This window comes from Rattus rattus, chromosome 13 (genome assembly GCF_011064425.1).
Source record: "Rattus rattus isolate New Zealand chromosome 13, Rrattus_CSIRO_v1, whole genome shotgun sequence".
Taxonomy (NCBI): Eukaryota; Metazoa; Chordata; class Mammalia; order Rodentia; family Muridae; genus Rattus; species Rattus rattus.
In genome coordinates, this window is record NC_046166.1 from 71095617 (window position 1) to 71167705 (window position 72089).

General features: G+C 47.9%; 1 protein-coding gene across 1 annotated transcript; it reads right to left on the reverse strand.

Moving 5' to 3' along the window:
* Window positions 1-1856: 1856 nt before the first annotated feature.
* On the reverse strand, window positions 1857-28470 carry Spaca7 (sperm acrosome associated 7). The gene is made up of 6 exons (XM_032919563.1): window positions 28325-28470; window positions 19984-20040; window positions 14976-15083; window positions 14058-14165; window positions 3413-3511; window positions 1857-2052 (listed from the first exon to the last, which is right to left on the reverse strand). The coding sequence occupies exons 1-6, from the start codon at window positions 28416-28418 to the stop codon at window positions 2039-2041; spliced, it is 480 nt and encodes a 159-aa protein (XP_032775454.1). The 5' UTR covers window positions 28419-28470; the 3' UTR covers window positions 1857-2038.
* Window positions 28471-72089: the final 43619 nt, after the last annotated feature.

Below are 72089 nucleotides of genomic sequence, written 5' to 3' on the forward strand. Positions count from 1 at the left end.
CTAGATTCCACCCAGTGGAGTCATTACTCAGAAAGTGATAAAACAAGATAAAACAAACACTCCCAGACACTTAAAGCTGAGAATTTTCCTGGTGGACCACACTGAATGCTAACGGGGCCTCTGGTTGGCAGGAATACATGCTACTCACATGTACTGAATGTGTGTAGTAGACTCGAAGGGGAATGAAGGCCTGTGGGAAGAGCTACATGACTAGCAAGTACACAAACTGCTATTTTTGGCATTTAAAGTATATGCATTACTAAAATATGAGAAACCGACGCAGGTTATTAAACGGAGTTATTCCACTTGGCGCATATCCTCCTTTGCATTGTTAATTATGTATTCATCATTATTTTGAAGGTTTGTTAGATCACAGTGAGTCAGGGATGCATATTATATTCTCTAACACAACCTTCGAAATACCGACAAAATATGTAATTAACGACGTAATGTGGGGGAAAGGGAAGGAAATGTTTGCCTAATCAAAATGAGATGAATGAAGGGAAAATTCCAGTGTGTGATACAAATGACAAGCTGTCGAAACAAGCACATCCGGCATGTGATCCTGTTAAACAGAAGTGGGTTGGATAGTCCTATTCCAAGCCAAAGGGGTTCTACATAGCACCTAAAAAGCTACGCCTTGAATAGGCTACAGAAGAGAGGGTGACAGACAGAAAACCAGAAAACGTTAGCATAGATAGATAGATAGATAGATAGATAGATAGATAGATAGATAGATGCATAGATACAGATAAATAGAAACATAGATACATAGATAGATACATAGATACAGAGATACAGACATAGATGCATAGATACAGATAAATAGAAACATAGATGCATAAATAGGTACATAGATACGTAGATAGATAGATAGATATGTAGATAGATAGATACATAGATAGATAGATACATAGATACATAGATACAGGTTGATAGATACATAGATACATAGATACAGGTAGATTAGATAGATAGATAGATAGATAGATAGATAGATAGATAGATAGATAGATAGATAGGGACTGTGGCTGGGTTACATTCCTAGATGCAGGGCAAGATGGAGCTCCACAGATAAAGGACACTATGTAACAATAAAGAGGACATTGTGTAACAATAAAGGTTTAAATCCACCAGGGAGAGAAAAACCCATTGGTGGTTAGGAACCTTGATAAACTGGCAGAACTGAGGGGTGAGTGTCTCTGTGAACTTCGACACACCTCTATTGGTGACAAGCAAGCAGCTAGCATTTGAACTGTGTTGAACCCTAACCTGTGTAATGGACTAGGCCGGATGCATATCCAACCGTGAGCTCACCTTCCATGCTCTAAGTGAAAAAAAAAAAATCTGCCCTATTCAGCCAGGAGGTAAATTTCAATGATGATTTTCAATCATCTCTCTCAACATCTCACCCCGACTGCAGTGCGCTGCAAGGGGCCACTCCAGCTGCAGTTCTTCTCTAGGGTAGCTGAGCCCATAAGTGCCACCATAACTGTGACGCTCTCTCCCGTGAGTGCTGTATGGTCAGGTCCAGATTCTCTGAAGGCTTTCACCCCAGAGGCACACTCCGTGCTGACTGCAGCCAGCTCAGCTCGTGCACGTCACTTTTGCATGTGAATTTAATTTTTAACAATATGCAGTTGCCCCACAGAGGAGCTCTCAGTGGACGCTTGAGCACAGCTGAGTCCTAACGACACCTCGAGGCCACATTTTTCGCTGGTTTTGGTGTCATTGTGGGGAAATGGATGAAGCCAAAGGGCTTTCTCCTTTTGAAGACAGATGTAATCCAGGATGTGGTAGGACTAATCTCATCTGTGGTGATTTACAAAGGAGACAGAACCCTGCAGAACCCATACCCTTCAACACCTAAAGGACTCAATTTAGGGTTATGTGGAAAAAGCAATTTTCTTTTAAGAATGGGTATCAGTGAGTGCATTCATTCCCTAAGGGTGGGTGGTGTGGAGCTCTCCCGTGGCTCCTTGTCTTTTTAAGCTCAGGAACGCCTGTGCCACGCTGTCCTCCTGGGCTTGGTCCTCTTCTAAAAGATGTTTTCTGTTTGGAAAGAGGAGATTTTCTTGTCATTTCTGTGCCCCACACCCCTCGGCTCCTGAGCAAAGCTGAGAACAAGCAGCCCAGCTTTTCCTGTGTGGCCCAAGTGGGCAAGAATTTCTGGGCAGGAAGGGTCTCCATTCACAGCATCAGAGGCTTTAGACTCTCTAGGGGTCACCATGAGACTCTCAGGGACATACAGTGACCAGGTGGCCATGCTCCCAGCCTGCCACTCACCTATCCTTGGTCAGGAGTAACCAGGTTGAGTGGCCCCCTGAGTCACACTGGAGGAAGGGACCTTCCGGACAGAAGCCTGTGAGTTTGGGGTCCTGTGGATCCTTCTTCAGGGATGATGCTTGGGGATGGAGGAAGGCCTGTGGGGAGCTCTGAGGGTTATGATAGGGGAAGGGCTAGAGGTGATTTCAGGTTCCTCCAAAGGCCCTGAGGGTCACTGTTGAGACCCTGCACAGGCCAACAGCTCATTAAAGTAAAGCAGAATCAAAACCCCAAGGCCTCCCAGGAAAAGAGTTAGCCATCACTCGCTGATCTATGACAGTCATGCTGTCGCAATGAGCCCTGAAAACATTGACACAAGAGACAGAGCCCTTCAGGTCCATTGGGAAATGACCTCAAGTCCAAGAGAGCCTGTTGGTCTATGGTGTTGGTAAAGTGTGTCACCTCTCGTCACCTCTCTCTGGCTGTTAGCAGCTGGGACCCTCCCCCAGGAGCAGCAGGATGGGTCCTGAGAACTCCCCCGGAGCCAGGGTCCCACCTTGCAACCTCACTCAACTCCATCCTGACCCCTAGGAGGGAGCCGAAGTTGCACCACATTGAGTGTCCAGAACCACAGCTCAGGACATGCCAGGATCTGTGTGAGGTCCTCATCATGGCCAAGCCGGGATTCAGACCCAGACCGAGCCTACGTGAGGGCTTCTGCTCTTGCTGAGACCTCGCTCCCACTGCCATGTCCAGTCCTCTTAGTTCACACCGGAAATGGGAAAGAGACAGAGCCACAGGGGTGGGATGGGGCAAGGCTCGGCACGTGAGGGTGAGGAGCAGAACTCCGTCCCCAGGGGAGGTGTCCTTCCCAAGTGAGAAGCAGGCCCAACAGATGTCCTGGTCACGAAGGGACAGGCCATCAAGCACAGTGGTTGGGACCATGCCTTCCTGTTTTTTTGGAAAGGAAGGAACCACACATTTGATTTGGCTGAGAATGAAGGGAGCCCCTCAATGACTTGGCTTAGAACCCCTTGGACTTCAGACAGCCCCATAATACTCCAGTTTCTATGAGAGCCTCAGTTGCAACTGACATTCTTACTGCAGCTCAGCCAGGCAGGGCACTGGTTGATGAGGGGCCACTTGCCTGTTAGCTCCAGGCTGTCTTCAGATTGTCCTGTGTTTTCAATCATTCTGTCCAGAACAGACAGTTTCTCATACACATCATCCTTTGAACTCTTATTTTCTGTGGGAATAAAAAGAAATATATGTAACATATATATATATGTATATATATACATATATATATATATATATACATACACACACACACACACACACACACACTGTAATCATACTTGATGGAGAAGCACAGCATGGTGCTTTTTCTGTTTAACTTCAGAAACTGTAAAGTCAGGCTGAGACTTCAGTTCATAGCCAGAACCGGCATTAATGAAGTCCTGAATTTATTCTATAGCAACAAAATCAGCAGTTAAAACAAAACAAAACAAAACAAAACAAAACAAAAAAACCAACCTCCAAAACGTTGTGAGAAAAATGAGGAAAATCACAGTTGTAGCAGAGTGTGGGTGCTGACCCGGAATCTATGACGCGCCCTCTTGGCAATGCAGGATCTCTTTGAAGATACATTGATTACGATGAAGGCTTAGACCACTGCTTCTCAACCTCCCCTTTAACACAGCCCCTCCTGTTGTGCTGACTGTCAACCGTAAAGTTTTGTTTCTAGTTTATAACTGCAATTTTGCTACTGTTTTATGAATCATAATATTCTGACATGCAAATCCAAGGATGTTGTGACCCACAGGCTGAGAATCACTGGCTTGGAGAAGTTTGGCCCTACTCCAGTGTGACTGTGCCCTTACGAAAATGGGAAATCTGGCCACAGACACACGTGGAGAATGCTGGGGGAGGAGGAAGGAAACAGATCAGGGGATGTACGCAAAGCCACAGAACACCAAGGACAGCCACAGGACAACCATTCCACCCATTCTGGCATTTCAGACTTCATTCTCTGAGAATAACGGAGAATGTATTTCTATGAATTAAACTACGCGATATGTGGAAATTTATTAGGATTACCCCAGAACACAGGCATGACTGATAAGCAGGCCATGTTAAACCTAATATTTGATTAAATGCGGAGCACAGAACAATCTCCCGGGAATCCAGTGGCCTCCAGTGTAGACGAGGACAGTGTGGTCCCTCTAAGTTGGTGGCTGCCCCGACTTCAGTGCCAGGACAGTGGTTGTCATCTTTTGTAGGTGACTCTGCAAGAGCTTCCCAGACCTGGTGGATACCCGGGATCTCAGTGGTTCAAACCCACTCTCTTTGGATTCAATTCAAGGAAAGAAAGCCATGCTTTGCCCAAATCCACTCTCCTGCCACTGAAACAAACATTCCACCCGTGTTTGCCTTCCTTTGTACATGTTGGAGCCAACTAAGTAGGTTTTATGAGCCGTCCTGGGTAGTTTGGAGACTGGAGGGTGGAGCTAGGGGAAACCACCTGCCTTGCATCTCAAGACAAGACCACTTGCCGCCGGTTGGGTTTCCTTGTCTGAGCCGGTCTGTTCCAGTTCCTGCTGTGTTTACCTTCAGTGAACAGGGAAGAAGGCCTTCCCGGGTCTGTGTCCGTACTGGGGCCTTGCCTCCTCCCAGTGTGCCACTTCCTGGTTCTTCAGACAAGGTCGGGCGCTCCTGATGACACAGGGGTGACACAGGGGTCTCATGACACAGAGTGGAGCTGTCTCTCCTTTGTGGAAGTGAGTCTAGGGACCTTTCTTTCCTTGTCACATTCTTACAGGTGTGTGTCTCTGCCTGGCTTTTAACCCCATAGGCCCCGGAGCCCTAACTGCCCCTCAGTGTGAATGCTATTCATTCACTTAGCCTGTCAGCAAGCCCGTGCTGTGTCAGGGACTCCGGCCACAGGGAAGAGCTCCCAGCTCCCTTAGGAGGTCATTTTCACAGGACACTCACACCCCAGAGTAGCAGGCACTGATAGGAAGTTTGAACAGAATCTTTCCTATCTTCGTGGCCCCGAGTTCCACCTGACAGCTCTTTTAATTTTTAAGGAGCGAGCTAACATGGGAGCTGCCTCACTCCTGTTTAGCTTTTTTTTTCTAAAAATTACAAGGTGCGACACGATCTGTGGGAGGCAGACGAGCCTGTGATAGCCAACGCTGGAGCAAGGAAGACTCCGGGTGGAGCTGAAGTCCTCTTCGACCCTTCCTCTTGAAGGATGGTGTAGAACACAAGGTCAGTTTCCATCCCATTTTAACACTTCCTCCCGCCCTGCAGATCACTGGGGATGTATCAGCCCTGTGGGTTCTGTCATTTCACTTGTACTTGAAACACAGCCATTCCCCTAAGCAGTCTAGAGGACCCTAGGGTTCGGGCACCCCGTCACCCTAGATGTAGCACAAAGTCTCTCTGGACTAAAGGGAAGGAATGTCATGGCTTAAGAGGTGTAAAGTCTTGCCTTAGATCAGAGGGAAAGACAGTGGAACATTTGCTCCCAGTTTCTACAGGAGAGTGGTTCCTGGATGCCCATTGGTACCCGGGCTCAAAGATGCTCGTGTGGCATTGTGTGTACGCTGACGATTCTCTCGATACCTGGAAGCACACCCTGGTGGTTTAGGACCACCGATACACTATGCTGTGCAAATACTTTTCTGTGCTGATGAGGCAGCTGTGACAGAGAAGGGGCCTGCGTGTGTTCAGTTCAGACGACATTCTTTTGGGTGCTCATTTTTGGTCCCCAGTTGGTTGAATCCTCTGAGGCCCAAGGATGAGGAGAACGTCATTAATGAAACAGTGGCATAGAATCAACAGGGAGATCTTGCTCTGCTACACTGGGCCATCATGAGGCAACTTTGTGTTACTGCTTTGGTTGGGGAATACTTGTTAGGGTTTGTCCTCGCACCTACCATTCTTTGCTCAAGCCGGCTTCTGCATCTCATAGTCCCACTCTTCCTCCAGCACTGACAAAGCCTGGCTCACAATAGTGCCTGTCCTCAGACCACACTGAGATCCCTCGCCTCAGCTGGGTCACGCTGAGAGACCACGCCTCATTTGGACCTCGACGAGAGACCACATTTCAGCTGGCTGCCGCTGTTTCCTCCGTCTTCTGCATTGCGGGACCTCCATATTTTCTGTTTCCACTCCTTTTCTCATGCATGCATGATTTTAAACATCTCCGTCCAAACGTTTGATGCAATACATTTCCACTCAACATTTCAGCAGGCCTTCCTATTTTTATTCAATTAAAAATATTTCCAGATTCCCCTTTTGACTTCACCGCTCAGCGGGTCACTGAGCAGCACGCTGCGTAAATCAGCAAATATTTAGGCAATTTCCCCACGTCTCTTCGCGCCGTTGATTCTCATTTATTTCTGTTGTGTCCAGAGAGTGTTTGGGGTGTGTGTTTAATTATTCTAAATTGTTTGCTGCTGGTTTTGTGGCTGAAACAATACATGTGCTGGCGACTGTCTCACACGCGGCTGCTGTGAGAATGAGATTCTTAAGTCAGAGAACAGTCCAGATGTGATGATTAGTCCTCTTCCTTCTTCCTCTCCTTCCTCTCCTTCTTTTTCCTCTCCTTCTCCTTCTTCCCCTTCCTCTTCTTCCTCTCTCCTTCTCCTGCCTTTCTCCTCTTTCTCTTCTTCCTCCTCTCCTGTCTCTCTCTCCTTCCGTCCTCCCTCCCCCTCCATTCTCCCTTCCTCCCTCTGTCCTTCTCCCTCCTTCCTTCCTTCCTTCCTCCCTTCCTGCTCTCCCTCCCACTTCCTTCCCTCCCCTTTCCTTCCCTTTTCCTACCCCTCCCTGCTTTGGTGTTTGAATGATACATTAAAGTGCCTGTGTAGCAGGAGCCGTGTGTCTTTCCATCTCCATTTCTCTTGAAGTGAAAAATCAAAGCTCGTGATTTAATTGACTGATTTTATTGTCTTCATGACAAAGGTGTCTTAGAACCGGATCACGCACGTGTGGCTCTTTCTCTCCTTATGCCTCCCCAGTTCACGGGCTCTCATCTCTTACTGGCCGGCCTTCTCAACATAGACTCAACATGTCAGTCATCAGTCACGGCCCTGATGGAAATGACGTGTCCCTTAATCCTCAGAACAGGTTCCTTGAAGGGTAAGAGCTAAGCACATGCTGTACACGCAAGAGAGACTCAGAGAGATGCTCAGTGGTTGAGAGGCAGATGTGGACACGCCAGCTTTGCTCATCCATTCAGCCGTCTACAGAGATTCTAGTTGTCCCTTCATTAAGCAGGCGTGAGTTGTGGCTTTGTGAACATGGGTGTGCAGAAGCACCTTCCAGATTGCTCGGTTCTTTTAGATGAGTGCACAGAACTGGGTCTGTGCCACCACACAGCGGTTGGCACCTTACTATTTTGAGGACTTGCATTCTATCCCCGCTACTGCTCTGCCATTGTGTCTGCTCACAGACAAGGCCTGCGGTCCCAACCCTCGACATCTTCATCCATACTTCCCACTGTTCACCATTTTGGTGTCAAAGATGGCGCCTTGTTGAAGTTGAAGTGTATTTAGTGAATATACTTGTAAGATTCCGACAGCTGTAACAGGTCAACAGCTAGAACCACTTTCTCCTATGGAACAGAGTGGGTGAGAGCCACAAAGTCTAGTTCTGAGTCCTATGTCACTGTGAGAGTAGCCTTTCTTATTGTCCCGCACATGGGACAAGGACATGTTGGCTGGTTTTATGAGCTTTCAGGACTTTCCAAAATGGCTCAAACACTAGAAGAGCCATTAACAAGCCAATTAACTGTGTTCTCTGACCACAAAATTCCACTTCCAGGTCCTCTTTGACCATGGACTGCAGAAGTTTTTCCTAGGGTATGATGCTCTGTGCAATACAAATGCCAGATGTTGCCTATCTGTTCCAGCTGCCTGGACCATTTCCAGAGCTGCCTTTGGCCACTGAGGTCTTCAAGCACCATGTTTCTTGTTTGCTTGTTTGTTTTTCCATATCCAGCTCCTTGTCCATCTTGGGGCAGCTTCCATATCCTGAGGCAGTGATGGCACATGGAGCCTCATTCTCATGTCACCCCGGGTTACTGCATATCTGATTGCCATGTCCTGGTAACTAATGGTGGTGGTGTCTTTGCTTATAGCTTATTGCTTATATTGGTGTATTTTCTTTGGAAAACTGTATATTCTCGTCCTTCACTAATCTTGCATTGGACTGTTTAAGTTAAGTTTTAGTTCTCTGAATATTCTAAAAATCACCCATTTTATAGAAAATATGACCTGCAAGTCATACGGTACTGTAAAGGAAGAAGACTGTGGTCTAGTATAACACAGATCACTGTAAGAACATTGTAGTGGGGGGAATAAGCAGATTGCAAAAACAGACAAAAGCTATTCAAGTCCCTTATCCAAACACCTTCATAGGAACATGGATTGGTAATTCCAGGGGGTGTAAGGGAGGGGAACGGGGGGTTATTATTTAATGGCTACAACTAGAGCTGTGGGGATGGCAATGGTGATTTTGTGCATTGTGAACGTATGTAATACCACTGAGCTGTACAGTTAAAATGATTATAGTGACAAATTTCATCATATATGCATTTTAACAAAGGAATAAGCAAATTAATTACAATGTTGAAGGACAAACAAGAATGTATCAGACAAACCAAGACAACCAGAGAGTAGAGGGAGCAAATCTCATGTCAGAGGAAGCAAAATGCAGTCCCTAAAGTCGTAAGCACTGAGACAGTTGTTTTTCAGGACTAAGAGCTGGAATCATAGCGATCACAAAACGCCCATGAGAGTCTATGTGTACAACAATAGATCACACACTTAGGAAGTAAAATCTACAGAAGTGCAGGGAGATGTAGGCAGAAGGCGTTTCTGACGTGATAACCATCATCACTCCCCAGAGAAGATTCAGTAGATAAATATGAGAGCAGAGACCAAAACATTTGAGCAATAAAGTAGGAGCTGCAGCATGCACGATGACATTAGGGTACATGGTGACATTAGGGTACATGGTGTCATTAGGGTACATGTGACATTAGGTACATGGTAACATTAGGGTGCATGGTGTCATTAGGGTGCATGGTGTCATTGGTACATGGTGACATTAGGGTACATGGTGACATTAGGTACATGGTAACATTAGGAACATGGTGGCATTAGGCATACAGTGTCATTAGGAACATGGTGACATTAGGTACACAATGACATTAGGGTGCATGGTGACATTAGGTATGTGGTGTCATTAGGGTATGTGGTGACATTAGGGTACATGTTTTCTTTTTAACTGTGGGATATTCATAAAATGGATCATGTGCTCAGCGGCTACAAGAGTCTTCATATGGCAGCACTGCTGCAAACGATGCATTCCGAACATGATATAATGGAGCTACACATGGTGCTTTAAAGCAGTTAGATATTTTTACTGGGAAACCAGTTTCCGTTGGAAGGGAGCCACAAACTAACATGATAGAATGTTTGAGAAGCGATGGGCAAGCATGAAGAAGGGTCTGTGGGGCTCATCAAACAGTGAACGGTGTTAGACAATTACTGCTAATCAAAGAGTCACTCAAGCCTAGAAACCTGAAAAAGAACAGGAGAGCAAAGACTGGGGATGCTAGAGTGGTGAGATCAGGATACAGCGGGGTCAGTGTGTCAAATCCCTGACCACTGGGGAAGTAGCCAGTGAGACGAACCACTGTGTCATAACCAAAGGAGGGGGAGAAAGGTTGGGCACGAAAAACAAAAGATGCAAAAATGTAAAAATAGAAAAACAATAAGACAAATGAGATGGCATAGGTCTTGAGACACTCTTAAGACTTTTCAAAGACACAGGTGAAAAGCTAGGAATGGTGGGTAATTCTCAAGGAAGTACAGGCCACTAGGAATTGCACTTGGGCTAAGAAATATTTCTCTAAAGAAAATAAAGTCATCCCAGAGCTACCTCGGGAGACGGTGCCAGATTAAGTCCTTTCTAATAAATCTCGGAACCAGATATTTTCTTATTTATTTATTTTATTTGGTTTATGTTTGTTTCAAGACAGGGTTTCCCTGTGTAACAGTCCTGGCTGTCCTGGAATCCACTCTTTAGACTAGGCTGTCCTCAAACTCCCAGAGATCCACTTCCCTCTGCCTCCCAAGTGCTGGGACTAAAAGTGTGTGCTACCACCGACCGATGGAGCTAGATGTTTGCAATGCTCCCAGAGAGTCATAAAAAAAGAAAAGGAAAAAGAAAAAGAAAAAGAAAAAAGGAAAAGGAAAAAGAAAAAAGAAAGAAAGCAAAAGGAAAAATCCCAAGACAATTAACAGTCTTGTCCAGATACAGAATTTAAGAACCCACAGACTAATGTCACTTGCTCCTTTAGATTCAGAAATACTAATAAATCACTGGCAAGACAAATTCAATCTGTTGTAAGAAAATGTTGAACGTGATCGGGTGCAGCTTATTCCAGGAATGCAAGGATGGTTTGATATTAGAAAAAAATCCTTTACAGATGAAAGTCAGCTACAGTAAACAGTAGAGAAGACCTCTCCCTTATATACAGACGAAGGAGACTGCATACTTATCAATAAACTTACCCTGAAAACCCTACACAAAGAAAAAACTAAAAGTGCTCCTGTAATATACAAAGGCAAACTTGAGAAATAGGGAGACCACACGTATTTTTGGAAAGAACAATTCAATATCATAAAGGTTCTATTTTTTTCCTCAATTATTCTCTAGAAAGTAATGCAGTTACAGTAATCTTACAAGCTTTTTTAAAACAGGAAATTAGACCCCTCCAAAATTGCAAGAACAATCAGTAAAACAAAGGGGAAGAAGAAAGGCTGTACCCTAGAAGAAGGGATGTGCTCCAGAAGAAGTGATGTACTCCAAAAGAAGGGATGTACCCCAAAAGTAGGGATGTACCCCAGAACAAGGGGTGTACCCCAGAAGAACAAGGGATGTACCCCAGAACAAGGGATGTATCCCAGAAGAACAAGGGACTGAAGACCTGAATGAAACTCTGGCTTCAACGATTGACATGCGCACGGTGGAAAAAACAGGCACACATCTGGGGATGCACACATCTGGGGATGCGACATATTGTAAGTGTGGGTCTGCAAACTGCGACGGGACGGACTTGCGTAAGTCATGCTACAGTGCGTATGTGGCCATAGGTGAAAGAGATGAAGTTAAGAGCACACTACTCAGAGATAAATTCCTAAACAAAGAGCATATGGGCCAAGGAAGTGACAAGAATATAGCAGAAAAAACAGCAACTTCTCTTGGCTAAATATAGCTTAATTTATATCTATAAGTGTATGTACTATAATATAGTCTATAATATATAAATACAGTCTGCTGCTATATTAAAAACAACAAAATATTATCCATGATGACCACACAAAAATGGTGAATTGTTTTTGTTGTTGTTATTGTTGTTTGGGGGGGGGGTTGCTTAAAAAACATTCATGAACGTCATCAAAAGTAAACGTATTGGGGCTGAAGAGACGGCCCGGCAGTTAAGAGTTATTGCTGATCTTGCAGAAGACCTAGATTTAGCTCCCAGCACCCACATCATAGCTCACAAGCACCTAGAGCTCCAGTCCTGGGCATCTATTGCCGCCTTCTGGATCCCGTGGGCTCCTACACATGAACTCATGAAGGCAAAACACACATACATGTAGCTAAAATAAATCTTAAAAACCAAGTCAACTGACAAGTTAAAAACATCCACAGCAGGTGAACAAATCAGACTTGGTTGGTTTGGTGGGTCAAATAAAACCCACCAAAAACACACTTCGAAATTAAAGACAAAAAAACAACAAAAGAAACAAAAGCAAAACTCAAGAAACTAACCAGTATAAGACAAATAATAGTTCAAAAACAATAGGAGAGTGGTCTTTAAATAGGAAACAAAAAGTCCTTCTTAAGGACTGGATTGCAACTGAGACCCTTCCCTGTGAGAGTGGGAGGGCGCACCCCCCTGCCACAGGAGAGGCTGTGAGGAGCTGGTTGCCTCACATCATGCTGTCCTCCCATGTCACTCCTGAGTGACAGGCAAGAAGGACAGTTCCTATGGACTCAAGCTTATTCTGAGAACTGTGGCCATGAAGATTCTCAACTGCACTTTTGTCTTTAATGGAGAACACGGGGAAAAACGGGGAATGTTTTCAGAATGATACACCCACCGGTAAACACTGAGGGGCTTTTGTTTTAAGATGTTGGTTGAAATGCTTCCTTCTGAGCTTTATCTGAGAACTCGTTAAGAAGTTACTGTGTGAAGACTGCACGGCCCCCTGCCTTCATCTTTTGACTCAGCTGTCCCTGAATACCTTTCCAATATATGAAAATCCCTGAGTTCCAGGCCATTCACTGTAGCTGCATCTGCTTGCCAAGTCTCTCAGCGAGCCTCCTGGCTTGGCTTGCTAAGGAGTGTAAGCACTCTTGGTCTTCTAGGGGTACTGACTTAGCAAAAGGAGCTTATCAAAAAGCTAGGCAGGGGCAAGGAGGCATCAGAGAAGCCTCAAGAGTCTTGGAGTGGACAGGGAACAGGAATGGCTCCTGAGGCCAAGTCTAGGATGATGAGGTCAACACAGGAAGAAATAACTCTGTGCGAGAGTAATCATCAGGCGTGGTTGGCGTTACTGCCCAACATGAGTAACTGTGTGAGGATCCCGAGTAAGAAAGGAGTGCCCTCTGCCTTGATCCGAATCCTAATTGCTAAATGATATTAAGTAAAAGAAGAATTGCTGTTGGGCAAACACTACACCAAACCTTCAGGCAATTTATGCAAACCTCTAAGTGAACAAGCTCGGGGAAATTAAACACTCATTTTAAAATACAATCACGCTCGTGTTTACACTGTGAAACTACTACTTAGATCCATCTGAACACCAGAGGCTAGGACTCAGAGAAGCTATGTGAGAAGCAGGTGGTAAATGCAGGACCCAGGGCCCAGACAGATCTGTAGAGTGGGCACAGGGGTATGTATTGGTGACATGCTCTGGAGCCTTGATCTGGTTCTGTACGTGAGTCACATTTCAGATTATCCCATCTAAGTTCTACACTCTACATACGTTCATTTTCTAGTCTTAACCCTAATCTAATCTAATCTAATCTAATCTAATCTAATCTAAAATAAGCTAAACTAAGATTTAGGGCAAAAGAGCTCTATCAGCCCTGGACAACAAGCTTTTCAGAGCCATGTGCACTGCCTCTGTTAGAAAGAGGCTTTTCTTGTCTCCCGGAGCCTCAGTCTTGCTCTCTCTTTTTTCCAAAGAGGAGAGGGGACTTGGCTGGAAATCTGTAGCAAGGTCTCTCTTTGACTCCTAGCTTTCACACACCTGGGAGAAGACTTTTCTGCTGGTTGAGGAGGGCAGAGTAGAGGGCAGAGACGGGGCAGGGAGGGGGGTGCTCAGCCTCAGGGCAGGGCTACTTAACTCAGGTAAAGCTGCTGTCACATGTATCTGATGCTGGTGGCTCTAAGTGTATCTGATGCTGGTGGCTCTAACTGTATCTGATGCTGGAAGCTTTAAGTGTGACTGATGCTGGTAGCTTCTAAGTGTATCTGATGCTGGCGGCTGTAAGTGTATCTAGTGCTGGTGGCTGTAAGTGTATCTGGTGCTGGTGGCTGTAAGTGTATCTGGTGCTGGTGGCTGTAAGTGTATCTGGTGCTGGTGGCTGTAAGTGTATCTGATGCTGGTGGCTGTAAGTGTATCTGGTGCTGGTGGCTGTAAGTGTATCTGGTGCTGGTGACTCTAAGCTCAGCAGAGGAGACACTAGATCACATTTACCATTATCGTCACTTTTTGCCTTCTTCCTAGATGAATGTTCTAAATTCTCCAGGAACTCGTGGTAGTTCTCAAAGGCTTCCTCTTGGTAGTTTTCTTCAATACCAGCATCTTGGATGAAGAAGATGGAAAAAAAAAACATGAAACGTCTCCTTGTTTCATACTTGTGAGCATTTGGGGCAGGGGGCTAAACCCTAATTTACAATGTTGGGCTGGAAGAGTTGGGCAGAGTGTTCAAGTCCTACTTGAGAGTGTACATTGGGAAATTAATATTTAAATAGCCAGACATTATCCAGCCACTTTCAGCCCAGTGGTTTATATCTAGGCAGATGTGGAGGGAGCAAACCCTTAAAAATCTAGTCATATCTGAATGTAAAAAAAAATCCCAGAAGTGGCGAGACCTCCTGCCTTTGAACGCATTTCCCATGGAGCCTGAGGACTTCTTAACCCAAATCTCTCCTGGCCGCTGTCCATTACACCATCTGTTTGTATAATCTCGTGTGTGGAGCTGTGCTTTGCAAAGTGTCTACTTTGTCTACATCCACTGCTCTTCTTGGTCTTGGGCACATCATATACTGGACCTTAGTTTTACCATGTCTACGGTGTAGGAGAGGAGCTGTGCCCCCTCAGGAGCTGCAGGGAAATGCAATGAGATGGTGTGGATTAATGATCTAGTTCCTGTTGTAAGCCTGCGTTTCTACACAAGCTGAACCCCAAAATGAACATGGATATAACTCAAGATCACCCCAGAGAGAAGCAAGCCACCTGTGTTTTGGAGGTGACCCCTTCTTTGGCTTCAGACCACAGCTTGTCTCATTTATCCATAGCTGGTTCAAGTAATATTCAAATACAGTCATATAGTCAACACCTTGGATGTCTAGGAGTCCACGCCATTATAGCAGTAAAAGGGGGTATACTTGCTTGGTTCCTTGGTTGGTACTGTTGTCTGTGCTGGCGATCTTGTTCGTCGTGTTGTTGCAGACATTGCTGAAGTTCTTGGCTCCAAAATATCTTGGGCTAGAATTTCATCTTGAGAAAGCATATAAGGACATGTTAGAGCCGGTGGGGATTGACACATGTCCCTAGGCACAGTTTATACTTCACGCAGCCTATGAACACTGTAGGTAGAAAACAGAAACCCAAGGAATTAGTGACTTCTCTGGAGAACCTCATCTTGGATGGACTGAGCATGGCCTCCCTAAATCGTTTCAGGAAATGGACACCGTTTAGATATTTCCCAAGTCTTGCCCCTGATGTAACCTGGATGTTGAATGGCTCCACACTCATGGTTTAGTGAGCTTTGTTGTCTCTGTGATCCAATACCCTAGGAGCAACTCAAGGGAGGAAGGAGAAAGTTTGTTCCCAACTTCAGAGGTCTTGGTCCATCGAGGCATGCACAGAGCTGTTCACATCATGGCTCTGGGAAGCAGAGTGAAGAGCACCAGGAAGGAAGTTGGGAAGGAGATCCCTTAGCTTCATGTCCACTTCATGTCTCACCTTCCGCACGCAGCACAGTTCCACCACATCCCAACAATCGATTCAAATTTGGAGCCCACTGGCAGACGAAAGGAGTCCTGGTAACACATCCTTCGTGGTCTAACCGTCTCTGGGAATGCACCTCACAACACATAGGGGTACATCTCACCAATCTCTTAGTCCCTTGTAGGATACAACCCTCCAAGCAAAACATCTGACCAAGCCACCATCTTCGCAATGGCTCTTGGTTGGGCGCCTTGACTATTGACGTTCCCTCATAGGAAGAGGGGTGGCAAGAGCCACTGCTGTCTTAGCTCAGTATCCAGTCACGCCTCTCGCCACTTGCATGCAATTCTGCAGTAATTGCACATGGCCACTGGAGACCTGGGGAGATGCTAGAGTATATACTATCTATCATCTATCTATCTATCTATCTATCTATCTATCTATCTATCTATCTATCTATCTATCTATCTATCTATCATATCTATCTATCATATCTATCATACCTATCTATCTATCTATCTATCTATCTACCTATCTTTCCTATCTATCTATCTATCTTATCTATCTATCTATCTATCTATCTATCTATCTATCTATCTATCATATCTATCTTTCTTATCTATCTATCTATCATATATATTATATATGATTATATATATATATATATATATATATATATATATCCACGATAAGGTACATTGAAGCTAGTTCTACCTGAGTAGTAGAAGCCACCATCTACCCCAGGTGAAGACTTCTCAGTGCTGCTCTGTGGCCACTGGAGACTTCTGCTAGGAACCCCTCACCCATGTTCCATAAAAAGCCAACTCAGCTCCTTTCCTCCTCTGGGTGAACTTTGGTAGAGTCCAGCTTCGGTTTGTGTTGGAACCTTATGAGGAAGGGTAAGGCATTGTCTGCCTAAGGAAGGAATTCTCTCAACAGCCTCGATCCGTCAATCTGACAGTTAAGATTACCCATGACAGACAAATCCCGCGCCAACTTTACATCCAAACACATTTCCTTAAGTCATGGCATTCCACCATTGACCTGTAAGAAGTTCTTGTCGGTCTCCTAGTATAAAATACGTCCGTCTGTCCGCATGAGTCCCTGCAATCTTTACAGTCTCGGTGTTGCTCTAAAGTCCAAGCAGGAAGACTTTGGAGGCTGAAGGCGGCTCTTAGCTCTGAGTTTCCATAAAAATGTGTAAGTTACTTTCACGTGCAGTGGCCGAGAATGAGCATTCCCCTTCCCAACAGCAAAGACGACAACATGCCCTAAACAAGGCCACAGCGGAACTCTAAGTTCTGTAGATCCACCCTGGCATCTGGGGCAAGCAGTGCTCCATGAGATCAAAAGAGCTTGGATAGCTGTGTCTCCATGGCCTGGCTGTTGGCAGTCCACATGGCTTCTTTCTTGGGTCACCTGTACTCATTCTCTCTGTCTCTTATTGGCAGATGTCCCATGTTCCCGGGTCTCTACTGCAACTTAAGTTTATAATCACAGATTTGCCCTCTTACATGAAATGCGACCCTGAGACTCACTGCCCCACCTTCTCAGGCTTTTCTTTGGAAATCTGGTTGGGAGCTCCCTCAAAACTGTAATTCTTGCATTCTGTGTACCCACAAAGCCAGCATCATGGAGATGAAGCCATGCTATTTTACCAATTTGAACAATAACAGGGTTCACTTGGATCCTCACAGCATTCGCACGTTAGGGTTAGGTGACCGAGCACTGTGAAGTGAATACCGGAAAGCAGTTTCTCAGCCAGCCCCACAGTGAGTCCTGTGCCCCAGAGACAGCCCGATAGTGAGCTCTGTGCCCTAGGGGCAGTCCCACAGTGAGCTGTGTGACCTAGGGGCATTGTTTTCTCAAACTCGTTTGCCCGTTCAAGCCTTGAGTATTGGATGGATCTGGCCACCTCCAACACAATCCTGGGCACATTGGAGTTCCTCGGCCCCTTTTTTGACAGCCAGACTCTTCAGAATGATGCTTTCCCTGTCCACAGCTTCAACCTGCGAAGTTTTCAAGCCTTTTGGCCCTGCCCTTTCTCGAGTTTCTCACTGTAAACCTGTCTAAAAGCATGCGGTAGCTCTGTGCCATAGCCTGAAAGTGGGGCTGACTTACAATTTCCTCTGCTGGGTTAATTAGCTCGGTGATTCAGTTTCCCACAAAGCTGCAAGATGTGAGCAAAAGGCAGGCAAGATTTTGGTGAGGATAACAGACTTCAGTACAATTCATAATGGGGTCTTCATTCCCAGATGAAACTTCACAAGCCTGGCATCTCGGTTAGGGTGACTACTGCTGGGGTGAAACTCTGTGTCCAAAAGCAACCCAAGGAGGAAGAGAGTTCACTTGGCTCACCCTCCCACATTTTAGTCCATCACTGAAGGAACCCAAGACAGGAACTCACACAGGGCAGGAACCTGGAGGCAGGAGCTGATTCAGAGGCCGTGGAGGGGTGCTGCTTGCTGGCTTGCTCTCCTGGCTTGCTCAGCCTGCTCTCTCATAGAACTCAAGACCACCAGCATCGGATGACACCACCCACAATGGGCTGGGCCCTTCCCCATCAATTAAGACAATTCCCTAGAGACTTGCCTTCAGCCTGATCTTACTGGGCATTTTTTTTTTTAATCGAGTTCCCTTCTCTCGGATACCTTTAGCTTGTGTCAAGTTGACTTAAACCCACCCAGCACGCCTAGCCCCCACTGTCCGCATTCCTATTCTGTCCTGGAATTCTGAGCTCCTGACAGACTCGCTCATTTAGCCCAGTATATAGCTTACATCCTAAGCTTTCTCTAGTTCAACTCTTCAAGATTTTCCAGTCCCTCCCCCACACAAACCAGTTCCAGAGCCTAAGGCATCATAGCATCAAGGGTCGTCGCAGCAACGACCCCGTGCCATTAATAACAACTTTCTATGTTAGGTTTTCTTCCTGGGACATACTGCCTCGACTCAAGAGGGCAGGTTTCAATCTATAGCTCTTGACACCTTGGATTCTGAGCCTTTGGTGATGCGAAATTTTAGGGTGGTTAGGAGCACCTGACGGGAGTTACTTGTGTCAGGTCAAGAAGGAAGCAGATCAGGTAGCATCAGCAAGAGGGGGACAAGATAAGATACTGTGCCCAAAGTCACATGAGAGTGACATATTTCCTTCAACCAGTCCTGCCTTTCAGAATTCTAGCCCTCCCTACTAGCCTATTCAAGTTCAGAATCCATCCATAGATTAAACCATTCGGTGGTCACGGCAGTTGGCATCCACTTGGTTTTGGAGTTGCCTCACGGGTCTAGAGATGTGCTAAACTCAGATCCAAGAGGCCTCTCAATCTAATGAAGCAGGCGATCAAGAGCAGCCATCACAGCTCCTGTGTTAAAAGGTTGGTTCCCAGGGTGACCCCTCTGTGAAGTGATAGAACCTTTGGGTAAGCTGCGCTAAGAGGTCTAGGTCACTGCGTGTGCCCTGGTGTCCCCTAGTGTCCCCTGGGTGTTTTGCCTCAGTCCACCTATGACATCTGTGCTTTCCTTACAGGACCCAAAGCCTCAAGGCTAACAAGCCATTGCATGGAAGCTCCATAAACTGAGTGTGAGGCGGGGAACCTTTTCCTGGGTTTATTACCTCACAGGGACAGAGCGCTGACAAATATGCCGTCCAAAACAACACACAGAAAAGTTTGGCTACAGATATAGTTCATGGTTATCCTTCCTACCTTGCTGTCATTCTATCCCGTCTCTGTCCCCAAATACGAGTGGGCACCTTCCCTTACTTTTCCCTAGGTGTGGCTGTACTTTATTCACTGTGCTCTTTCGACCTCTCCTCTTACGCCTCTAACACAAGTGTCCCCTGGCTGTAAAACAAACTCACACTCTTAATCCGGCTCTCTTCTCAGTCAGACATAATCTCCAAAGACTTTCGTTACATCTCTGACTGCCAATGGTCTTTCTGTAAAATCTGGGGCCGGTTTATCCTGTGGCTTTTATAACGTACCCCGTATGGTACAGGACCCCGGCAGGAGCTAAGCAAGCTGCATCTAGAAATAGTCTCTCTCTCTCTCTGCATCACAATGCTTCTTTTGGACCAGGAGCAGCACTGGGGAGCTGGCTACCTGGAGCCCCTGGGTGACCTTCCCAATCTAGAGCCTGGTTCAGATAGGCTGTAGTTGAGTTAGTGCCCCTTTCATGTTCTTTGCAATATGGATACCAGAAAAGGTGGTGCTGCCTGTACACACTCGTTCCCCATCTCAGAGGCACAGCACTGGTCAGCTCAGTGGTACTCACACTGTAGGGAAGTTTTGACCCTGGTGTTGGCAGTGAAGCTCCAGAGTAGGAGAACGTGACCCTGGCGCCTCAGAGCGAGCCCGTCTCCCCAGTGTCTGCAGTTGGTGACAGGTTACTGGAGGCAGAAGCACCCACTCACTCTCTCTCCGCACACCAGGTTCCATGTGGGGAGTCTTACCTAAGGTTTCAGGTATGTTTTCAGTTGTTGAGTTGAAAACGCCTTCAGTGATTGGACCTGGGGGAGGAGGAGAAAGGATAACAATCTATAATTTAAGACCTCCATTTTCACCCACCTCTCTGTGAACGGATTCTTGTGTGCTCTAGAGTCTATTCTACTACTCTACTAGTCTACTCTACAGAGAGGACCCAGCGAGGAGTGCTGCTCCTTCCCATGGTGTCTGAGGAAGCCCTCTGGGACCTGAGCTTCTCAAATGGAAGATGGAAAGGCGTTACCCATGGAGCAGCAGTCCCTAACCCTGCCTTCCTGGTCACTGGAATCACCTCCAGGATTGTAAGACAGTGTCCATGATCAGCTCAATCACAGGGACAAAAGAAGGAAGAGGGCCACACACTTTGTTTGGTGGGGAGCTTCAATTTACCTCCTGCATGGCTGGTGGCACTGTCTGGATGGGGCCAGGAAGCTCCGGCCTCAGACCCCACCGGAGCAGCTGGAGCCCAGCTCAGCACCAGTGAGGAGAAGCACTTGCCCAGCCCCTGGTTTAGGCTTCCCGTGTCGCCACCCAAATACTTGCTTGTCCTGTGTGAAGACACCTCATGCACGTTTTTCTCTGAGAGCCCTGGGCGGCCCTGCACATTTTTGTGCTACCCTGGGTTCCATGGGGCAGACCAGAGACTGGTCGCCTCATCCCTCCAGCATGAGCAGAGCCCTCCAGGCTGGTGTGTCTGAGGTGAGGAGTGGAGTCTCTGATGAATGGGTCCAGGGTTCTGGATGGCTGTTGTCTCCAGGGCCCAGGGCTCTTATTGGTGATGCGTGCTCTACAGATGGGGTTTAGCTATATCTGGCTACCATGGGAATTCTGAGGACCGGCTTCTTCTCTGTAGCATCCACTACTACTCCCTCCTTCTGACATGACCTCTCTTTATGAGGGACTGTGATGTCCCTTGGTCTGGTACATCTCTTAGTATGAGCTCAAGGTTGGCCTCTTCTCCCAGATCCCAGGTCCTGGGACTCCCAAAGACGGCAGGCAGGGCCACCCTACCTTCCATGTCTGAGGCACAGAGCTCTGTCTGGGAGAACTAAAGTTGCGGCTAAACCAGTGACAAAGCTGTTCTCAAAGGCTTTAATGATGGACAATCTGCATCCCAATGTGTTCATCTGCACGGCTCAGAACAATGGGAAATATGTAAGGAGGTCTGCGGTGGTGATGACAATTGCTTCTCAGTGTGCTGACCTTGGTAAACCAAACAAACAGTACAGTTCCTCTTTGCGAGAGGCATTAATGGTTCATTACGAATGGGTACAGCTGCGCAGCGCCAGCACTTTGTTAAAAATACTCTTTTCATCTCGTGTCTGTCCCGTAATCACAATGGGAGCATTGTGCGAGTCAGCCGTGTGCACATGCGTGGTGTGTACGCTCCTGTCGTCTGTGCCTGTTCATTTGCATTGTCAAGTGTAGCTGCTCTACCGTACTTTTCCTGTTGCCACCTCCCACGTGGCACGCGCCCACGAGGGTCAGGACACTCGGATGTCCTCTCGGTCACCACATCAGCGCATTCTGGCTTCATGGAGTTCACTTTTGTATTCCGAGTTCGCTTAGGTTAATTGAGTAGATACTCGTCTCCACTGTGAGGGTCATATGAACTGCTGTCCCTCTCAATGGCCAACACTTCCATGTGAGGGACCCACACTGTGGCAGGCACAGCTCCTCTCCTGACAGGCAGCGGGAGCACCTCTAGGATGAGATAAGGTCACCTGAGTTATCCTCAGGGAAATCTGGAAACTGTTTTCATTGGCCCCTCAACTCAAGAAGACCCCGAGGATCATACTAGGCTATGACCAGGTCTCAAGCTGGAAGGACCTTGAGTGTCACACTGGGCTATGACCAGGTCTCAAGCTGGGAGGACCTTGAGTGTCACACTGGGCTATGACCAGGTCTCAAGCTGGGAGGACCTTGAGTGTCACACTGGGCTATGACCAGGTCTCAAACTGGGAGGACCTTGAGTGTCACACTGGGCTATGACCAGGTCTCAAGCTGGGAGGACCTTGAGAGTCGCCCAAATTTCATCCAGGTCTCAGGCTTATAAAAACCTCAGGTCTCAGCCTGGTCTCAAGCTGAAGAAGATGTCGATGTCATAAGACTTAAGAAATGATAGTGACCCTCCACAGAGGTGGGGGTGGCGGTGGTGGCGGCGGCGGCGGCGGCAGCAGCAGCAGCAGTAACAGCAGCAGCTGCAAGCTCCTCAGTGGATACCTGCTGAGTGTTCTCAGCCTGGGCAGCTGCACATAGGCATGGGCACATGGTGATAGCAGACGCATCAGCGAGGACAGGTCTCCTGTGCCAACCTTAAACCCTCCCTGCCCCGGCTCTTCAGAAGCTAACAGGAAAGTAGAAATGTTGACATAATTCACGCCATTGTTGGACCGTGGAGACCACTTGCCCTTGTACAAATATTGAAGCAGGCTAGACTATCCTGTCCAGGCCAGTGCTGACTATGGCTGTTAACATTTGGGGCTGTCACGATCTTGGGTACTAACAAAAATCCTGTAGAGAAAAGCAGGCGAGCAAAGGTGGAGGACAGCCTTTGGACAGTGAAACCCTAAAGGCTGTCACGGTCACAGAGAGAGCAATGGTTAGGACACTGAAACTCAATGCTGCCTTGAGAAACTGGCGCTCCCTCCTACTCGTGAAGCATCTCTCTCTCTCTCTCTCTCTCAACACTCGTTGAGTTCTATGGCTTGTGATGACGCTCTGCGAACATCTGAGACTTCCCAGTCTGGGCTCTGGGTGTTAGAAAAAGAAAGATGCTACATAAAGACGATTTCTAACCAGCCTGATGCTACCACAATTAGTACGGTTTTTGTAGAACTCCTAAATAATCCCAACTATTGAGACTCTCGCTGTTAGGCACAAGCTCACATTTACACTCGGGCTCTCTTATCTCTTCCATACAGAGAGACTAAATATATTTGCGTCTGTTAATAAGCACGCTGCTTCTGCCACATTAAGAATCACGGGGAGATGGATTAGTTGGGAAAGTGCTTCCCTTGCAGGTATGAGGACTTGAGTTCAAGTCCCCTTAGAACCCACGGAAAAACCCAGGCATGGTGGCATGAGGGTATAACCCCAGCAACGGAGAAAGGAAAGGCAGACACAGGCAGACTCTGAAGAGCCTATGAGCCAGCTTGGGCTGTATAACAAAGCTCCAGGTCACATGAGATGGAAGGCAACAGCCCTGAGGCTGTCCTCTGAGCTCCACATGCCTGTGAATACATGTGCATGCGCGCGCGCGCGCGCACACACACACACACACACACACACACACACACACACACACACACACACACATACACAAAGGCACCCACACCCAGTAAAATGCTACAGTAATGGGTCCTAAGCTTTTGTAAGATGGAGATCCAGGACGCCTGCCACCAAGGGCCAACATGGGACCAATAATTCATAGCTTCTAAGTGTTCTCCATTGAAATCACTACTTATGTATGTGATTAAACCTCCTCTGACTCCTAGGAGGGAGAGACTGACTTTGCAAGTAGGCTTCAGTGAAAGTTGTCAGTTTTTGATAAGGGAAGCCGAGAGACGGGAAGGACCAGCCATTGTTAGGAAAAGAAGAAAGTCATTTTGTCATAAATAGTTTAAAAGTTATTTAATAAAGAGGAGAAAAAAAATAAGGAACAAAAAGCCCAAATGGGTATGGTAAGGTGTAAAGGGTCTATGAGGAAAAAAAGAGAGAAATCTAATCTCCTATGGCCAGGCCGTGTAAATGGATGGCCATTGTGAGGTTTTGAAATGAGCTCCGGTATCAGGTGTGCGGCCATGTGGAACGGCCCCTGCTTCTCTCTGCTCAAAGGACAGAGTTCCTTGGACTATTGGCCTCCTCTTAATAAGAGATTATAAGTGTTTTCTTTACCTGTTGAGTAACCTCCCCTGTAGACAAAGGCTCTGTTCTTACCAAAATAATTTCCTGTGCTTCGTGTTGTCTTTTCAAACTTTTTATTACTTAAGAAAGCAGAGCCCTCTCGGTATTGAGAGTGAAGGTTGGTTATTTTTTCCCGTTAACAACTATCTTATTTCCTCTATTTTCCTTGAAAATCTCGTCATTTTGGTTTGCTGGGTAACAGCACTGTTTCACAGTAACCTGTGATCTCAGTCAAGTCTTCAAAGCTCCTGACATTTTTTTTGACACCTCCAAATTAAAGTCTAAATGCAGCCTTTCTGACCACAAGCTAACTTTGAAATTTCCCAGAGGCCCCTTGGAAAATCTCTAGGGATTCGTTCTGTCATCCCGTGAAAGACAGATCTTAAGCTAATTAGCTTACTTGCTATGTGAACTCACAAAGGGAAGCTCTGTAGAGTAAGCAGTGCCGAACCCTTTGTATTACCCCTCTGTGAAGATACGTCAGGTGTCATGAGATGTGTGAGATTTCCGGGGATTTGCACTGTCTTTACTCTCCACGATCCGTCCCTGTACGGTGTGGTCAACCGTCATTGCACTCACTGACGTTAAACATTGTAGGTCGTGAGAACGACACTTCTCCCTGCTGACCGCGGAAGGTGGGCTTGTGGCAGGGCACCACGGAGCCTGGGTTCTTTGCAGATGATTCCTGTTTTGCTCGGATGCTTTCTTGAAAGCAGGGGCAGTCACCGACAGTCCAAGGTTCTCTTGGACTCTGACCAAGAGACTAGGATAAGACTGTTGATGGCACCAAGATTGCTTAATGGGGGCCTTTCCAGATAGAGGAAGAAGCAGATGGGTCCCTGAAGTGAACAGACCATGGCGAGTACCCTCGCCATACTCTCGGGGTCAAGGGTGGTTTCAGAAAGTCTGTCCGAAGCTTTAGTACTTGTTTTGCATGTTCAAAGACAGTTGTCCACTAACTCAGAGAAGCTTTGAAATTACCCTTTTTGCTTGGTTTTGGAGATAGGATCACTCTCCAGAGCTGTGGCTATTCTGAAGCTCATGAGGTAGACCAGGCTGGCTCTGAACTCACAGAGATCTATCTGCCTCTGCTTCCTGAATTCTATGACATCTGTGCCACCACGCCCAGCTTGAAATTATACTTTTAAAAGTATATTTACTTTTTAAAGATGTGTGTGTGTGTGTGTGTGTGTGTGTGTGTGTACGTATGACAATCAGAAAAGGGTGTTTGCTAGAGTTCTGGGTGGTTGTGAGCCACCCAACATGGGTGCTTGGAACCAATTTCTGCTCCTGTGAAGGAACAGAAAACATGGACTGCTGAACCATCTCTCCTGCCCTTTATAATTGCACTTCTACAAATAAAACCAGAAGCGTTTATATTATATTCTCTTCATCTGGTCCACTAGAATCTCTGTCAACATTTATTTTACAGCCGTGTATTAACCTAAGTCCAATAAGAAGTTATTCTTTTTATTTTTAAAATACCTTGTGTGTATGTCTGTGTGTGTGTGTGTGTGTGTGTGTGTGTGTGTGTGTGTGTGTGTGTGTTCCCTGCACGTACGCCTATGAACCCCTTACACATCTGGTGCCAGGGAAGGCTGTGAAGAGGGTCCCAGACCCACTGAGACTGGGATTACAGACAGTTGTGAGCAGTCTTGTGTGGGTGCTGGGAATTGAACTCTGGAAGAGCAGCCAATGTTAACTCCTGAGCCATCTGTCCAGCCCCACGGTGCTATTCTTCTTGGGCCAGGTAGCTAGCTCAGTTGGCAAAATGCTTGTTGAAGAAACATGAGTTCAAATCCCCAGGACCCACATAAACATGGGATATGGTGGCTCATGTCTGTAACCCCAGAGCTGGGGAGGAACTTGAAATAGGATCCGTGGGCTTGCTAAGTAGTCTGGTCAATTTAATGGGATCTAGGTTCAGTAAGAATAACCTTTCTTACAAAATAAAGCAAATAGTAATTGAAGAAGACATTTGGTGATGAATGACCTGTGGCTTCCATACACATGTGCACTTGCACTCAGGAATGCTATGTGCACAGGCATACACACACACACACACACACACACACACACACACACACACACCCCATGATTCTATTTTCCTTGTTGCAACAGAACACTATTGGGAATTCCAGCTGCATGGCTATGACATCAGCTTGGCCTTCCTACTCCAGATATTCCAGATGTGAGGAATCGAGACTGTGGCCTGGGCCATCCCACCTGGCACCTGGCTCCCGTGGGTCCCAATCTTGTGGACAAGTGGAAAGGTCACACTTCTCAGTAGTCTGGGAACCTCACAGAAGAGGGGAATTCATCCCCATCCCCAGGATTTGTACTGAGCCCAGTGCTGGTGGCGCTTGGCCTCCCAGAAGTCTGGGGAAGCCAAACCTGGGATTCCCTATGTAAAGTACCAGAAGAGCCCGCCCAGTTCACAGGGTCAAGTCTGAACTCACACTGCCCTTCTGCAAACAGGCAGGAAGAAGCCAGGGAGATGGGATTTATAGTCAGGAGTGGCATCACTTTGCTGATCTTTGGTTGTAAATAAGGACTTGATTGGAAACTGTAGCATTCGGCTGAGGGTCCTCTCCCATTTCTAATTCCCCCAACTCCCTCTGCTTGCATTCCTGACCTGGAGGTAAACTTCTTCCTCTTCCTCTTCCTCTTCCTCTTCCTCTTCCTTCTCCTTTTTCTCTCTTCCTTTCTCCCTTTCTCTCCCTTCTTTCCCTTCCCCTTTCTCTCCTCTCCTCCTTCTCTTCCTTTTTCTTGTCATTGTCCATGAAACCTGGGTTTCTCTGGTGTCCCCCATGAGCAGTCTTCCTCTCCCAGCTGTCTTTGTTTCCTCTCTCTCTCCTGACCTGGCACTGCTGACAACTGAAGTGTGATGATCGCTCAGGGCCATCCAGAGAAACTCAGGACCCAGGAGTCACGTGTGTGCACTTCTCGGCACAGCCATGACCAATGTGGATGTTCACACTATTGCTGGGGCCACTTCCACCCTCACTGTTGGCCCGAGCAGCTTTTGGCCCGGTAACGAGGAATCCTTTCTACGGGGCTCTGCATCTCCTGATCCTCCTGCCTCTGCCTCCCGAATGCTGAGATCAGAGGTGTGGACCACCAGGCTCTAGTTCTGGTTCATTTCAAGCGTCTGAACGTCTGTGCATGTAGATATTGTTTTGCTTGTCTTTTCCTTTCCTAGAAATTGTCCTAGCTACATCCCTGGCTGTGCAACCGCAAATCCCGTAAGGGGGAATCACAGAGCTACCACGCTGCTCAAAAGGCACAGGGTGAGGAGGGGCTCACACAGCCTGCTTCTGGCCAGGTCTTTCTAACTAAGCCTGCCTGACCTAGGCTCTGTTTTAGCCTTCCGAGGTGTGCCACAAAGTCGTGCCCCAGGAAGTCCTCCGCAGTGACAGATCTCCGGCAATTCCACACGACCCCTCCCCCACTGACCACCAGTCTGCCTACAGAACACCCTTAAGTCATCAAGCAAAGAATTGCTTGACCTCCTAGTAACTTCTGTCATTCTGGCTGGTCCTATTCTGTGGATTTTTCTTGTCCTTCCTGGGACATGAACCGCACTCCCTTTATGAACCATCATGGTGGCCCCCACCCTGATTAATTTAGCCCTAGCTGGCGTCCAACCCAGAGATCTGCCTCTGCCTCTTTGCCTCTCTACCTCTCTCTCTGCCCCTCTGCCCCTCTGCCCCTCTGCCCCTCTGCCCTTCTGCGTCTCTCCCTCTGCCTCCTAGTACTGGGATTAAAGGGGCACACAAGCACATCTGGCTACCTGGCCATCATTAACAAGCACCAAGAATACTGTATCTTCCTCTGGTACTAAATGAACTAAAGGATTAGTGTTGATGTCGTTCGTGTGACAAGAACAGGCATAAAATATACTTTATCTGCTTCACAGAGAGTAGTGAGACATCAGGACTGTGCTAAGTGTTACACAAAAGGACATGTGTGTGTGTGTGTGTGTATGTGTGTGTGTGTACGCATGTGTGTGTGTGTACGCATGCTTGAGCGCTTGGTGTGTATATGTATCAATTCGTCTATGGTACATGTCTATGTGTGTGTTTGTATGTGTACATGTTACATGTGTGTGGTACATACACATGTATGTAGGTATGATGACAAGTTCAAAAGCGTGCAGTTGTAAACACGGAGGAGGGACATATGGAGGTTGGTGGCACTCTTCCTCTACCTTCGGAAGAGTTAGCACATTTCCATTAGGCTAACAGAAAGCGGCTGCTCCCTGGCATTCCTGCAGGAGAGGTGTTCAAAGATGGAGAGCCCTTCCCCTCTCTCCATCCCCCGAGTTCCAACGAAGGAAGGGAGCACAAGAAGAACGCTCCCTCTGCGGCTTCCAGGCCGGAGGTTTCTGCCCACGGAACCTACCTGAAGTTGTCTTGACTGGATGTAGCTCAGTGACTTGCCAGCAGCACAGCAGGAAGACGGATAAGAAGGTCCTTGCTCCCCTATTCGCTGCCATGGTCCTCCAGTTACAGGAGGAGCCCCTCCCTGGAAGGGCTTCAGTTTCCCTAGCCATGGACTCCTGGATACGTGGAATGTGGGGGTCCTGTGACATCACCACAGGGCATAACCTGGGTTCCTTCACCATTAGAGTGGATGTGTTATGTCGTGGACCTGTGAGAACATGGTTAAGAAGCAAGCCGGGGTCCCGCCCTGTGTGGGCTTTGTTTCCCTGTGTGATGCCGTAGGCAGTTGATGGCGTGTGAGGCTTTCTTGGTAGATGTACGTTATCAGCCTCAGAGAGGGAGAAGTGTATTCTAGCTCTTCAGACATCCAGGGAGACACAGAGCCCTGGGGACTTTACACATGTCATGACTTAAGCCCTGTGAGTTAAGGAAGGGTCTGAATAGGGTCTAGGTCTGTGGCCACATCTCTCCTCGCTGTGACAGTTGAATGACTAGAGACAAGGGCAGGCATAGCCAGAGGGCAAACCTGGTCAGCAGTGCAGCCGTGACTTGCTACCTGTATAACTAGGGACTCCGATGCCAGATCCTGGTGTGGGAGTGGATCCCTCTACATTGACTATGAGGAGTTAGGATCAGGGATAGCTCAGAAGAAGCTCCAGAAACCTGGCCCAGTTCACTCCAGAAGTCAGCCTGTAGGGTCATCCCAAAACCTGGTCCCCTAAAGCAACTGATGTGTAACTGGAACTGCAGGTTAGCTCTGCAGGGATGAACTGTGTAGTGTGGCTTCCTGCAGCTGACCTGCTGCGACCGGGCTCGTGCCCTGTGGCGGTACACTGAGCTTGGTCACTGCTGAGAAGACAAGTCCTTCCTGTCTCACGCGTGCAAACCCATCGGCCAGACAAGTCATAGGCTCAGCCAGACTCGACGGAGCTGCACAGAGACGGTGTGTGAGCTGCTCGGGCCACACACTGGCTTACAGAGGCACCAAGTTCATGGGGAGAAGGCAGGCAGGGTCAGCGGTTGCTTTTTGGGGGATTCAAATCTCAGGACTGGTCCTCCAAATTTTCCTCTGATCCTTGCTGCCCTTTAGCAAGAACTCCACACGTCCTACCTTTTATGTGGATGTTTTTAAGAAGTGTCAAGATCGGAGGAAAGTCAGGAAATTAATCTTTTGATACCCGTTTCATGGGACGCAGACTTTAACAGATGTCTGGCTTGGGACATGTAGATGCTGGCCTCTGCTGCACCCTCTGTGGAGAGACTGCCACAAGTCCCTGGCATCCGGTCCCTGCATCTTCTGAGATGGTTCCAGGAGAAAGGGGCAAATACCGGTATTTCTTTAAAAAAAAAAACAAACAACCTTATAATTAAAATTAAAAATTTAGAGGTAGGTCCTCATGTATGCGACGTTGACCTTGAACTCAGTACGTAGCCAAGAGTGGCTTTGAACTCCTGATCCTCCTGCTTCTGTCTCCCAAATGCTGGGATCGCGCACCATAGAATAGGGTGTCAGAGCCCCTGGAACTGGAGTTACAGATGGTTATTAGCCGCTGTGTGTGTGCTGGGAACTGAACCCATGTACTCTGTACAAACACCCAGTGCTCTTAACCATTGGCCATTTCTCTTACTCCATGGTCCTTATTTTGTTTTTAATAAACAGGTTTTCTATATTGCTACAACATTTTGGAAATATATGACTTCAGAATAGTTGAAAGAAGGAAGAAAATAGTCGTTTTTATTTCGGACATTTAGCACTGGCAGTACTCTGCAGGCATTATGTTGTTTTAATAAAGAATTTAATATGTATTTACCATGGGGGATTACAGGCAATAGGCATACAGAATGATGCCAGTTTAGAAAATATCCAGGTTCCCACTACGGGTCATGATCTGTAGGCATGGGGCCAGCATCCCTGCAGACCGATGGCTCCTGGGGATCCCAGCCTGCCTCCTGCTTCCCTCTGCATTCTAAAGCTTACTTAAGTTCATTTTTTGCATGGTACCCATGGGAGAAAAGCCAAGTGACCTCTGCCTTAGTTTCCCTCCAACAGAAGTTCCTTCCTGCTTAAGGGTGTTCCTGGGAGAGACGTCTCAAGTGTAGGGGCTCTCCAGTCAGACCATGGTCACTGTGGTCAAGGCTCCTGAGTAGTCAGATGGCCTGATTTAGTTCAGGGCTCAGAAATCCCAGTGAATGGTCTGGACATGGTGCTAAGTCGGAGTCTCAGTATCTTCTTTAACCAAACTCCACGGTTTCTCTGGGCGAGCCACTGTTTCCCCTTAACACTGTGGTGTAGAGGCTCAAAGAAGCTGTGTTGAGAGCATCGGGCATCTCTTCAACTTATAGGCTCTGCCTCAGTGGGCCTCAGTGGGGCATCTGAACCAAGCTCACTTAACTATTCTCATGCACTCTGGCCATCATCTCTCACCTTGGGTGACACGGATGGCCTGTTTCTCAAGGTTGGTTCTGGTATATTCTCACGGTCTTGACCAGAAGAGGATTATGGCAAGGCAGGCCCAAAGCCCAGCAGGGGCTCTTTGCTTCCACCATGCCCCTTTGTGAGTGCTGAGCCCTTCACGTTGCAGGCCCTCAGGCCACAGACTCCCAACCAAAGATCCTTCTCCAAGCTCCTTTGTGTTGTTTTCACTTATGAAAATATCCCACAGACCCATAATTTGGCAATATACATGCAACCAATTGTTTTAAAAACAGAAGTGACGCCGGCTATTATAATGTAAACTGTTTTCTAAATGAAAGAATTAAAGGAATGTAATTGGAGAAGTATACAAACAGTGGTTAAGACGCTGCTTCTGGGAAGACATATTACAACTTATAATCTTCCTCTATGGGTGTGCGTTGTTGGTGTCTAATCAGGCATGTGAATGGATTCAGGTGTTCCGTCCTATTAGCTGGAAATTGCTCTGTTATTTGCGGAGCTGTTTGTGTTACATTGTTACTGGCTCTGAGTTTCTCTCTCTGGAGCTCCTTCCCCTGGTCCCGGCAGCCTGTATAATTGTCGTCTTCACTTTTGTCTTTAGAGAGCTTTAAATAGAGCTCCCTGGATGATGCATGGTGTCAGAGTAAGAGTTCTGGAGCCTTGCAGAAGGATCCTAGAGATGTGGGGCCATCACAGAGATGTTGCGGCAGGAAGAAGGGACCAGCTCCATCTCGCTGGGTCACTGTGGGGTTGTAACCAGTAACCTATTCCCTCCAGGAAGGTTCACAAGGGAGTCCACACAGAATTGCTAAGTAACCCGTGGTCTCTGTAATAAGGGTGTGGTGACCTCAGTCAACCATGATACTCTCTGTTCCAAGGACTCCTGTACTTGGTGATGGAAACATCAAAGGGGAAGCAACAGGGAATGGTTTGCTGAGCAGGGAAAGCCTTTCTGACTCCATTCATTTGCTCACTCATTCATGGAGTATGCTTCCGGCAGGCTCAGAGCTCTCCCTGACCTCACTGGACATCAGACTGGTGGTCAGTTTCTCTCCCAGTTCAACACCACCCAACATGCCTTGTGGCAGACACTCAGGGCCACCAGGGTGGGAACTGCTTCAGACGGAGCCCAGCAGCTAGCAGGCACGTTTACGGTGGTCAGACCTGTGCTAGCCAGTACTGGCTTTTTTTAAAAATTCAAATAAGGAATTCGATAATGCTGTCAGGAAGACATTTTAGCAAAACTAAGTGCAGTCACTACCTGGACACATCCCAGGGTGAGTGGTGATAGTTCCCTGTGGCCATCAGAGTGTCCTTATTTAAGCTGTGGGTCGCAAGGCCACACAGCCTGTCATCACAGCCTTCCCTTCACTAGAACACAGGGCACAGCTCATGGGTGTGCAGCGCACAATGGAGTGTTTCTGCTGAAAGGGAAGACACTGTTGAGAGAATTTAGTGACCACTGGAAAGCTGGGAGGGAGGGAGATGAGAGTAGATAAAAACCTGTCAGAGGCACTCACTCCAGGGCTGGGGACTTGGCTTCTTTGGTAAACTGCTTGCTTTGCACGAAGAAGATCCGAGTTCCATTCTTAGAACCCATCTTAAAAGCAGCAAACCAAACCCTGCCTGCAGGCTCGCTTGCAATCTCAGCACCAGGAAGGAGGCAGAGACAGGGGGACCGCTGGGGTGCGCCTGCCATCCATTCTGGCCTCTCTGGTGAGAGGTGCTGACTCGAAACAAAGAAAAAAAGCGGACAGGGCTTGAGGAATGACAGAACCACCTGAGGTTGTGCTCTGGCTTAGCATACACGTGCACGCACACATGTACACAAACACACAAAGAACATATGCACATACATACAGATCTTTATTCAGACAACTGATTGGTGGTAGAGCATTACTGTAGAGAAAGGCTCAATTAGCAGAGCTTAAATTCAGTTTCCTTGTATGTATTTATATATGTGCATGCACACACGTGCTCACACACACATGCGAAAGCCAGAAACCGACACCAAGTGTTCTCAGTTATTCACTTTCTTTTAATGAGACAGAGTCTCTTGCTAAACCTGAACCTCACTGCTTTGGCCAGGCAGACCAGAGACCTCCAGAACCTCTTATCCCAGCTTCTCTGTGTAGAGACCATAGACCCTGCCTTTTACTACTGGGGGACCTGAACTCCAGTCTGCCTGCTTTTGCTGCAAGGGCTTAGCTGACTGAGCCATCTTCCCAGTCAGTTTTGTGATTTGTTTTGCTGTGTGTGTGTGTGTGTGTGTGTGTGTGTGTGTGTGTGTGTGTGTGTGTGGTGTGTTTGGAACGTCGCTAACGAGAAGGACAGACAGAGTTCAAGCAGCTGATGGTAAAGTGCTCACTCAGAGCTTTGGCTGACAGAGCTTCAGCCCTCTCCCCAGCCCAACAGCTGTGGGAAACAGGACATAGCATGCTAGCCCCTCAGATGTCCTCTGCGGGTTACAACATCGACTCAGAATGCCAGGCCTCCAGTTGTTGGGACTAATAGTGACGAAGGATTAAGAGTGGAAGGCCGTGGAGATAGCTCAGCTGATAAAGTGCTTTGCAAGCAAAGGGACCTGAATTCTGTCCACCAGAACCACATTTAAGAAGCTGGGCGCGGCGGTGGGAGCTTGTAATCAATCTCGAGGATGGTAAGATTAGAGAGGGCAGCTCCCTGGGACTTGCTGGCCAGCCAGCCTGCTGTAGTTGGCGACCCTTGCCCCTAGTTGAAGACCCTTTCTCAAAACAACAAAAGTAAAAGTTGCCTCAGGCCCTACACCGAATATTGAACTCTGCCCCCTCCCACACGTACATACACACACATGCACATATGCATGCATACACATGTGTGCACTTGCACGCATAAGAACACACATGCACACTTACTGTGGCACATTTTAATTTTTTTGACATTATGCATATGTATGTGAGCCTGGAGGGGTTCATAAACATCAAGACCCCAAAAAGGCCAGAAGCAGGTCGGATGTCTTGGAACTGGAGTGCCAGATAACCCTAGGGCTGTGGGCTGCCCAGCGCAGATGCTGAGAGAGAAATCTGGGTCCTCTACAAGCACAGCAAACAGTTCTTAGCTGCTGAGCCACCTCTCCATCCCCCAAAGAATATTTAAAAGAATTCAGATCCACAGTGTGGCTTAGAAGCCCCAGAGGGTTTTCTTTCTCCCGACATGTGACAGTTTCCCTGGACAAGCAGATCCAGCAGTGACTGGTCCAGCGTGGCTTCCCTGCCTGGGGCTCCTGGCCATGGAGGCAAAGCTCAGGGGCCTCCACAGGGCAGAGGAGGGCGAGCAGCTGCTGAGGGCCTCTCGTTGCCAGACTGCTCTGTGAAGGGGGATAGTGTTGGCAAATGACAAAGAAGAGAAAATTGGTGTTACACCCCGTAGTTAACGTGACGACATGCAGCTAACGAGCACTTAATGATCCCTCCCTGCTCATTTTTGTCACCCCTTTGAGAGCGTCACTTGTTTTATACTTAGCCTTACAGTGTAGGATTAGCTTGCCGCTAAAGTGAATTAGTCAGGGTTCTTTAAAACTCAGAACAAAGGTGCTGCAAGTGTGTGGGGCTAAGGGGACACAGGGGATGCCGAGATGTGTCCCCTGCAGGCAGAGCCTCGCCCAGCAGAAGGATCAGAACTTCGACTAAAGTTTGATGTTACATTTAGACCACCCTCCACCTCACACATGATGTGTCTTTTCTTCCTGAAGTCATTGTGAGAGAGAGGCCAAGGTTGCTGAAGTTCTCAAGGCACAGAGATCCCAACCCCCAGAGGAAGAACAGTTTTCAAAGCATCTTACATTTCAAAACACAGAGGGACAGCTATTTGTCACATACACAGAGAGATTCAGACAGACACACACATTCATACATACGCAGGCTCACATGTTCACAATACATAGAATATGTACATGCACATGCTTGAACATACCTGTACGCACACACATGAACATACATGTACACACATGCACATGCATTCACACATGCATGGGCACATACATTCATGATGCATATGCATATATGTGCATGCATTCATAACATATATATACACGTGCACACATGGTTGCACACATATGTGCATACTCACATATGCACTCATGCATGTCACAGGCAGGCACACACACACACACACACACACACACACGTATATTTTATATCCTTTCTTTCTTGCCTGGCATATCAGTTTCCTTCATATCCCCTCTCCAGCTTCTTTCTGCTCCTTGGGTGACTTTATCCAACTCCAAGGTTACAGGAAAAGGGTAGAATCTTTTTCCCCATCGGTCAAAGATTGTTTCCAGTTCCTCAAATGTCCCATGGAGAAGCTTGGGAAAGTTTGTTCTGCCTGCTGATCATGCCTCATGGTGAACAGAGGCTAACCTTGTAGGACCTGCTGACTAACCTCACAGGATGGCACAAGGGCCCTGTGTTCTTTTCCTCCCGAAACAACACCCAGAACTCCCTGTCAGTTCTTGCTGCATCCAGGGAACTCCTATTCCCACAACAGGGCAGACGGACAGGAGTCTGCAGCCTTGGGACTAGAGGACTCACTGGAGGTAACCAGGAAGGTTTGCAGCTGCCTGCCCTGGTTCCTGCTGACCTGAGAGTGCAAGCTCAGTGGTGATTCTGCAGTTCACAGAACCAACCATAGATGTCGACACAGTACACAGCTCCTTGGAATACAGAGGCTCAGAGCGGGCTTTTTTCATAGGCTCTGGTGGCTGAAGTTTCACCATTAAAACTGCTCCGTTTGCTTGAAATGGTTGTGTGGGGTCACGTAAGAATCACGTGCTTTCTGGGGATACGGCTCAGTGGATAAAGCAGTCTTGTCAGTTTGAGGACTGCAGTTCTGATCCCTGTAACCCGTGTAAATCCTGGCCAGGTGGGACACTAGATAAGCAGAGGTAGACCAGATGGAGTCAGTGGACTCTGGGCTCAGTGAGACATCTTACCTCAATAAAGTGCAGAGCAACTGAAGAAGATACTCGATATCAACTCTGGGTCTCGATATTCACATGCACCTGCACGCTTGTACCCACACACACTTAAACACCACACACACACACACACACACACACACACACACACACACACACACACACACACACCAGGGAGAAATTACATGCTTTGGGGGAAGATTAGCAATTCATAATGGGTTAATTCAGAATGAATTAACTTAGGAAATGGCTTTCATTGGAGGCGGGGCTGTGGAGGATGGGCAGGTCTGAAGTGATGGGAAAGCAGAGAGTAACCCAAGACCCTGGGACCCCCCACAGGCTTACTGAACATGGTGCACAGATATGGGCTGGCTCCTAACATTGCAGCACCCCACTCTAAGCCTCCACAGTCCTCTTGACTGTCTTTGTGGGGCTAAAGGCTCTGGGTATTTAAAGCTCCTAGACACAAAGCTATGTGGCTGGGGACAGTCGCTACTCCGGCATCTCCATTTGAGATTGAGCACTCAGTGAGACTGTGTCCTCATTCTGCTATCTAGTCACTCTGAGAGGGGAGCAGACTAAACTGGAATTCCATTGTAATCAATCTTAGCCTCTGCTCTCAAAGGCTCCTTTAACCATTAGTGTGCCTGACCATGCTGGATGTCTCCAGGTAAGCAAGGGGGCTCCATACAAACTTCTCTCGTACGGGGCGGTAAAAACAACCTAGCCTTTTGGTTTTGATTTCCTTTCCATCGATTTACACTAGTAGATTTAATTCCACGTCTTGGAGATGGCTTTGCGGTGAGGAAGCCATTAGGACAAGAGCAGTAGAGCTGTATGGCTCCCCCTGGGATGAAGAACACCAGGCTAATTTCATTTCGCGATCTCACTGGTGCCCAAGCTTATCAGGATACAGACCAAGGGCAAGTGTCAATGTTTTCCATGCTCTGCTTTTAGCTCCTCAGCATAGAGCCTGGGGTGCATGCCTTACACTTGGATGCTGGGCATAGAGCCTGGGGTACATGCCCTACACTTGGATGCTGGGCATAGAGCCTGGGGTGCATGCCCTGTTCTTGGGTGCTGGGCATAGAGCCTGGGGTGCATGCCCTACACTTGGGTGCTGGGCATAGAGCCTGGGGTACATGCCCTACACTTGGATGCTGGGCATAGAGCCTGGGGTGCATGTCCTGCTCTTGGGTGCTGGGCATAGAGTCTGGGGTACATGCCCTACACTTGGATGCTGGGCATAGAGCCTGGGGTGCATGCCTGCTCTTGGGTGCTGGGCATAGAGTCTGGGGTGCATGCCCTACACTTGGATGCTGGGCATAGAGCCTGGGGTGCATGCCCTGCTCTTGGGTGCTGGGCATAGAGCCTGGGGTGCATGCCCTGCTCTTGGGTGCTGGGCATAGAGCCTGGGGTGCATGCCCTGCTCTTGGGTGCTGGGCATAGAGCCTGGGGTGCATGCCCTGCTCTTGGGTGCTGGGCATAGAGTCTGGGGTGCATGCCCTGCTCTTGGGTGCTGGGCATAGAGCCTGGGGTACATGCCCTGCTCTTGGGTGCTAGGCATAGAGCCTGGGGTGCATGCCCTGGGGTGCTGGGCATAGAGCCTGGGGTGCATGCCCTGCTCTTAGCTTCTGGACATAGAGTCAGGGGTGCATGCCCTGTTCTTGGATGCTGGGCATAGAGCCTGGGGGTGCATTCCTGCTCTTAGCTCCTGGGCATAGAGTCAGGGGTGCATGCCCTGTTCTTGGGTGCTGGGCATAGAGCCTGGGGTGCATGCCTTGCTCTTGGGTGCTGGGCATAGAGCCTGGGGTGCATGCCCAGCTCTTGGGTGCTGGGCATAGAGCCTGGGGTGCATGCCCAGCTCTTAGCTCCTGGACACAGCTGGGCAGGACCTGAGAAGCTGAGGCTGTAGGAAACCCAAGGCCATGGGGCCCTGTGTGCGGTCCTCATCTAACAGTGGAAAGGCCCAGGAGTTTTGCTTGTATGTCCTCACTACCTTTATCTGGAGTGATAGCATGCAACTGAAAAATTAACTTGGGTCTTCAAAGTGCCGTCATTCTTCATGTTAGAATCGGGTGGAACACGGGTCTGACTCTTGCTGGGCAAGTGCTCTGAAGTGAAGTGTGAGTGTCCTTTGCAGATGGCCAGTGTGGTTCTGCCATACCATTCGTAGGGAAAGAAATTATATAAGGCTGTAAACTCACTGAAATGCAAACTGGATTAAAGCTTTGTTTTTTAGTTTTCAAATCTTTTTTTTTTTCTGTGAAAGGAATTAAATCCCACCATAGTTTTGCCTGAGGCTCTTTTTAGATGTTTTCCTCTGCCGTGCAAATCCCACATGATGATGATGTACTATTCTCGGGTCCAGTATCTAGACCAGTGATTCCCAGCCTTCCCAGTGTGGTGACCCTTTAATACTGTTCCTCATGTTACAGTGACCCTGCAACCAGAAAATTATTTCACTGCGACTTCCTAACTGTAACTCTGTTACTGCTATGCATCATAATGTAATTTGTAATTTTGCTGCTCTTATGAATTATAATGGAAATACCTGATATGCAGGATATCTGATATAGGAGCCCCATGAAAGGGTTATTTGACCCCCAAAGGGGTCACGACCCGCAGGTTGAGAACCACTGCTCCAGGGGTGGGACTTAGTGCTGTCTAGCAGTTGTCTGATGCTGTGCTAGCTTTGAAGAAACTGGACACTATGACCTTGGTTTAGGGATCGCTCCTCTGGTCCCCAGAGATGCATACTGTCCCCAGCTAGCCAGCCAGAGATGGAGGAAGAAGGGACCAGTAGAAGTCCTACCTGGCAGAGAAAGAAAATAGCAGAGGCCCTGGAAGAGGAGCCATTCATATCCTCACAACAGCAGGGGAGTGGCATTGCGGGGCCTCCAGAAAGTGATCTGTTTCAGATGAGCATTTGGGTAGAGGGCCCCATGTATGAGGTTAGTGCCCCTGTAAAGTGACTTGGGAGGCCCCTGTGCCCTTCTACTACATTAGAACGCCGTCTCCACGCACATGGGATCTGCTAAGACCTTGATCTTGAATTTACAGTCTTCAGAATGTCAAGCAGTAGCTCCTTCACGTAGTCCCAGTCTGGTGTCTTGTCAGAGTGACCCAAACACTGAGGCAAACACTGAGAGGAGAGCAGTGAGCATGGGCCAAGTTAGCAGGGAAAGGGCTTGGCGCTGCCCCCAACCAGGAACCTCACAGGCCTGGGTGTTGGCTGCCTGTCCTTTCCTTTCTTCTCAAACCTGTTCAGGGACACTTCCCCCACCTCCCAGTACAGGGCTGGCCTGAAGAGTGTGGTGCCTCTGAGGACGCCTCACCTACTGCTGACCTGTGGACAGATGTCAGCAAGCATTCAGCTCCCCACCCCACATCTACCTGTGAACGGCAGAGGGCACCCCGTTCAGGCCACAGATTTGAGCCTGAGAACGACATCCAAAGTCTCTGGGAGCGTAGGCCGTTGCTAGGCTCCTTACTCAGTCCTGAGACCACCCTGTAGGAATACCTCAGCAGCACCTTGACAGCGGGGGCTACGAGGTGGTCACTCTCTGTCCCTCTTCATACTCTCTACTGCGGTCCCCAACCTTCCTAGTGCTGTGCCTCATCAATACAGCTCCTCATGCTTTGGTGACCCCCAAACATAACTTTATTTTTGCCACTACTTCATAACTGTCATTTTGCTACTATTATAAGCCGTAGATATAAATATCTGATATGTGACTCCCAGGGATGGGGTGGGGGGAGGGGCATGACCCACAGGTTGAGAACCCATGGTCTACACCTTCATGTAGACCTCTTCTCATGGTTCCTCTTGTCTGGTGAGACAGTGAACCCAACCCCCAGGTGGTGTTCAGAAACAAGACCCTCAAGGGATATGAGGTAAGAAAAGGTTCTTGAGTGTAGTGTATCTTGCTTCTTCATGTCCCGCCAAGTGACCCAGGGAAGGCCAGCTGGGCTGGGGGTGGGATGGGGATGATGTTGGGCTCCGAGTAAGTTTCTAAAGAGACCAGACTCAAAAGAGGAATATCTTCCTCCTGTTGTCACTGGGAGACCTTGGCATTAGGGACCTGTGACAGAGCCATAGAGGGTGGACCCCTGGTCATCACTACTTGAGGCTACTGTTCTGACCATGCAGGGCTGTTCCCCATTTGTCCTGGGGTCCCTAGATGGTGCTTTGCTGTCCTCCTAGCCATTCATCCCACGACCCTGACACAGATCTCAGGCCTGGGGGGCTTGTTCTTTGACTAGGCTTTGGTGACTACTGCAAGTGGCTAGCCCTGATCCTGAGAACCTGGGGACATTTTCCTCCACAGCTCCAGGCTGGATACCAGCAGAGATGGGACTATACCAGACCTGACCCTACCTGGCTGGGCTTTTGAATGCTATTACTTCTGGAAGCCCAGCCCCTGGTTTCTGCTGAGGCTGGCTGCTTCTTCAGCTGATGTAGGAATGCAGAATGCATTAGAGGTCCTGATGCCCCATCCAGGAAGGCCTCAGGGTGCACGGTCATGGCTGATGAAACCCACAAAGAGGTCTGGTCTATTTGTATTCTTGGGAGCCAAGCCTGCGGTCCTCTGTCCTCTTGCCCACAGATGTGAACCATCCTGAAAGCATTTGAAGATCTCACTCTTCTGAAAGCCTTTGCACACTGGGCTGTGGTGGATAGTCAGGGTCCTCCTGCTCCTGTGTGACAGGGACGTCAGCAGAAGTGTCAGGGCGATGTGCATTTCGGAGGTCTTCCTGATATGGATTTCTGAAATAAGTTTTTAATTCCCTGGGGAAAACGAGTATTTTGATGAAGCGTCCATCTCGGTGCCCTTTCATAGAGACAGCCATCTTCAGGCCATGGGGGAAGCATCTAGTGTATAGATGCTCTGCGGCTTCATGGGTATACATACGCTCTTGGTGGGTTCTTCCTTGAGACTCTCATGCTAAAAGCCAAACCCCTGGATGTTTGCACGATGGCATCAGAGCACAGGGGCTCGACAGCTCTGGGAAGCTGGTGCATGAGGAGGTTGTGAATGATTCGTTGCTTCAGCTTTGGGGCTGCTTGTGCACGTCCCCAGAAGTCTGGGTTTTCTGGACAGATCTGGAGCACCCCTCGATTCATCTGCTGATTTGTAACTCGGTGTGGCATGGGGCAAGCCCTTGCCCTCCAAAGATGCGGATTTTGGATTCGATGGTTTGAATGAGATGTTGCGGGCATTTGAACACTTGGTCTCCAGGGCATGGTGCTGCCTGTGAGGCTTAGGAGCGTGGCCTTGCGGGGAGCAGACATTGAAGCTTCAAAAGTCTCTCTCTCTCTCTCTCTCTCCTCTCCCTCTCTCTCTCTCTCTCTCTCTCTCCCCTGCCCCCAGTGTGTGTGTGTGTGTGTGTGTGTGTGTGTGTGTGTGTGTGTGTCTCTCTCTCTCTCTCTCTCTCTCTCTCTCTCTCTCTCTCTCTCTCCCTCTCCCCCTCTCTCTCTTTCTCTCTCTCTCTCTCTGTCTCTCTCTCTCTGTCTCTCTCTCTCTCTCTCTCCAGTGTGTGTGTGTGTGTGTGTGTGTGTGTGTGTGTGTGGTCTCTCTCTCTCCTGTGTGTGTGTGTGTGTGTGTGTGTGTGTGTGTGTATGGTTCTCTCTCTCCAGTGTGTGTGTGTGTGTGTGTGTGTGTGTACAGTTCTCTCTCTCTCTTTCTCTCTCACTCTCTCTCTCTCCTGTGTGTGTGTGTGTGTGTGTGTGTGTGTGTGTGTGTGTGTGTAAGCCTACTTTTGGCTCAAGCTGTGAGCTCCCAGCTGTTTCAGCCAATCACGTGTGCCTGCTACCACACTTCCTACTGCGATGATGACCTCTTATCCCCCTGGCACCATAAGTCTAAGCAAACCCTTCATTTTATGAGTTGCTCCGGCTATGGTGTTTTATCACAGCAACAGAAAAGTCACTACCGCACCAGCCATGTCCCCAGTGGAGTCACTACTGTCCTTCACACAGGTCCCTTCCCTTTCCCTGGTTCACTAGTCAACATACCTGAAAACACCTCAAAGTTAAGGTGGGAATTTAACCCCGATATACAACGGCAAACTTGGTTTCCAAGTAGTGCATACCTCGGTGTGCGAGTATCCAGCATGGCGGTGGGCACACAGAAGATGGTAGTCGAGGCAAGCATAGGCCATGCTTGCTGAGTGTCACTGGCACTCCACGTTCTCCATACTGGAAGAGTGACTCACAGACTGTATCTCCGCACGCAGAGGGAGGGAGGGATCCCCCAGGAAGCCATGGAGACATTCGATGTCTACACACACAGCGTCAGAGCCATTCATACTTCAGATCTACTGCCATGGGTGGCCTTCCATGGCTGGGCTGTGGTTTCCCTGAGCGGTTAACTGCATCTGCAGTCTTTGGAAGAAAGAAAGGACCGACTTGTCAGCCTTTACAGGGAGTCGCTACATGGCTAGAAATTCAGGAGCTGTTCAAACCGCTCGTCAAAGCTCTAAGGTAACAAACAAGGAAACCTCACCTTTGGCAGATGTGAGCTGAATGTTGCCTAGAGTCTCATTCTGAGGGAGGACTAGTGGCTCCAGGCACTATCTGAGACGCCTTGCCGGTATCCCTGGTGCCATCCTGGGTGTAAGGAGGCTGCTTGGTACTGTGAGATTCTGGCTGCAGTCAGATTACCAGCAGCATGAATCCACTTGTCCAGAGCGTTTCTCAGCCTCCTCTGTGTGAGCCACCTCACCACCTTGAAGAGTTCTAAGTGTCCTGTGGAAGTGGCAGGTGCTGCAGGGTCTGAGGAAGGTCCCCTTTCCAAGCACTTGAGCTGCCCCCCATCGTCCATCCCACTCCCATCCCCTTACCCTGTTGCTCTCTGAGAAGCCAGTGCACACATCCTTAAACTTGTCATCAACACCTGGAACCTTCCAGATTCCCCCGGCTTGCAGGCTCACCCCAGAAGCCACAGCAGACAGCTTCCTGGGGTTGAGTGAGAGAATCTGAGGGCGGAGAAGCACTGGGCATGCTTAGTTAACAGCTATAGCCTCTGTCCCCATGGCACTAGTGGCAGGCAGAGACCAGATCCCCTAGGCCTCTAGAGAACGTTCCTACTTTGTTCGCCCAAGCAGCAGCCCACGTTCTTGCTGTCCACAGCACACAGGGCCGCAGAGACCGAGCGTGCAAACAAACATGGACTGAACCACAGCAAAGAGCAAACGCTTCTGTCCTTTAGACAGACAGAGGGTGGTGGTGAGGATTGACTGATGGAGAGCACTCTGCTGCACATCCCAGCTCAGCCTGGCAACGAAGACTCCCTCACCACCTCCGGATGGAACCAGGAGCTGAGTCCAGGGCTGTGAGAGGCAGAAGCATGTCGCTATTTTGAGCTACAAAATCTGCTGCACCTGATGCACCTGTGTAAGGAGGGTGAAAGAGCCTTGGGTCCCGTTGCTCCTCTTCCCTGGGTCTAGACAAGCACAGGACACGTGGGCCTGTTGTGTTGGTAATACGGCCATGTTAGGGATCCAAGCTACAGAGTATGGCAGAGCTGTGCCGTGCTATCACAATGGCAGATGAAAGCTCAAGGTGACAGCTTGGCCTGGTGTCTTAGTTAGGGTTTTACTGCTGTGAACAGACACCATGACCAAGGCAAGTCTTATAAGGACAACATTTAATTAGGGCTGGCTTACAGGTTCAGATGTTCAGTCCATGATCATCAAGGCAGGAGCATGGCAGCATCCAGGCAGGCTTGGTACAGGAGGATGAAACTGGGCCCTCCTACAGGCCATCCTAGGCTATCCATGTACTGACCACTCCACTATGGCCACAGGAACACTTCCTCTGTCTCCTTCTACCTGCTGGCCCCTGGGGCATGGTCAAGCCAAAGCAGCTAGAATAGGAAGACCCTTTGGCACTCCAACCACATCTTGTCTCCTTAGCTCTTAATGTGCACATGGGGGCAGAAGTTAAAGTTGAATGTCTTCCTCAAGGTCTCCTTCTAAACCAGGAGCTCACTGATTTGCTAGGCTGTCTGGCCAGCTGAGCTCCAGAGATCTGCCTCTTCCAGACCCTCCGGCGTTGAAGTTACCTACGTGCACAGGACTTTTACATGGGTTTGGGGGATCAAACGTTGGTCTTCTTGCTTACAGCAAACACTTTATCCTTTGAGCCATGGTCTTGGTCCCTGGCCTGACCTCTCAACTTCCCTCCCCTATGCTTCTAAGAATTCTAGGGGCTGTAGTGCCCTTCCTCCAGGTCTTGCGTTCTTCCTTCCTCCTCTTTCTCCACGTTCCCTAAGCATAAGGTACTGAGAAGATGTCTCCTTTAGGGCTTACCACTCAGTCTCTTATTCACAGCTCTTAGATGAGATTTTTTTTTAAGTAAATTGCTCAGATTTTCCAATGGTCACAGTGTGGGAATTACCGAATTGGTCTGTTGTAGGGCATTTCTTTCAAAGTCCCCAAAGATCGTCCTAGAGGTGGAAGTGGACTTCGTAAGACCGGACCATTGCTACTTGATTCCCGGTTGGCCTAGGAAGCACCGGGGTTTGTTTCAACAGTGATTTTTCTAAACGCCTTCATCAGTAACCGGAGAAAATTGTCTTTCTGATCTGCCTTGTAAAACCTGCAGCTGCCAAATGTCCGTCAGGAATCGTGAGCTGCAGATCTTCAGCAGGCAGAGAGGGCTGCAGCAGCCTGCAAACAGGTGCACCGTGTTACCATTTACACCCGGACTTAGGAGACCCGAAACACACAAGGGCAATAGATTTGCAAATGTCTCGAGTTCTAACCCTGGAACCAGCAGCTATGCCTGTGTCATGTGACAATTATATACTCGTTGGCTCTGGCACATACTCTGCTTGCTTTGCCTGCATTTGAATAAGAACCAAAGAATGCCCTTTACCGTGTCAACGTAGTTAACAGAACGGCATGCTACCTTCGGTGTCCCCATTTGAATTTAAAGTTGGCTTTTGGGTAATGAAGAGTTGCCAGTTCCTGCACACAAGTAAACTAGGGTGTGTAGTGAAATGGGGGAATCGTTCCGACAGCCACTGTGCCCTTCCTCTGTCAGAAAGGGCCGGGAAGCATTGGAGTTATTTCTTGCACCTTACATTTGCTTGTAGACTCACTTCACTGTCACGGTGTGTTACCATGGGTAGTGTTCTTGTGTGCAATAACAGCTCCATTCCTGGCTTAGGGTACAGAGCCTTTGGCTATAGCCCCCACAACACACACACACACACACACACACACACACACACACACACACACACACACACACACCCTCCATGCTGCCCAGTAACCACCTTGAAATGCACAGCCCCCAGGAGCTCGGGCAGCCATGCACTGGCAGGGTCAGCCGAGTGAGAGAGAGAGAAGAACGTTAATGATGATCATGTCCTGGGGCGGGCCCTCGAAAACTAACTATGAAATAACAGAATTGCACACGGGCCCTTTGGTTTCCTAAAAATGCAGAAAGGACCAAAAAGCGGTCCATTTGCATCTTGTGGCACAAGCTCTCTGAGGAAGTATTAGCGACCACTTTACAACGCATCAGCTGCCTGCCTGCTAGGGGCCCCAGGGCTCACTTCTGAGGAAGGTCAAGCGGTATGCTCCACGCTGGATTACCTCTGCCATTCAGTTCATTAGAAGAGTTTATGGACTTACATTATGCCTGTAATTTGTAACCTGCTTGCTGACAAGGATCCATGCTAACATATGTCTAATTTGCCAAGGTTATCTTGAGTTCCGTTCATCTCCTCCACTAACAATGAGCCTCTGATCCCATGCCTCCCGGATGAGGTACATGTGGTTTCATATTTACTGCTATCAATCACAGGTAATTGCCTCCAGCTCCCCAGCTCAGGGTGGAGGGTGGCTTCTCTGTAGCCTTTGATGAAAGATGGCGGGATTGCACAGCCAGGGGAGGGTGCCGTGCCCCAGCCTCCCCAGAAGGAGGGGTCTGTTAATGTAGCCACGGGACACACCATGTAACCCTGCAGAAATGTACGGGGACAGGGGTTTCTGTGTTACTGTGGTTGTGATGGGGAAGAAAGGACACTGTTGCTGGGGTCTTCTCTGGGATCTGGTGAATGTGACCAAGAGTCATCCAAGAGGACAACTGCTGGCACAGTCTGAATGCCTGGCTTGTCCAACCTCCCACTGTCTGGGTAGAGCGGTGGCATAGAGACCCCAAGTATTCTACAGAACCAGGCTGTGAGAAGAGCCTTGGGCAGTGGGATTGTGAATTTTAAGGTTTGCGACCGTACTCTGAAGGTTTGGTGCTGCCAGCCAAGCCTCTGCTGGGGCTGCACAGTCAGAACTGAGGACTAGGCTGCCTGACTAGAATGAGGCAGGCTAGCCCATCTCATTCTCCTTCGTAAGTGATCTTGCTGCCTGGTTTGACCATTATGTGTATCTGCATGTGTGTGTGTGTGTGTGTGTGTGTGTGTGTGTGTGCATCTTCTTGTGTGCAAGCACACACTCAGGTGTGTATCTGTGTGTGCATATGTTTGCAAGCACATAATGCTCATGTGTATATCTGCCTGTGTGTATCTGTGTGTGTGCAAGCACATGTTCATGTGTGTCTCTGTGTGTGTGTGTGTGTGTGCGCGTGCAAGTTCATGCTCAGGTGTGTGTGTGTGTGTGTGTGTGTATGAAGGTGTGTGTAGACACACGCATTTATGGAGATGTTCATCCTCAGGAACAATCCTTACTATGTTTTATTTTTGAGTCAAGGAATCTCATTGGTCTAGAATTCAGTAAGTAGGCTACGATGGTTGCCCAGAAAGCCCCAGGCTTCCATCCTCCTGTCTCCGTCTCTGCAGCACTGGCGTTACAACCAGGCAACACCACACCTGGAGTTCTCTCATGGGTTCTGGGCACGGAGGCCAGGCTCTCACTCTTTCAGGGTAAGGACTTCAAACTTTGCTGTCTCGCCAGCTCTGACTTTGTGGATTTCTCCATGCAAAGCACCAATTGCTCACCATGAGAATATCATGGCTGTTTGGGGCTTGGCCTAGAGAAAGTATACAGAACTGCCGCACGGCTCCAAAGCTACAAGTCTCTCGGATGAATCAGTGTAGAGACGAGAGTCTGGGACTTCTCTGCTCATGTGAGCTTCTGGCTCTGGCCTATGCTGTGCAGAAGCCAGCAATCCTGGGACATTTGACACTACCTGGGAGACAGCAACAGAATGGAATAGAAACACAATTTCATAAGTGTTTTTCTTCCTTTGAGTAGGAGGTCAGCAGTGATGGTCACAGAAGAATAAATCTCTCCAAGGATGGATTTTGAAGCTGGGCATGGTGGTACCCACCTGCAACTGCAGTATTTGGAGCTCTCAAATTGAAGGGAGACAAACAAGCCATCGACAATGGCCTCTGTAGTTGCTACTGACCTCACCGCGTGGTCCTGAGTGTCCCTGACGGATGTGTGTGCCCCTTTATGTGGGGCACACAGGGGCCTGTCCTTCATTAGATCACTGATTCCTAAGTTGTGGTCTTGTCTTTCTTTGTTCTCTTGTCACATGTGTAACTGATATTTAAAAAAATTAAAGCCTGATATGGATACCAGGCTTTGAGGTAGGGCAACGTCCAAGGTCCCCCGGGCAACAGCAGTCCTGAATGAGGCGTCTACAAACAGGCCACGTGGTAACTTTTGTTAGTGGACTTTTACCATGGTTAAAAAGAACTCCCTAAAGTTAGATGATCGGCTCACAGCAAGGCTTGTGGATCTTACAGCAACGCAGGGCAAGTGAGCTGGAAATTAGACTGTTTGCTCACATTTAGCCTGAGGAGCCTCCCCAGGAAAAGACAAGTGTGGTGGTCAAGGCCCAAGGTGGGGATGGAGGGGCTACGTGCCATGGGCAACTGGCAAGGGCTATGAACATCGTTCCTTTGAATGTAGGGACTTTTCTCTTCAGCCATTGCTGTAGAGGGTAGGGGGACAGGCGGGGACATTCCATGGCTCTTCCAACGCTCTCACAGGATCATGGAAAGAGGCAGGCACATGGCCTGGTATCAGTAACCACAGTCTCTGGTCTGGCACAGACATATGTGACCCACTGAAGGCTCACTGCCTGAGGTTATCAGTCTCTGAGCCTATCTGAAGGCATTTCCTCCTCACGGTGACAAATCTGTCTCTCATTCTGGGGGCCCAGCACTCTGGGTAGGACTCACCTGTAGCATTATTACTCTGTTCTGGAAGGCAGCTAATAAGAGCAGGGGAGCCTCAGAGTCGGGGGTCAATTCCCTGAAGACATAACTGTGGGCATTGGTGTTCGTCAGAAGCCAGGAGACATGCAGGGGTCACACCTTGTGCTTTTCTACTGTTATTCCGAGATGGGTCTCTGGTCATCCTGAGCTGTCTGGTAGAGCAGAGAGGAATGATGGGAAGGAATGGATGCTGGAGAAGCTCCAGGGCAGGAACAGCATTAGACACAAAGGCGTGTGCTTGCCTTACTCTACCTCATGGCTTACAAGTCTGCATCTGAAGAAGAGAAGGGAATACATGTATTTTATGTGTATGAGTGGTTTCTGCCTGCATGCATGTATGTGCACACCATGTGGTGCCCACTGAAGCCAGAAGTGCACTGGATCCTCTGGAACTGGAGTTAGACAGTTGTGAGCCACCATGGGGACGCTGGGAACTGAACTAGGATCCTCAGTAAGAGCAGTTAGTGCTCTTAACTATGGTGCCATCTCTCCAGCCTCCCCAGAAAGGAGTGTTTTGAAGGACACCTACAGCGTGACAGAGGTCACATTCTTTCCAAATGGTAAACTAGAGAAGTGTTTGGTAAAATGTGCAAAGCAGACACGGAAGCTCATCTGCCTAGAGAGAAAACCAGCATAGTGCAAAGAAGCTGACACCGTAGAAACTTCCCTTCTTTCAACCTGAGGACTGCATTTTCAGTGGCTCAGAGATCACCTTTACAGAGAGGGGCAGATTGGTAATAAGTCTTTAGATAGATGATAGGCAGATGATAGATAGATAGATAGATAGATAGATAGATAGATAGATAGATAGATAATAGAAGATAGGAGAGGTAGATGATAGAAAGATAGGTAATAAATGATAGAATACACACACATACAGACACACGCACACACACACGAATATTGACTAGCAATTGTCTTCCCAAGGACTTTGGAAGACCAGTTATTTATTCTCTGCTTTCCTGATACATGTGTATGCATGTGTACACACACACAGACACACACACACACACACACACACACACACACACACACACGAATATTGACTAGCAATTGTCTTCCCAAGGACTTTGGAAGACCAGTTATTTATTCTCTGCTTTCCTGATACATGTGTATGCATGTGTACACACACGCACACACACACACACACACACACACACACACACACACACACACTCACCTTCACAGACTATGTATGGTAAATGCAGAAGACTCTTGTGCTAGGAGCTATCTTGAACATCCTGGAAAGCAAAAGACTGTGTTAGCTCCCTTACATGTCTGACTTACAATTGTTACAACAATCCAGCAAAGGATTTGCATCAGTGAAGATGTTACTGGGCTGTAGAGGACTGGGGTCCTGGCCAAGGCTCATGGCTACACTATGATAGGGGAGCCAGTCTGGGACAGCCATCCTACTGTGCGTCATGAGGTCCATTGTATACCTACCCCATGTTCTTCATTGTGGCTTTTTGTTGTGTGATTTTTCCTGGATAAATATGAATAAATGTCTATTTACCCCAGGTAGGACAACAGCAACAGGCCAAAAGCTGATCCCATCCATGTCTAGCTTAGTGAATCAATGAGTTTATTGGGATTTCTAGCAGGAATGTGGTGACCATGAAAGTTGTGTCTCTTGCATAACCTTCAGTCTGCTTCCTGGAGCTGTGAAACTACTAATGTCTCGTACAATCTCTTATACAAGGGAACCTTATGAAAAATTTAAATTTCTAAGCTGTTAGTTGTGTAATTTTCCTTCACTTCCAAGTTGCATAGCTTCAGAGAAGCCAGACCGAGTCTGTGCGTCCTTCTGGTTGAAGAATGTGAATCATAGACAAGACTTTTGCTTCACAGACAAATAAGTATATTGCAGATGATGCACTGAAGTGTTGCAGTACTAACTTCTAAAGAGCTAGTGGCTGCAGGATCCAACACTGTATCTGAAAGCTTCTTTTTAAACTATGATACTGTTAGATACATTGCTCTCTTAGATTTGGAGTACCTCCTTTGCCAGCATGCCGGGCTATGCAGGGCTTCCAAATATTGATATGTCATGTGATATTAAAAGTCATATCCATTCCTATCACCCTGGCTTTGGTCAGGCTTTGAAAGCTCAAATTTCCTCACTGACAACAATTCCTGTTGCAATTGCTCTTGATGGGGAGGACTGGTGCTGTCATCTTGGGAGAAGCTCTACTGTTTGCGTCTTGTCAGAGGCTCATCTGCGAAAATGTGGCTAGTTTAGCTGGCAACTCACACCTGCCCCTCCCCCACCACCCATACCTAGGTATGTAGCAGAAGTGCTTTTCTTTCTTTATGTGGTGCTGGATATGGAAGCTTGGGTCTTGGGCAGGCTAGTCAAGTGCTATACTGCTCAGCTCCACTCTAAGCTCAGAAGGACTTTATTCTAAGAAACAAGGATCCATACTTTATAAAAAGAACATTCTCATTTAATAATGAGAACACTGTAGACTCAGGTCGGCCAAAGTAAGGCTTTATGACCTTGCAAAGTCAGATATTAGCCAGAAAAACATTGAGTGCAGGGAATAAGTTAATGCCAACACTTTACTCTTATTCCATTTGAGGGAATAATTTTATCTGTCATCTAGGTCTTATCTTTCCCTCCGTGGCTTAGGTTTATTTTTCTCAACAAAAGCCCTGGGGTTGATCCTGACTATTCTAAAGCTCATCTACCACAGGACCTTGCAAGCAAGCTTGACTGTTTGGCAATTTTATATTCCAAGTTTCTAGTGTCCTTTGGGGGACTTGATAGTTTGGAGAGATAACTAGACTAGCAAGTGTTAGCAGGGGTCTAGTATTTTCTCTCAGTTTCTATCTGACCTAAGCTGGGTCAAAGCCCTGTTGCATCACTGAGTAAAGCCAGTCTTGGGGCGCAAACACAGAACTCCCTAGCAAAACATGATCAAGACTCAGAGCTGGTATCAGCAGAATCTTTGGCAAGGCAGCCCATGTGAACTTGAGGGCATAGCTTAGGCCCACAGATCCTGTCCTGCCAAGACTTACAGGCTGGGAATAAAACTCAGATCCTACGCTGTTTTGCCAAGTGACTTCTGCTTCTTCTCCTCCTCGGTCCTCTGAAAGACCGGCAAGTCCTCTTAACTGATGAGCTGTCTCTCCAGCCTCAAACTTATTTTTAGATTTTCATACTAGTATGTGTTGTACACAGAACACATTCCCACCAGTAGCCCCCTGTGAGCTGCCTTTTCCCACTGCTCCTCCATGTTTAATTTCTTCCTGCGTGTCATATATGCACACGACTTCATGTATCTGTGCAAAATCTGCACGAGAGGGACCACATTATATTTGTCCTTCTCAGACTGACTCAATTTGATCTTCCTGCCTCTGCCTCCTGACCACTGAGGCGAAAGCCATTCACTGCCATACCCGGCTTCTATACGTTTATTTCTGAGGAAGCTTCCCAAGTATCAAGTGGCCTCTGACCTGCTTTGTGCTGAGGGTGGCCTTGAACTTTTGGTTCTCTTGTCTCTACCTCTTGAGTACTAGGATTATAGCCGTGTACCAAGTCAGAGTGGCGTTTTCCTGACCCTGTCTGCCCCTTCACACATCTGCTTTGGTCCTTCCACAGGCGCCTGTGTAGTTAGGCGTCTCTCTTCCTACTTCCACTCAATTCCTTGTCATTGTTCTTAGTTGCAAAGTAGTTAGAACCCAGGACATGCTTCTAAATTTTGACCATGTCATTCTCAAAAGTCAGGAAATCCTATGAATCTGAGGAATGGGCCAAGGGAATTAATTTACACATTCATTCATGCATGCATGCATGCATTCATTCATCCATTGAAACTTGATCTCATAGTCTAGCTTGGCCTCCAACTTCCTAGGTAGCTGATGTTGGTTCCTTAGCCTCTGTACTGGCTGGCTCGACACAACTAGTGTCATCACGGAGAAAGGAGCCTCAGTTGAGGAAATGCCTCCATGAGATCCAGCTTTAAGGCATTTTCTCAACAAGTGACCAATGTGGAAGGGCCCAGCCCATTGTGGGTGGGGCCGTCCCTGGGCCAGTGGTCCTAGGGTCTATGAAAAATCAGGCTGAGCAAGTTATAAGAAGCAAACCAGTAAGCAGCGGCCTCCATGGTCTCTGCATCAGCTCCTGCCTCCAGGTTCCTTCCCTGACTTCCTCCAGTAATGGATAGTGATCTGCAAGTGTAAGCTAAATAAACCCTTTCCCCTCCAACTTGCATTTAGGTTATGGTGTTCTATCACAGCAATAAAACCCTGACTAAGACAGCCTCTATTGCTGGGATTATAGGCGAGAGCCACCATGACAGGGTTGACAGGGGTGCTAGACCTTGGAGCCCTCAGAAATCAGCCCTGTGGGAACCTGGCCTGTTATACAACTTGTCCCAGGAACCGGTCATGGTTGTCCCTTCTGTGAACCTCCCCGACAGCCTCCCTCCTCTTCCAGGAATCAGAGTAGAACTCGCCCTACCTCACTGCAAACAAAAGGCTACACACTTAAGACCCTCTCAGCAGACTTCTTTTTAAAGCAGACATCTCTCATTTATGCTGGAGCAGGGAGAAGATTCATTAAAAGGAAAAAGATAAAAAAAAAAAAAAAAAAAAGCCCCCATCCCAGGCTTGACGACAAAGGGCACCTCCCGGTTTGGCTCTCCCCAATGGTGGGACCTAATTACCAGCGGCCCTGGCGGGCTGGGCCTAGGCTGCCAGCTTTGCAGAGTACAGTTCCTTTAATTACACACACATTTCCCTGCTCTCCGCTCTCTGGCAGCCCCATGGCCGGCCGGCACCTGTGCTCTCAGACCTGGGGCCCGGGTCGTCCTGCAGATGTCGAGCCTCTTTTGTTGGTTCCCTATTAGAGGCACTTAATAGGCAGGGGCTGGGGACAGCTTTGCTGAGCGCCTGGCAGTGGACGGCAAACATTGTTCCCTCAGTGGGTAAAGGGTCAAATGGTCTCTCCCCTGCCCAGGCTCAGCTGGATAATTGCTGGTGATTAGCAATTTTAATTACCAGGTGCGAGGGGTCGCCCCTCCCCCATAATTGGGCAGGTTCTTAATAGTCCTATGGCTGCAACCAGGGAGTACCTTTTACCAATATGTTCTGGGCCTTTTAAAGTTAATTAAATTAAAGCCCCTAAAACTGCCAAGGACGGGCTGGGGAATCTTCTGCTCCAGTCAGAACAGGTTTCCAGTAACACGCATCCTGCAAATGAGCAGAGGTTAGCCCCCTGGGAGCAGCGTGTACCTTGTGATTATAACCAAGATGGCCTCTGGTATCTCAGCTGCTAGGTTCACACCCTGATTTCCAGGCGCTTCACGGGACTCCTGATTCTGTCTTGGTCCTGGGAGAAACAGCCTCAGTTTCTCCAAATGGGTATAATTTACATCCAACCAATGCAAGTGTTTATCTCAATTGAGCAGGGACCTCCTAGGGCCGGAAGCCTGAAAGTTCTGGGGCCTGGAAGTACAGCAGAGAGAGGGGGAGGGGAATGAGAGGGGAGTGGGTGGGAGGTCAGAGGAGAAAAAGGAAGAAGAGGAGGACAGACGGACAGACAAGGATGCGCTTCTCTATGTGACCCTGCGGGGACCACACATCCTACGTTGATCTCAGTTTCTCCTGTAGAGTATGGCTTGGAAACGGCTTAGCTGGTACCTTGAGGTGGAGATTGGGCGCAAAGATAGCAGTGGACTCTGAGGCGAGGTGGGGGAGGTTGCAGAAACACAGAGGTGCGGGACTGAAAACAACAGTGAAGACCCCTCGTGCGCCCTCGGTGCCTTTTCCTGCTGGGCTGGGAACTCTTCTGGGAGGCCCTGGGCCCTCAGCTGCCCCACACCAGTGGCACACAGGAGACTGATGAACTTTGCCTTTGACCTCATTCTGTCCCAACCTCGGTTTCTTTGGCCCCGCTTTTAGCAGCTTTAATTAAAACTAACTCCTTCCTGTAGGCCAAGACTGGATTCTGCCCTAGCACGTGCCAACAGAATCCTTCCTTTTCTACAACAGCCCCTTCTCCTTCAGTTTCCCACAGTCCCTCGAGGGCTGTGAGACCCTTGGAGCACTTAGCTGCTGGGCTTGGAACCCAGGAAGCTTCTGGCCAAGGAAGCATGGGGGAAGCTCTGGGTGGTGGGTGGGTGGATGTGAGAGGCCCATGTGGTCCCAGGCATTGGGTCCTGCTGGTCAACAGGCATGAGGCAGATCAGGAGGCCCAACAGGACACCTCTCAGGTAAGTGTGAAAGTGAGACACGGTCCAGACACATTCATCCACAACCCAGTAATTTGTAATTGGAAAATTACCTCTCTCTCTCTCTCTCTGCAACCTGCTCCACCTGCCGCCTTTTTCTGCTTCCTGTCCACACTGTCATGCATGAAGCAGCAGTTTCCTTGCTGGGGACCTGGGCAGAGAGCTCTAGGTTCCTCTGAGTCTCTGCTAAGGCAGTGTGTGTTCTGCTCTTTGGTAGGTAGCTCAGCCTCCAAGGATGGCTGGACCTCACTGGGCTTGGAGAGCAGCTGGAAGCCATGGTTTTACATAGCATCCCCATCCCTTTTTGGTCCCTACAAAGAGACATCGTAAGGGCCCCATATGTGAAGACAGTAGTGACTGGGACATTTGACTATGGCAACTGCCTGGAAAGCTCAAGACAGTGGTGCAGGGGAGATCGGTTGGCACGTGGTTGAGCATAATCTGGGTGTATGCGAAGTCTTGGCTGGCAGGCGACCTGATCACTGCTCATTTTGCCTTTGCTTTAAAAATGTCTTACATATGGTGGGACACACCTTTAATCATAGCACTCAGGAGGCAGAGGCAGAAAGATCTCTGTGAGTTTGACACTAGCTTGGTTTACAGAATTCCAGGACAGCCAGGACTACATGAAGAGACCCTGTTTCAAAAAGCTAAAATATAACAGCGGTAGCCATGACTATGTCTGTCTGTCTGTCTGTCTGTCTGTCTTCTTTCTTTCTTTCTTTCTTTCTTTCTTTCTTTCTTTCTTTCTTTTCTTTCTTAAGTAGGTGTCTGGATATATGTATATGTTACAGCATATATGTGTAAGTCAGAGGCCAGCTTTTGGATCCCAGATATAAAACTTGGGTCATGAAGCCTGGCAGTTTTACAGTGACCTTTAGTGAGCCATTCCACCGAGGACAGTCAACTCTGCAGTTGACTCTCTCAGGGAGTGACTGTGCGGGTTAAGTTCTAAAGACTGCAGAGGGGTTGGGGTGTGTGTGCAAAAGACTCCTGAACGTTACATTACATGGCCCGCAGGTTCCGTGTCTGTTCTGTGCATACAGCGTGAAGCATATGTAGCAGAGGTCTCTTCCGTTGTGTTATAAAACTGTTTCTGATAGACAGGCCACGGGTGACCGAAGAGGGGGCCACACTGACCAGGGAGGCATGCAGAGAGGGGAGCTCAGGGCAAGAGGAGGAGAGGACGGATAAGGAAGAGGAAGGGAGAGAAGCAGAGGAGAGAGAGAGGAGAAAGTGGGAAGGGAATGAGATGGCAGAGGAAGGGGAGGGAGGGAGAGGGGGAGAGAGAGGAAGAGGGAGAGAGAGGGAGGGGGAGGGGGAGGGGAAGAGGGAGAGGGAGGAGGGAAAGGGGGGAGAGTGGGGGGAGAGAGAGGCAGAGAGGTGGGGGAGGGAGAGAGAGAAAGAAAGGGGGGAGAGAGAGCGAGGGAGAGAGAGAGAGAAAGGGAGAGAGAGAGAGAGAGAGAGAGAGAGAGAGAGAGAGACAGAGAGAGAAAGGGAAAGAGAGAGAGACAGAGAGAGAAAGGGAAAGAGAGAGAGAAGAGAGAGAGAGAGAGAGAGAGAGAGAGAGAGAGAGAGAGAGAGAGAGATATGCTTAGAGGCTTAGAGGGAAGTGCCCTGTCTGTGGCCTCTTAAGTGGCTGCCACTGTTAGCCAAATTGTCCCTGTCCCAAGAGAAGCCTGTACTTTCCTCAGTGCCCCAGTGGACACTAAGCTGCAGAGCCTCTAACAGAACTGTTCTCCACACCCACCCAGGCTGTCAGGGAGTTATGCTTGCCTCAGTTTTGTGTGTGGACGTCAGCCCCAGCCCTGCTGCCTCAAGACAAGCCCGGACGACTCCATTGCTATTAGTCGCCCGCGGCGCCTCTCAACACACGGACTTCCTCGCTGCGCCGAGAACACAGGTATTGTGGCCTGAATTATGAGCTTGCTGTGATAATACACCGTATTGATTCGACAGAACAACTTGTCTATTCTGTCTTCTCTCCCCCCATCTCCCAGAAAGGAGGCTGACAATCAAGAACAGAAATATTTTGGACTTTGCGTCTTTGCGGCACGAAGATGATTTTTTTTAAAAAGTGCAATAATCGCAAAATAAAATTTTACAGGGAGGACGCAGGTTCTATGCGAACCAGGAAGGTGAAACTTCTTGGAGCCCTTATCCTAAGATAAATGCTGAGCTACTGGGCTCCTGAGCAGAGGAAATTGACGGCGTTGTCCTAAAGCTACAGTCATGCAGGTGGAAATAGGAAGAAGCTTCTACCTTAGAAAATAAAAGGATAAAGTTTCATCTCTGTCCTGTTTACTGTCTGACAGTCTCTGGGCCCCCAAGTGTTCTGTGACTTACCTGACACCACAGCAGATACGTTGAGTATCACCACAGATGGTCTAAATCATTGACATCACACAAGCCTGCTTCCCACATCCATGGAAGCAGGTTGGATTCCAAACTGACAACTGGCAGAGCAAGTGAACATCTGTCTATAGTGATCCAGCCCATTGGGAGTCACCCTCTCTAATACGTACTTCTACAAACAAGAAAGACGTTGTTTTCCTTCAGAACACCTCCATCCAGACCTCACCAGCTGCACCCACCTTCACACCATGAGGCCATCATTGATTTGAAGCTTCACGGCTGCTGCCCACATCGGTCTGGAAAGCAGAGGCCAGTGAAGGAGAAGCCAGGCTTGCATTCTTCCTCCTTAGCTTGCCCTCCACTTGCAGAAAACCCTGGATATAAAGGGACCTTGTTGGTGTGAATCAGATTCCCTTTTCCAGGCTGCTATTCTTACTAAGACAGGTTCACGCTATCCAGGGAGGCTTCACCCGATCCAGGGAAGTCTGCAGAGACAGATATGCAAACAGATACCTTGGATCCAGATGCGAGTGTGTATTTTCGGGACTCGGTTCACCTCAGGATAGCAGTTGCCAACAATTGCTCAGACCCAAGAGGCCCCTCTTGCAAAGAACTCATCACACATTGCAATGGAATGGGACTTGCTGCTCCTGGCCATTGTGCCTCAGAGGCCTCCCTGGAAGGTGGCAGCTTGGACAGGCCAGTGTTCCCACGTTGCTTTCATCAGAAAAAATGCCCAGAAATGCTAGTGGAGGGTTTTCCACAATAAAGCCAGAGTGAGGATGAGCCAGCAGCATGCGGCAAAGTGGAGATGAAGGGTCACAGAAGTTATGACCAGTGACGCTGGGGAATCTGCTTGGGTAGAGTCATTGTGCGTGATCTGGGAGGCTCACTCCTCAGAAGGATAGCTTCGTTCTGAATTTCTGTTTATTCTTTTAGGAAATTTGCTAGCAAGATGGTGAGTTAAACACCTGTCCTTTATCTAGCCTTTAAAAGGAGCATATAATAGATATATCATGGATAGATAATGGATAAATATACACATATACTTACATATGTAATTGCATATCTGTACATTTACTTGTGTAATGGATAAATATATGTACATAGCATGTACATGCATATACATACATGCATGTGTGTATAATATACAACTGGATACATGCACTTGCATATGATACACATACATATTAAATGCACATATGATTTGTAAACACACACATATACAAACACACCCAGGAGTTATATAATATATATATAGTTGTACATAGCACACGTATATAACTGAGCACATACATACATACACACACACAAACAGACACGTGCTTTTCTCCTAACCATCTAAGAGACAGGCATTCAGTAGTCCTGGAGACACAGAGGCCCACTTCCACCCTGCATGAATAGTTGAAGAAGCCATCGTTGTAAAGTGCTTGGCTACACTGATCCCCCTGGCTTGGCTTGGTTGAACCACTTGAAGCTGGGGTGCAATTGAAGTCCTGTGGCCTAGGAACCCCATTCCGGGTATCTACAAGCAGAGCAGAAGTGGGGACGAGGCTAACAAGTGAGGGGGCTTCAGCAGAAATTGTTTCTAGAACTACTGCTGAGGACGTGTGTTTCTGAGCCAGGACATCCACACCCCACTCACAGATCCAGCGCCCAGAATGGGTGCTCTATCAATGGCCGCTGCCTGCCGGATTAAGAGGAACAGTGGCTTCTCCCACCACATCCTAAGGTGGACACACGCCAAGATCAGGCTGACAGTTTATCACCTCGCTGCTATGCTAACAGGTGTACCCCCCTCCCCAGCCCTGAGGTCCCTTTCTCTACCTGCACCTTCATTCTCACAACCCAGCTTGGGCTGCCCCTCTGAGACAGGCCTTCCCAGGGTGCAGCTCAACTGGAGTTTGTCGCAGTGTCTAGTAGCATGGAGAACCCTCCAGGGACCATCTTATGAAGGCAGGAATTGTGTACCAGCCCATTTGGGGACCGCTCATGTGCTTCTGGTCCTGGTGGTCATTCAAGCCATAATTTCTAAGTGGTCTTTCTCTTGTGGGATAGTGTATGTACCCACTGTGGTTTATCTAGAGCATGGACCATTTAAGGGGACAGGAGAAAGGAAGAAAGTGTCTCCAGCCTTAAAATGGAAAGTTCTGTGTGTCCTATAAGGGACCTGCTGTGAGGATGAACCTGTCCTTCCAGCCTGAGTGACTACCTTGTCCCAAGTCTGTGCATAGAGATAGACACTAACAGGACACACGTGTGTGTGTGTGTGTGTGTGTGTGTGTGTGTGTGTGTGTGTGTGTGTGTGTAGGGAGGAGAGGGGGCGGCTGGGGAGGGATGGCTTGCACTGGCTATGGGCCTCAGGTGGAGACTGGTGTGTAACTCAGCTACCTGTGTTCTCTGTAAAGTCAGGAAACTGGGATCTCCCTGAACAAGCTCCTTCTGGGCACAGCTCGTTCCGGATGGGCATGTGAAGGTGGGACCCAGAGATATCATCCATGCTGGAGATGTGTGTCCCAGGCAGTGGCGTTCCTCTGCTATGGCTGCTTGAGAGCGACAAGTCCTGTTTTTCCTTCTAGATGCATGGGAGGGAATTCAGTCTTGCTTGCCTTGCTGGGCTGTGATTGAGATTTCTGCATTTGGCTCTGTTGGAAAAGCCCACGACACAGAGAATGTGAGGGGCAGATGACTGAGCTCGGTGCATCCGGGGAGTTAGGATCTGAAACGTAAGCCTGTGTTTTGCCTTTGGCTTTTGCCGATGTCTGGGTGATATTTTCTAGGACATGAGCAAACCTGTTGGTCCTGTGGGTAGACAGAATAATTCTGGTGTACACTTTGAGACAAGCACCACGAGTCCCTGAGACTATAATGCATCTCTTTGTGTGCGTGTATGTATGAGTGTGAGACTGTCTGAACACATCTGTGTGCATGCAAGTCAATGTGGACATGTGTGTGAGCATGTGAGACTGAACACATCTGTGTGCATGTGTGCAAATGTATGTGGACATGTGTGTGATCATGTGTGTGACTGAATACATCTGTGAGCATGTGTACAAATGTATATGGACATGTGTGTGAGCATGTGAGACTGAACACATGTGTGTGTATGTGTGCAAATGTATGTGGACATGTGTGATCGTGTGTGTGACTGAATACATCTGTGAGCATGTGTACAAATGTATGTGGACATGTGTGTGAGCATGTGAGTGAGAATGTCTGAATACATCTGTGTGTATGTGTGCAAATGTATGTGGACATGTGCGAGACTGTTTGACTGCATCCCTCTGAGCCATATATGTAGGTTCACATGCATGTGCACACGTGTCCGTGCTCCCTAATCATGAAAAGTAAGTGGAGAAAGGTGGACAGTGAGCCTTGGGCAGGAGAGGGGGCTGCATCCTTTCCTCCCTGATCAGAACATAACACTTTTATTTTGACCCACAGCTGTGGAAAGAGACCATTTTGAACGGTAGCAGTGGAAACTGTATGTACAGCTGCTTTCTTCTGAACGGCCTGGACTTCTTAAAGAAACCACGAAATTCCTTTACATATCTTTTGTTTCTTGAATTTTAATGAAAAGATTGATTTCTGGTCATTATTTATCTATTGTCAACTTTAACAAACAGCTGTAGTGATAATTGCTGGATTTCCACACTGTCGGTTCACAAACATGGAGTTGTGCTATTACTCACGTCTATGGCGTTTTCCTGTAAATATAGACTTAGTGCTGGTTTTCAATAAATACACAAAGATGGCAATTACCACTGTAACTATGTCAACACATCAAAATACATAAAAATAAATAGCAAAAATGTGATTCTCCACTAGATATGCAAAAATACTCATTTTGAGGCAGCCTGTCACACTATTTTAGAAACACCATTACCAAACACCACATCGTTTCCCTAGGCCCCGGTGACTGCTTTCTGGCCTTCATCATGGGGCCTGCATGGAGACGTGTCTGTTCTTGATGGTCACATCTCCGGGTTGCCTGGCCTTCAAACATCACTGGCTTTGAACTCCTATAGGCACTGGGTCCTTGTGGCACATTTCAGAAAAGGAACAGCGCTCCCCCTAAGGAGACACTGAGCCGCTGATACAGGAGCGTGAGCTGCTCTGAGGAAATCTGATTCAGGAGTCTATGCTGAACAGAAAGTAAGGCTTCACACTGTCTCCCGTCTTGAGGCTGAGTTGGAAGAGACCGATTAAGAGATGAACATTTTCTCACCTCTTGTGTTTTGCCACCATGTTACCAGAGTCCCTCTGTGTGACCGGCAGGTCCTAAGGGGTCTAAATGTTTGAGAGTGGCATCTGAAGGAAGGGCCCAGGCCTGTCCAATGTGCTGTTTGGTCACTCCTTTGGAGACAGTCATTCTCCTTTGCTCTGAGTTTCTGACTAAAGTAATACACTTGTTTATGGGCTGGTTGAGGGCGTGATTGTTACCATGTGTGTCTTAGCACATGTGTCCATGTCCATACTTCATGACCATGAACACAAGGTTTCTACAGTAGAAAGGGACCAAAATAAGAATCTACACAGTATCACTTGGGAACAGAACCAGTAGGATGCACACAGAGTAAACTGACACATACACACTGTATACATGTATGTACACACAACCCAGAGAGAGGTTTTTAAAATTTCATTTTTATGTGTGTGAGTTTTTACCTGTACGTATGTCTATGCCACACACGTGTATAGTACCCACGGAGGCTAGAAGATGGTATTAGATCTGTTGGTCATAAGCTGCCACATAAGTGCTAGGACTTGAGTCTGAATCCTCTGAAAGAGCGGCCAGTGTTCTTACTGAGAAATTTTATTTTAATGAATTACCACACATAATTATGAAGACCAACAAAACCTCTATAATCTTCAGGGTGCAGGAACAGGCATGAGAATGGGGAATGGGGCTGCCCTAGTTTGAGAGTCAAGCAAGTCAGGTCTGAAGGCCAGCAGGACAGAGACACAGGAGAGCTCGGCTTCAGTTACTCAAAGCAAGAAAAACAAAACACAAGGGTAGACGTGGTGACGAAGTCAACAGATGAAGGTAGAATTCAGTAAAATCCCAAGTAATTAGAATAAAAACAGGTTAGAGAGATCAAGAGAGCAGATATGAGCAAATATCAAACCTGTGACAATAACATAATGAACAAACATATCAACGGTGCATGGGATATAAACAGTACAAACTCACCTATTAATTGGCAAAGTATATCCAAGTGGGGCAGCCACAGAGACTCAACTATATGCTGTCAACAAGAAACCTACTGTAAAGTGAGAAAACTAGCTGTAAGCAGAGGGTCAAAACATTAGATGCAAAAAAAAAGGGACCAGAGATGGCCTATCTAAAAAGGTACCTGCTACCAAGCCTGAGCTCAACCCCTCAACCAGTATGGTAGAAGGAAAGAATCATTTCCCACAGGGTATCCTCTGATGCCCACACAGGAACCATGGCGGGTGTGCACACTCTGGGCCCTCATACAAAATATAGAGAAAGATTCAAGCTTGGTTGGGAAGAAAGTCTGATGGCTTGTGTGGCATCGAGTGAGGTAAACTGTAGGACAGAATGATTACGAGGGTTGGGAAGCCAGCATTTGCCACCAAGAAGGCACAGTACAGCATACATGAATCCAAAGAACTCAGAATTCACAAAGCTAAACATGCTCCTGGAAAAGGCCAATAATCAAATCCACAGTCATGTGTGAACCTTCTGCCCCCACCCTAGTGTCTTAGTTATTATTGCTGTGATGAAAACACCAAGGCCACAAGCCACTTGGGGAGGAAAGGGTTTATTTGGCTTACACTTCCGTATCATAGTTCATCATCAGAATAAGTCAGAACAGAAACTATAACAGGGCAGGAACCTGGAGACAGGAGCTGTTGCAGAGGCCATAGAGGGGTGCTGCTTACTGGCTTGCTCACCATGGCTTGCTCAGCCTTTCTTATAAAACCCAGGACCACCAGCTTAGAGATGGCCCCGACAATGGGCAGCTGATGTGTCCTCTTCTGGTGTGTCTGAAGACAGCTACGGTATACTCATAAATAAAAATTAATAAAATTTTTTAAAAGACAAGTCAAAATATTGTGAGCTGAATTAAAGTGAATATTTACTATATTAAAAAAAAGTGTGGGAAACATTTAACTGGAGACAAGAGGAGATGCATTCGAAGTTAAAATGTTAGACCAGAGATCTATAGCATGAACTCTTTTTATCAGAAACAAGCTGAGCTTCCTAACCACAGATCTGATCTTTTGTTTCTGGGGATTGAACAAGGCATACGCCACACCTGAAGGAAATGAGAGAGAAAATAATGAAGATGAGGGATTAAACTAAGATGAGAGCAAAAAAACAGCAAGAAAAATTGATGACTCCAAGAGCCAGTTCTTTGAAAAAAAACAATTAACCGATAAATTGCTCTCGAGAGCAACTGGGATGAAAGGGAACAGCCTCACAGGTTTGACATTTGAACCCTTGATCGCCCCCTGATGGTCTGTTTTAACAGGTTCCAAAGACCGTAGGTGAAGCCTGGGTGAAGGAAGTGGGCCTCTTCGGGTGGGCCCTGAGATTTTATAGCCTGCCCTACTTCCTGTTCACTCTCTGCTACCCTTTCAGCCAAGATGTGAGCTGATGGGTCCTAGCTACATGCTTCCGAGAGCTACCACAGCTCTTCTCCTGTCCGTTCCCCCTCCATGATGCTGGAATCCCCTCAAACCACGAAGTGATACAAACCCTGCGTCCCTGAGCTGCCTAACCCACCCACGGGAAAATATGTAACGGACACAGAACTCGGAAATGCCTCGCATGGCAGAACCCAGCTCTTCCCTTGGATCTAGAGCATCAGGCTGGAGCGCAACCATGGAGTTTCCGGTGCTGCCCAGGCTCCTCAGGCCTGAATGCGGTGTGTCGTGATCACTCTGTTCACCCCAGGGTACGCCTGTGGCAGACAGAGCTGCCTCTCCACCATGTCCTCGGAGAAGCTGAGCCAATGGGAGTATCTGCAGGGTCATTCCCATCAGAACTCATGCAGACTGTCATGGCCTCCCTTCCCTCTCTATTTGTTCTGTCCCCCAACGCCCTTTGAAGCAGGAGAGAGATGGAGGGAACTGCATAGGAAGGGAAAAGTCCCCCATTTCCCACCCCCCTCCATCAGCTGAGAATAAAGAATTCTGGCGTGTGCGGGTGAAGTGGATAAAAAAAAGCAAAGATATAAGACTGCTTGACCCAAATTCAAGCTCTAGAGTATGCCTTTCTCAGCATGCCCGGCCAACTCAGCGGCGACTGTGCAGTGGCCTTCTCCAGGTGTCCTCCTTATATTAGCCATAATAGTAGTTGAAGTGACTGGGCCACTGCAGGCGACGGGATAGGCATAGGAGTGGGGACGGGGCTGTGTGGTGGGCAGGCTTGCGGTCAGCTCCCAGCTCCCAGCCAATCAGAGTCCAGTTTCCCCATCTGTGAAACTAGTCTCCAGTGGAAACTGGAGATTATAAAAAGGGTTCCTGTACAAATGCTGTGTTACGTTACTAACATTATAAGGATATTATGATTATTATTGCCACACATTGACTTTTGACCAGAAATCAGAGGACTCGGGAAGACAGAAAGTCATGCAGAACTGACAGATCCAGCAGGAAGCACTCTCGATCCCCCAAGCTTATTAGGGGTGAGAAAAGCCTCTTTAGTAACTGATAGAGATGTGGGGCTCAGAGCGGACCTCCAGTCATCGCAATGGAGAGGCCAAGAATTCCATACAGATGGCAGCCAGGGCCCTGGCACGGGGCAGCCAGATCCCGGCACAGACCAGCTTAAGACAAGATTAGTGTGGAGCACGGAAGACCCGGCGGGTCTGCATGGGTGAGATAAGGAAGCTGGAACAAGAAAGGCTTGTACCGCCCAGGCTCCCCACAGAGGCAGCTGGGCAGGGGCTGGAACCCATTGCTCTGGGTGCCATTGGAGTGTCTGCTGTGTCACTGTGCCTGCTGGGGCTGTGGGAGAAATGTGCACGGCAGTTACAAACCGGGAAATGTCTGAAATGAGTGTGAATTCACCCGGTAGACAGTAAACAGGCTTTGCGGGGAAGTAGACTGGGCCAACAAAGTCAGGCCGGCCCCTGTGTGCGCTCAGGAGCCCCTCTCCTCTGCCTCAGCGCATCTGCCTTCAAGGACCATGTTCATCAGACACCTCTTCTTTCTCATGCGAGCCCACACACTAGCTGCTCTTATTCTTGCTTTGTGGCCTCTGCTGTGGCCACATCACCCCTTTCTTATTTGTTTGTTTGTTTATTTAATGTATACATTGTTGCTGTCTTCAGACACACCAGAAGATGCCCTCGGATCCCATTGCAGATGGTGGTGAGCCACCACGTGGGTGCTGGGAATTGAACTCAGAACCTCTGGAAGAGCAGTCAGTGCTCTTAACCACTGAGCCATCTCTGCAGCCCGCGTCACCCCTTTCTTACGTTTCCATTCTGTCTCTGCTTGTTCTAGTGTGAGCAGAAGCTGTTCGGACACAGCTGATCACCAAACGGTGGGAAGGGCGACTGCAAGGGTACCTGTGAGCCGGACTTCACCGATGTGGACAGACTCAGCCACGAGTTCCGTGCTGTGATAGCAGAGGACGTCATGAGCAACGCGTGTCAACAGTACAGATTTGTGCATGTGCGCAGTTCCCACACAGATGACAGCAAGCCAAACCAGCGACTTTGTGTGAGCATGTTGGTTCAATACCATTGCCCCTCCTCATAGATGGGAGGAAGAAAAGAACCATATGCTCTCAAAACTCACAGAAATGCCACAGAAGCACACATTCTTGATAATGGTTTGTTAAAATAAGAATAGAAGAAAAACTTTCTCCTGGGAAGACTAAAATAACAACAAATAAGATTAAAAAAAAAAAAAAGCAGAGCACAGGGGAAAATACAACATTGCAAATCTCTTTGTCAGCGGAAATGCAGGTGCCCAGCATCTTACTCAACACTGAATTAACAAACATGAAACTCTAAGGTGTGATGGTCCTCTCACTAGACTCGGAGAGGGCCTTTGACAAAGTCCGACATCCTTCATGATAAAAGTACTGGACAGGTTAGGGGTACAAGCCTCATCATAATAGAGGTAGTTTAAAGCAAGCCTACAGCCAACATGGAATTAAGTAGAGAGTAACTCGATCAGTAACAAGGTCAGGTTGTCCACTCTCACCATAGCTATTCAATATAGTACCTGACGTTTTAGCTAGAGCTAGCAGGAGACCGAGGGAGTACAAATTGAAAAGGAAGAGTTCAAAGTGTTATTATTTGCAGATGTATGATAATACATAAGTGACATAATTTTTATCCTCCAGCTGATCAGCACTTTCAATAAAGCGGCTGGGTACAGGGATTAACTCAAAAACAAAACAAAACTCAGTAGCCCTCCTATAATACAAATGACACGTAGACTGAGGAAGAATTCAGGGGAAAACACTCTTCACAACAGCCTCAAATAATACAAAACGTCTCGGTGTGACTCTAGCCAAGCATGTGAAAGATCTGTATGACAAGAGCTTCAAGTCTCTGCAGAAAGAATTGGAGAAGATCTCAGAAGATGGAAAGATTCCCCCATTGCTCAAGGAGCAACAGGATTAACACAGTGAAAATGGTCATCTTACCAAAAGCAATTTTACAGATTCGATCAGTTCAATTCCCATCAGAATCCCACACGATCCTTCACAGACCTCGAAAGGACAATTCTCGACTTCCTGGATAAAAGCAAGCCCGGGATCGCTAAAACAATAAAAGATTGCTGGAGGGATCGCCATCACATATCTCAAGTTGGGCTTTACAGCTACAGTAATGAAACCCACATGGTGTTGGCATAAAAACAGACACATTGATCAATGATATCAAACTGAAGAGCTGGACAGTAATCCGACCATATATGGACACCTGATTTTTGATAAAGAAGCCAGAAATACACACTGGGGGAAAAAAAACTGACGATATCTTCAACAATTGTTGCTGCTCAAACTGGATGTCTGCGTGCAGAAGAGTGCAAATAGATCCATATTTATCACTCTGCACAAAGCTCACGTCTAAGTGGATTAAAGACCTCCTCATAAAACTAGATACACTGACCCCGACAGAAGAGAAAGTGGGGAATAGCTTTCAATGCATCGGTACAGGAGACAGCTCCCTGAACAGAACACAGTAGTTCCGGCTCCAAAACCAACAATAAACGGGGCCTCATGAAACTGAAGGCAAGGAACACCATCAATAGGACAATGCAGCAGCATAAAAAGGTGGGGAAAGAGTTTTACCAACACCATCACACCTAATAACTAATATCCAAAATATATATAAAGAATTCAAAACACTAGATATCAAAAAAGCAAATAATGGAGTACACACCCAAGCAGAGAATTCTCAATAGAGGAATCTCACAAGGCTGAGAAACACGTAAAGAAATGTTTGATATCCTTGGCCATTTGGGAAAGGCAAGTCAAGAGCACTTTGAGATTCCATCTTACGTCTTTCAGAATGGCTAAGATCAATGACACAGGCACATGCCGGTGAGGATGTGGAGCAAGGGGAGCAGTCGTCCATTGCTTGTGGGAGGGAAAACTCTTACGGACACCATGGAAATCAGTGTGGTGGCTTCTCTATCTTAAGACCCAGCTAGAGCACCTCTGGACATATACCCAAAGGACAGTCCTACCACAGGGACACTTGCTCAACCAGGTTCCCTGCAGCTTCATTCTTAGTAGCCAGGAACTGGAAACAACCTATGTGACCCTCAACAGAAGGATGGATAAAGAAAAGGTGGTCTGTTTACACAATGGAGTATTACTCAGCTGCTTACAAACACGACCCTGGGCTGGAGAGATGGCTCAGTGGTTAAGAGCACTGACTGCTCTTCCAGAGGTTCCTGAGTTCAATTCCCAGCAACCACATGGTGGCTCACAGCCGTCTGTAATGGGGTCTGATGCCCTCTTCCGGTGTGTCTGAAGACAGCTACAGTGTGCTCACATACACAAAATAAATAAATATTTTTTTAAAAATGACATCATTAAAAAATGACATCATGAAGTTTGAAAGCAAATGGATGGAACTAGGGGGGAAAAATCCTCCTTAGTGAGGTAACTCAGACCCAGCAAGACAAATATGGTATGTATTCATACAGGTATATTAGCCATTAACTAAATGTTACTCAAGCTATAATCCATAGACCCAGAGAGGTCAGGTAAAGAGGAGGAGTATAGGGAGGGTACATGGATCTCCCTGCGAAGGAGAGATAGAAAAAAATTATGAGTTGTTTTAGTTAGGGTTTCTATTGCTATGACAAAAACACCATGATCAAAAAGGAAGTCGGAGAGGAAAGGGTTAATTCGGCTTCCACTTCCAGACCATAGTCCATCATTGGAGGAAGTCAGGACAGGGGCCCAAGCATGGCAGGAACCTGGAAGCAGGAGCTGATGCAGAGGCCATAGAGGGATGTTACTGACTTGCTTCCCCTGGCTTGCTCAGCCTGCTGTCTTATAGAACCCAAGACTACACCAGCCCAGGGATGGCCCCACCCACAATGGGCTGGGCCCTCCCACCTTGATCTCTAATTGAGAAAACGCCTTAGAGTTGATCTCATGGAGGCATTTCCTCAACTGAAGGCTCTTTTCTCTGTGATGGCTTTAGCTTGTGTCAAGTTCACACACACACACACACACACACACACACACACACACACACACACACACAAACAAAACAAAACCAAACCAAAAAACCAAAAAACAACAATAACAACAACAATAACAAAAAAAAAACCAAACAGTCAGGATGCAAGTGGACTGGAGGTGGGTGGAGATGAGAGGCAGAGGAACACAGGGATGAAGGAGTGGGGGACTCGGGGATGGAGGCGTGATCAAGGCAGCTCAGTCAGTCAACAGCATCTTGAGGGAGGGGACGAGGATTGTAAAGAAAAAAGATAATTAGACAACAATATAACATGACTCCAGCCAATTCTGAGGCTGAAGCGGGTTTATTTAATTTTTCCAGTCTGCTTTTATACCATTCTAGGCACATACAAAGAATATGATCAGACCTGAGGCATAAGCAGAGCAGTTAAGGAACAAACAAAGCATAAACAGAGGTCCCACGATTCCTGCACTCAGGGTCTTACGGAGACCCATCAAGATGCTAAGAGCGCATTCCTCAGCTGTACTCATCTTGAGCCTACTTCCTAGTCCTAGCCCAATGTCAAATTCCTGCCAAATTCCTAGAAGGTGGCACCACCAGGAGCTCTCCACAGTGGGGAGAGGTGGCTGGAACTGGGGAGAGGGGGGTGAGCTTTGGGGTAGGGGAAACCATGTGCAGTAGAAACTTCCTGGAACCAATGGAAATAATCAGAGACCCAGAACCAGACTTTATGCTGGGAGAGAGTCCAAATTGGAGGTCCCTATCAAATCCCTGCCCTCAGAGCCCGGGGAAGACTCTAAAGAAGAGGAGGCCGGAAGAGTATAAGAGTCAAGGGTATGGAGGACATCTGGAGAACACAGCCCTCTGAATCAACCACCCATGTGAGCTCACAGACACTGAAGCAGCAAGCACAGGTTACTGCCAGATCCTCCACATACGTATTAGAACTATTAGCTCAGTGTTTTTATAGGGCTTTGGACTGTGAGAGCAGTGGGTCTCTGATTCTATTGCCTGGTCTTAGGACTCTTTTCCTCCTGTTGGGTTGCTGTGTCCAACTTTGATATGAAAAGTTTTTCATTTCATCTTATTATATTTGTTTTGTTTTGTTTTTTCATGTTTGGCTGCTATCTCTTAGAAGCCCATCCTTTGCTAATAAGAGACAGAAAGGGAGTGAATCTGGAGAGGAAGGGACATGGGGAGGAACGTGGGGGAGTAGAGAAAAGGGAAGCTATAATTAGGGTATATTATTATATGAGAAAAGAATCTATTTTCAGGGGCAGAGAGATGGCTCAACAGGTGAAGAGCAGCCAGTGCTCTTCTGAGCTTAATTCCTAGCAACCACATGGTGGCTCACAACCATCTGTAGTGGGATCTGATGCCCTCTTCTGGTGTCTGAAGAGAGCGACAGCATGCTCACATAAAATAAATAAATAAATCTTTTTTTTTTTTTTAAAAAGAGAATTATTTTTAATTAAAAAGGGAGAGAAAATTTAAAATGTGTAGGCATAGAAAAACAATTCGCCAACCAAACCATGTCATCATTTGGACATGTAGGTTATGAAGAGCTCACCCCGAAACGTAAGTGTAAGATCCCTGACCCTCAGTCTGTGGTACTTACTTCGAGACACCCCTGAATGAGACACAGATGGATGCAAAAGCAAGAGGTTTATTTTTCCAGTGTGTCGGGGTCGACCCTCAATCAGTCCCTCAAGGTGAGTGACAAGAAGGTGACCCTAAATGGCTATTAAAAGCAGTCTTTATACTTTTTAGGCACACAGGTTACCTCAACAAGGTTACAGTTCAAACTTATTGGCTGAGCATATTGACCTTTAAGTCTGTTAGCTAGCAAGCATCAGTCAGTACATTCTAAGAATTTTCTGCTCAAGAATGTTCCTGTGGGTGGAGAATGGCACTTGCCCTAGCCTCGACCTGAGGCGGGAAGCTGGAACCTGGCCTAGCCTCGCCCTAAGGCAGGTGAGCGTAAGGTTGTCCAAAGCCCCTAGGGTCCTTCATTAGCACTGGGAAAATTTTTGGAATCCAGAAAGTGTTTATATTTGTTGAGTATCACGTGTCAATCAGCAACAGTGGAATTCTGCCCCACCAGTCTATGCCGGTGGTCAGAATTGTGCTGGTTAGTTTTATGTGAATTGGACACAAAATAGAACCATCTGGGAGGCAGAATCTCAAATGAGCAAATACCCCCATAAGATTTAGTTATAGACAAGACTACTGAGCATTTTCGTAATTAGTGATTGATGGGGGAGGGCCCAGCCCATTGTGATTGGTCCTGGGTTCTATAAGAAAGCAGGCTGAGCAAGCCATGAGGAGCAAACCCACAAGTGGCACCCCCTATGACCCTTGCATAAGCTCCTGCCTGCCCCCAGGTTCCTACTTGATTTGAGTTTCTGCTTTGATTTCCCTCAATGGACTGTGACTCGGGAATGTAAGCCAAATGAACCCTTTCCTCACTATCTTGGGTTTTATTGCTGTGAACAGACACCATGATCAATGCAAGTCTTATAAAAGACAACATTGAATTGGGACTGGCTTAGGGTTCAAAAGTTCAGTCCATTATCATCAAGGTGGGAGCAGGGCAGCATCCAGACAGGCATGGTGCAGGAGGAGCAGAGAGGTTTGCAACTTGTTCTGAAGGCAAATAGAAGACTGACTTCCAGGTAGCTATGAGGAGGGTCTCAAAGCCCAGCCCCACAGTGACACACTTCTTCCAACAAGGCCACACCCTACTCAAGTTGCTTTTTGGCCGTGGTGTTTCTCCACTCAGCACTAGGAACACAAAAACAAGCCTTGAGCCTGAAACAAGGAAAGCCAAGCCAATCCAGTTGAAACCTTGGGCTGTGTCCTTGACTGCAAGATTGACTGCTTTTGTAGAGAGCCTCAGCAATGTTTGAACCTTGATTGGATGTTCAAATGTTGTTCACCCTTTCTACCATGTAGCTCAATAGACATAGATCCACTGCTAATTTGTTACCTCTCTGTCACTTAGCATTGCTGGGCAAAGTCCCCACCGAGATTTGCAGAGAATACACAGCACTATAACTCAGAGGTATTGTGCCTAGAGCATATGTGGTCTCTCATGTTTATAGGAACCCATAAGGCATTAGCAACCTCAGGGTCTCCAGATCACAGGAGACAGCTAGATACTCACACCCAAGTCCCTAGGAGCACACCCAGGGATGGGAGCAGCCATTTCTACAAGGAAGTAGGTCTTAGCACTCTCAGGTCCATTTTTTTTCCCCTATTGGAGAATTCACACTGCAGGGTGACATCATCAGTCTACATGATCACCAGGGACCAAGGATCCTGCAGTGAGTGGCAGTAGGCATCCAACTATTCTTGGCTTTCAGGATCTAAGGTAGATGTTGACTATGACCAAGGGCAGATGTTAGCTAAGACCCAGGGCAGATGTTGACTATGACCCAGGACAGATGTTGACTATGAACCAGGGCAGGGTTTGGCTATGACCCAGGGCAGGTGTTGTTTATGACACAGGACAGGGGTTGGCTATGACCCAGGGCAGATGTTGGCTATGACCCAGGGCAGGTGCTAGCTATGACCCAGGGCAGATGTTGGCTATGAAGGAGCCTTGCTAATGAATGCTCCATCGACCCTGACCTGGGTGTTGGAAACCTGTCCCTCCGGCTGCTGACACTCCCCATGTGCGTCCCTTCAGAAGCAGGGAACGCTGTGGAAGCTGTGGCCATGTCATAACCCTGTGACCTATGTCAGCCAGCTAGACCCTGCCTCCCAGAGTCACACCACTAGCCAAGGAGGACACAGGCCTGAGATGGGAGCTCATCACGATGGTTCGGATTCAAGCTGTAAAATGCCCTTCCCCCTGAAGCTGCAGAGACTGCTCAGTGAGTGAGGCAC

Excerpts from the sequence above, each read along its gene's own strand:
- Spaca7 (XM_032919563.1), bottom strand. The coding sequence starts at position 28,418 with ATGGCAGCGAATAGGGGAGCAAGGACCTTCTTATCCGTCTTCCTGCTG. Across the intron at positions 20,041-28,324 it reads TCCAGTCAAGACAACTTCAG|GTCCAATCACTGAAGGCGTT; the intron begins GTAGGTTCCGTG and ends CTCCTCCCCCAG. Across the intron at positions 14,166-14,975 it reads AGTACCAACCAAGGAACCAA|ATGCTGGTATTGAAGAAAAC; the intron begins GCAAGTATACCC and ends TCTTCATCCAAG.